The following is a 72,089-nucleotide window of genomic DNA, read 5'->3' as shown; positions in this document are numbered from 1 at the left end:
CGCAGCACAGGAAGAAGTTAAGTTTGGGAAATTGCTGATAGAATCCAACATTTTTAATTTACAGAAGGGAAATCTGAGTCCTTGAAAAAAGTAGTTTACCCAAGATTAGGATCCAGGCCTAATTAGTTTAAAAAACTTACTGATGTGCATCAGCATCATACGAGATTTTATTATAGAGAATAATGTTTCATGGATTCTCATTCTAATGCTATTAGACAATTTAGATTTTTATAGAGCAGGAGCTTTTATCATTATTTAGCACTTGTGTGTCTACCTTGCACAAAAGGACTGAATAATATTTGACTATTTGACCTTATTTCAAAAGAAAGAGCAGGAAAATGTCTACCAAAATAAAATTTTAAAAAGAGACGAATTTGGGATGCCTGGGTGGCTCAGTTGGTTGGACGACTGCCTTCGGCTCAGGTCATGATCCCGGAGTCCCGGAATCGAGTCCCACATCGGGCTCCCAGCTCCATGGGAAGTCTGCTTCTCCCTCTGACCTTCTCCTTGCTCATGTTCTCTCTCACTGTCTCTCTCTCAAATAAATAGATAAAATCTTTTTTTTTTTTTTTTTTTTTATAGATAAAATCTTAAAAAAAAAAAAAAAAAAGAGACGAATTTAAGAATTCTTAAACCGGAGTTACATTTGACCTGAGATGTGATGCAGAAATGTATGGATAAACATATTGCACTGTAAAACTGATTGTCATTGATGGAACTGTTTTTATTTGAAACTTGCTTTATAGAGCACAACAAATACACTTCAAAATATTAAAGGAAAGAGGCTTTCTCTTCATGGCAATTATTTAGAGAAATGATATGTTTCCCAAACTCCACTAGATAAATGATCGCAGATATATTATCAAAACTGCAGCCTGAAATTTTTGCTTACATTTAATAAATTCCAATTCAATATGAAATTGCCCCTAAATTATAGCCTAAAAACTGGGGGTCAATCCGATAACTGATGATTTGGTGTCATGAAAAGAAAAAAAAATTTTTTAGAAAGAAAGGAATAAATATTTTCAAACCTGGTAATTTTAAAGCACAGTTATACAATGTTTAAAATAACATTAAAGGGAAATAAGGAAGTGCTGAAAATATAATTTTTTGGCATGGTAAATAAATTTTAAAATTGTCCATAATTTAATAGTAAAATAAAGGATTAATTAATCAGCATCGACATAAGAAAGCCCACAGGTTGTGCAACTTTGAAATATGTCCATATGAGGGCATGATGCGTGAATTAATTTACAATAATATCATTATTGATTGATTGCTTACTGGGAAGTCATGGAACCTAACAGCTTGAAATAGCTCATGTAACTCTTACAGTGTTCTATAATAACCTAATAGAAGAGGTGTAGATCAGTGATAAGCAGAGTCAGAATTTAAACCCAGGTCTGATTCCAAAGCCATGAATCTCAATTCTACTCTCTCCTGATTTACATTTATATTCATGTTTCCCATATTATATTTATTCTAAAAATAAAATTTCATAAATCTTTGAGGCTCCTTGACTGTAGTCTTTGATATTTTTGGCTTGAACTCAAGGATGAAACCGCTTTGATATGTTTTAAAATAACATTTTATTCTTTGTAATTGGAAAAGTAGCTGTAAAATGCATGTCTTTTTATGATTGATTATCATAGTTTCACAGTTAGTTATTCATACTCTGTTACTTTTTTTTCTGTCCTTGAATTGTTTTAAGTTTGTATTTTAAGTGTTTTTAGGGAGGAGGCAGTCCTTTGCTCAGCATTTCAGGGGAGAAAGTTCAGGATGGTGAGAAGATACTAAAGCAGTGTTTATACTGAACAATTAGTGAAAAGGCGTCTGTCTGGAGTAAAACAAATGGGGAGAAGCTAAGAGCAAGGGAGAATGACTATGTCTTAAAAAACACCATATTTTATGCAGAAATTGTCTTCATATAATGGACTCAATCCTCAAAACAACCCCAGGAGTTACGAAGGATAGGTATTATTATCCCAGTATTATAATTGAAGCAACTAAGGGTCAAGGATTCAAGCCCTTTGGCAAAATGACACAATTAGCAAAGTGGCAAATTCTGTATTTGAACAGAGATTTTTCTGACCCTCCCCCACAAAATAAGTAAATCTTTAAAAAAATACATAGTTTTTAAGGAATCTCAAAAATTTTTGAAAAAAATTTTAATTGAAGTATAGCTGACATACAGTATTTTATGAGTATCAGGTGTACAACATAGTGATTTGATGTTAGGAAATGCTCACCACATTGTGTAGTTATCATCTGTCACCATGTGATTACTAAAATATTATTAGCTGCATTTCCTATAATGTACTTTTCATCTCCATGACTTATTTATTTTATAACTATAAGTTAGTATCTCTTAATCCCCTTCTATTTTGCCCATCCCCCACAAGTTTGTTTGTTCTCTAAATCTGTTCCTGTTTTTAGGAGTTGGTTACTTTGTTTTGTTTTGTTGTTGTTGTTTTACATTCCATCTATAAGTAAAACCATATGACACTTGTGTTTCTCTGTCTGACTTCACTTAGGGTAATACTCTCTAGGTTCACCCATGTTGACACAAGTGGCAATATTTCATTCTTTTGTATGGCTGAGTAATATTTCATTGTGTATATATACCACATCTTCTTTATCTGTTCATTTATTGATGGACACTTGGGCTGCTTTCTCATCTTGGCTTTTGTGAGTAATGCTGCAATAAAAGAAAGGTCCATAAATCTTTTTGAATCAGTGTTTTCATTTTCTTGGGTTAAATACCCAGAAGAGGAATTACTGGATTATATGGTATTACTATTTCTAATTTTTTGAGGAAACACCATACTGTTTTCCATAGTGGCTGCACCAATTTACATTTCCACCAACAGAGCATGAAGGTTCCCTTTTCTCCACATCTTCACCAATGCTTGTTATTTCTTGTCTTTTTCATACTAGCCATTCTAACTAAGGTGAGGTGATAACCTCGTTTGGGTTTTGATTTGCATTTCTCTGATGGATCAGTAAATCTGCTCATTTCATCAGTCTGTTGGCCACCTGTTTGTTCTCTTTGGGAAAATGTCTACTTAGATCCTCTGCCCATTTTAAAAATTAGATTGTTTGCTTGGTGTTGAGTTGTATAATTTCTTTATATAAAATGCCTTTGGGGATGTAGCATTCACAGATGTCTTCTCCCATTCAATAGATCACAGTTTTGTTTTCTCAATGATTTGCTTCTCTTTGAAAAAGTGTTTTAGTTTGATATAGTCTTGATTGTTTTTTTCCCTTGCCTGAGCACATAGATCTTGAAAAATATTGCTAAGACTGAAGTGCAAGTGTTTATTGCCTCCCTTTTAAGAATTTTATTTCTGGTCTTACTATAAGTCTTTAATCCATTTTGAGTTTACTATTGTATATGGTGCAAAAAAAATTCGGTTTCCTCCCTTTGCATGTAGCTGTCCACTTCACCTGGCACTATTTATTAAAGACATGGTCTTTATCCCATTGTTTATTCTTGTCTCTTTTCTTATAGATTGACCTTATAAGTGTGGGTTTATTTTGGGTTTATATTCTGTTCCAAAGAACTCTTTGTCTTTGCGCCAGGACCACACTGTTTTGATTACTATAGCTTTGTAGTATAGTTTGAAATCAGAGATTGTGATACCTCTAGCTTTGTTGTTCTTTCTCAAGATTGCTTGATTACTTAGGGCATTCTGTGAACCCATATAAATGTTAAGATTATTTGTTCTACTTCCATAAAAAACTACTGGTATTTTGGTAGGAGTTGCATTAAACTGTATATTACTTTGGGCAGTATGGATATTTGAACAATATTCTCTATAATCTATAAGCATGATATGTCCATTTATTCATGTTCAGTATCATTTACCAGTGTCTTAGAATTTTCGGAGTACAGGTTTTCATTATCTTGGTTAAGATTATTCCTAGGTATTTTATTCTTTTTGATGCAATTGGAATTGGGATGATTTCATTAATCTCTGCTAGTTTGTTACTAGTGTATAGAAATAAAACAAATTTCCGCATATTGACTTCATATCCTGCAACTTTACTGAACATATTTCTTAGGCCTAATAACTTGTTGGTGGAGTCTATAGGATTTTCTATATATATATAGTATCATGTTTTCTGCCAATAGTGACATATTTATTACTTCTTAACCAATTTGGATGCATTTCATTTTTTGTCTGAATGCTGTGACTGAGACTTCGAGTGCTATATATAAAAGTGGGGAGAATGGACACCCTCATCTTGCCCTGATCTTCGAGGAAAAGTTTTAGCTTTTCATCAAAGTACAATGTTAGTTATTAGTGGCCTTTATTACATTGAGGTATATTCCCTCTAAGTCCACTTTGTTGAGAATTTTTATCCTGTTTGGATGTTGGATTTTGTTAAATGCCTTTTTCGTATGAATTGAGATATTCATGATTTTTATCCTTCATTTTGTTAATGTATTTATCACATTGATTGATTTGCAGGTTAGTGAAACATTCTATATCCCTGGAATCAATCCCACTTAGTCATGACGAATTACCCTTTTAATATATTGTTGGATTCAGTTTGCTAATCTGTTGTTGTTTTGCACCTATGTTCATCTAGGATACTGGCTTCTAAATTTCTTCTTTTATGGTGTCTTTCCCTAGTTTTAGTATCAAGGTAATTCTGGCTGAGTAGAATTATTTGGAAAGATTCCTCTCTTGTCTATTTATTTTTTGGAGTGGTTTGAAAAGGATAGATATTTGCTCTTTAAATATTTGGTAGACTTCATCTGTGAAGCCATCTGGTCCTCTACTCTTGTTTCTTGGGATTTTATTGCTGATTCAGTTTGTTATTTTTTTTTCCAGTTTTTGGGTATTGAGTATTGGGTATTGTTTTTCTATAAATTTATCCATTTTTTTCTAGATTGTCCAGTTTATTCAAGTATAATTTTTTCAAAGAATAAGCTCTTAATTCATTAATCTTTTCTGTGTCTATTTCATTTATTTTTACTCTTTATTATTCCCTCTTTCTAGTAATTTTGGGTTTTGTTTGTTATTTTTCTACTTCCTTTAGGTGTACTATTAGATTGTTTGAGATTTACTTGTTTCTTGAAGTAGGCCTGTATTGCTATAAACTTCTCTCTTAGAAAACTAAAACTGCTTTGGCTGCATCCCAAAGAGTTGAACCATTGTGTTCCCATTTTAATTTGTCTTAAGGTATTTTTTTAAATTTCTTTGATTTCTTTGTTGATCTGTTGCTTGTTTAGTATCCTGTTGTTTAGATTCCATGGGTTTGTGGTTTTTTCCATTTTATTATAATTGATTTCTAGCTTCATACCATTTGGAGAAGATGCTTGATATGGTTTCATCCTTCTTAAATTTATTGAGACATGTTTTGTGCCATAACATAAGAATGTTCCATGTGCACTTGAGAGGATTGTGTATTCTGCTGTTTGGGAGTAGGATGATCTGTAAAATTTTCATAAGTCCAAGTGATCTAGATGTTGAACAACAACATACGTTGCTCAAAGCCATTGTTTACATATTGATTTTCTGTCTGCATGATCAGTCCCTTAATATAAAGTGTGATGTTAAAGTCCCCTCCTATCATTGTAATATTGTCAACTTCTCCCTTTATTTCTGTTAATATTTGATTTATGTACTTAGGTGCTACTATATTGGGTAAATAGGTATTTATAATTTTTAGATCCTCTTTTGGATTTATCTCTTGATTGTTATGTGATGCCCTCCCTTGCCTCTTTTTACATTCTTCGTTTTAAGTTGATTTTAAGTCTATTTTATTTGAAATAATTTTTTAAAGATTTTATTTATTTATTTATTTAAAAAAAAATTTTTTTTTAATAGATATATTTTTATCCCCAGGGGCACAGGTCTGTGAATCGCCAGATTTATACACTTCACAGCACTCACCATATGAAATAATTTTTTGAAATAATTATTTATTATGTTGAAGTATTTATTTGAAATATGTATTTGATTAATATTTATTTGAATAAATATTTGATATTTATTTGAAATATATATTTTGAAATAATTATTTGAAATAATTTTTTTACTTCCATTTGCATAGAATATTCTATGCCTTCACTTTCAGTCTGCATATGTCTTCAGGTCTGAAGTGAATCTCTTGTAGGCAGCATCTAGAGGGATCATATTTTTTTTACCCATTCAATCACCCTATGTCTTTAGATTGTAATCTTTAGTCCATCTACTTTTAATGTAATTAAAAATTTTAATGTAATTATTGATATGTGTGTACTTATGGCCATTTTGTTAATTGTTTTCTGGTTGTTTTTGCAGCTCTTTATTTCTTTTTCTTCTTACCTTGCTCTCTTCCTTTGTGATTTGATGACTTCCTTTAGTATTATACTCAGATTCCTTTCCCTGTATTATTTTTTTTCTATTATAGGTTTTGATCTTTGGATCCCTGAGGTTCACAAATAACATCCTATGTTTATAGTTGTCTATATTAAGTTAATGGTCACTTCAGTTCTAATACATTGTAAAAATACATTTTTACTCTCCTCTCTGCCTTTCATGCATATAACATCATATTTTACTTTTTTTTATTATATCTCTAGCTAATTTTTGTGGGTATAATTGACTGTACTTCTTTTGTCTTTTGACCTTCACACTACCTTTATAAGTAATTGATCTACTACCTTTACTAGTTTACTTTTTCCATGAAATGTCATTTCTTTCATAATTTTCTTACCTGTAGTTATAGCCATTCTACTTTAAAAAGTCCCTTTAACATTTCTTATAAGGATGGTTGTAGTGATGGATGAATCCTTTAACTTTTGTTTGCCAGGAAAACCCATTAAATACTCTATTGCTCCTTCAGTTTTGAATGGTAACCTTGCCAGGTAGGGTATTCTTGGTTGGAGATTGTTTTGTTTTATTTTGTTTCATTTTCTTTCATCACTTTGAATCTATCATGCCATACTGTATTATGACCTGCAAACTTTCTGCTAAATGATTCTAATAACCAACTTTATTGAGTTATCCTTGTTCTTAACTAGTTGTTTTTCTCTGTTGGTTTTAAGCTTTTCTCTTTATCTTCAGTTTTTGACATTTTTATATATTCTGTACCTTGGTGTGGACCTCTTGGTTTCATCTTGTGTGGGACTATCTATGCTTCCTGGACCTGGATATTTGCTTCCTTCTCCTGACTAGGGAAGTTTTCAGCTATTATATCTTAGAATGTATAGTATTCTGTCCCTTTCTCCATCTGTCTTCTCCTTCTATTACATATATCTCCTTCTATTATATTCATTAAAATGCAAATTTTAGTACAGATGATGTTGCCCAAGAGATCCCTTAAACTGTTCTCATTTTTAAAATTCTTTTTTTCTTTTTGCTGTTCAGCTTGGATGATTTTCCTTACCCTGTCTTCCAGATTGGTGAACATTGTTCTACATCCACTAATCTTTATTTCCTCTAGTGTATTTTTTTTTCAGTTATTATATTCTTCAACTATGATTGGTTCTTTTATGTATTTTCTCTTTATTGATGTTCTCACTGTGTTCATTCACACTTCGCTCAAGTCCATTGAGCATCTTTATGACCTTTACTTTGAATGCTCTACTCAGTATATCAATTATCTCCATTTTTTGTAGACTTCAGAAGTTGTGTCTTGTTCCTTGGTTTGGAACGTATTTGTCTGTCTCATTTTGTCTGACTCTCTGTGTTTGTTTCTCTATGTTAGGTATGTCAGTTACATCTCCTGTTCTTGAAAGTAGTGATCATATGTACAAGACATCCTATGGGGTCCTGTAATACAGTGCTCTCTGGTCACCAAAATCAGGCACTCCAGAGTGTCTGCTGTGAGGGCTGAGTACACCTTCCTGTTGTGACTGGGCTTCAACTACTGTGGGTGTGCTGGTATGCAGGGCTGACCCCCCACATGGCTGGTGACAATGACTAGCCATGACTATTAGGGATGCCCTGGTGGGCATGGCTGCCTTCCTGCATGCCTGGCTGGGACAAATTGTTGTAGCTGCTATGAGCATGCTGGTAGTCTGTCCTTCCCTCCCGTCCCACAGCATATTAGTCACTTTGGAGGGAAGCTGGTTCTCGCGGAGGCTGCCTGCTAGGTGTTCTGTGGAAGTAAACAACTCAGGAGATTCCAGTTCCACCTGATACTCTCTGCCATATGCAGTAGGTAGGGTAGCATCTGCTTGAGAGAGCACCTGCTGACCTGGGCAGTTTGGATGGGGTGGTTTTGCATGGGAATGCTAGGGTAGGGTGAATGGTGCAAGCAAGTTAGATGGAGAGTGTCATAACTGACTCCCACCAGTATCCTGCCAGTTAAGCTGAAGGAGAGTAGGAAAAATGGAACTGTCTAGCACTTCTCTTCTTGGAAAAAACCTACATGAAATTTCCTACAAATTCCTCCCTCTAGCACATACTCTAAAATTAGTCAATAAACGACCTTTACATATAACTTGGGCACTTTTCAAATGGCTGCCTCTGTTCCGGGTCTTAGAGTAAGTAATACAGTGTGTTGGCCCTTCAAGAGTGGATTCTCAGTTGCCTATAGTCCTCCAGTTCTCCAAGAGTTAATCCTCACTGATTTTCAAAGACAGATATTATTGGAGCTCATTTTCCTAGTGCAGGTCTTCAAGGTGAGGGTGCCCACTGTAAAGCTTGATTCCCTCACTCCTCTGAAAGGACCTTAGTGATCGTGATAAATCTTTCCACTTATGGGTCACTGTGTGAAGGGCTTCTCAGTTGTGTCTCTGCCCCTTCTACCTTTCTTGATGTGGCTTTTTAAAAATATCTTTAGTAGTGAAACAGCTCTTATGTTAGTCTTCAAGCCATTTTCAGAGTAAGTTGCATTATATGTACTTATAGCATCATTGGGTTTGTGGGAGAAGGTGAACCCAGGATCCTCCTATTCCCCTATCTTTCAAGCTCCATCTCTTTATTCAGATCATTTCAAAAGTGATAAATCATTATGGATAGTATTGAAGAGCTTCAGTTATAATTTCCCTTGATCCTATTTTCCTTGTCATCATCTCTCCCCAGAGTATTGGCATAACCTATGAATCTATTTCAAATGTACTTTATGTGTGTTTGTGTATAAAATTGTCAACATGGATTGCATAAACTATAAAGGGTCTGAAATATCATTCTACTTACATGCTAACCAGTTAGCCTGCCCAATTCATGAATATTAGGAAGATCCTCCTGGATCAGAGAAAAAGGACTTTCGTGTTCACTGTAGTAATAGTAGATAGAATAATAGAGTTTTCATGTAGGTTTTTCCCAAACCCCAGTTCTCAAGGGTAATGCAAAGATGACCAGAGACCCCTGCATATCCTGTAGATAACATTATAGCAGAGGAACCATGAGCTTTCAGATCCCTAAGCTTTTATAATGGACAGCAGACACATCTGCCTTTTGTTCCAGAAGGAGAATTTACCTCTGTCTTTGAAGGATATTTTCTACTAAAAAAAATCCTTGAAAATATGGTTCAGTATAGATTGGGATGATTTATATAACAGAATTGTTTTTTTGCTCTGTTTCATATCATATTGTGGCAGGGGAAGAAAATACTCTATTTTAAGATCAGGGATGTAAATTGAGGCACCACTTTTAGACCACTTTCAATTCAAATTATTATGTATACCTTAATTCCTGAATCTTGTAATTTCACACACAGACATAGAACATACATTTCTGTAAGAATTCTTTAATATTACGGCAAGAGCAGTGAATTAAATATATAGTAGGTAATCCTTTGGGATTGAATTTTGAATTTGCTAAAAACAAGATGAATTATTTCTAAAAGTACTGTAATAATTGTAATAGATTGAAATTTTATTATGCCAGTCTCCTAAGTATATTCAAATAGCTATTTAGTATGCCAAAAAGTATGACTATGATATCCACTTTTTTTCCCATAAACTGGCAGTGAACTATGCAGTATGAGCCAAAAAAGGAAAAAAGAATATTTTTAAACAATATTTAAAGTGTTACTGAAGAAATAGAATTAAATGTGATATGTATATTTTCTTACTGCCTGAGAAGTTTGTTCTCCTTAAGAGATTAATGATTTGACAAATAAGAAAACACAGTCATTTTGGGAAGTTAGCTTGATGCAATCAAAGCTGGACAAGTGTCACAGTACCTTCTGGTCTGGGAATACCCAAGATGCCAAAATTGGAAATCATGAATATAACCACCTCTGGGAGAAGCCCTGTCTGATCTTTTCATCTTATTTAGAAAAGTAAAGAAAAATATCAGCTTTCAAGAAAGGCACACTCAAGTATAACTCAAACAGCCAGAAAAGAAATAACCAGATATTTCTATATTACTAGATAATCAGAGAACATTATGAGTTAAATTCAAAACTTTATCTGATCTAAATTAAAGAAATCACTGAGTAATAATATATTCTTTTCTAATTACCCGGGGAAAGGTTGCCATTTTTTAAAGATTCTAATGCTAACAAGAACACATCACACAAATTCACGTATTTCATAATGACTTCCTGTAGATACTTAAATATTTTTGAGGTGTATTACCTACAGTTCAAGAAGGGTGTTCAGAATAAATAATTAGACAAATAATCATTAGAAAATCCTCATGTATAGAATTAGTATTTTGGTTTTGTGAATATAATAACATACAACTATATTTGTTTGATTTAAATTGTAATAATTATTTAAAATAAGTCATTAATTACCTATTAAGAGAGGCATGGTAGTAAGCACTAGTGTTGTTCCCTTGTTTTATTAACAGTCTGATAAACACGTCCACTGGTCTTTTTTACAAACAATTTCAATTAAGAACACTTGTATCCATCTTCTTTAACACTTTCATCATCTAAGACACACATGCTTTGCCTACACTAGCCTATTAAGCTATTTTATGGGAAAAATGACAGTTTTGAATGTATTTCCTCACATCAAATATACAGAAATGGACTGGATTGTTTCTAGGGTTCTTCCATTTTTTGACAGTCTGCAATGGAGAAATAAACAACTGTTGATCAAAAGAGTGGAGTGGAAAATACAGAGGTCTGGCTTTGCTATTTATCTTGGTGACCTTGATCAGATGGTCTCCTATCTCTCAGTGTCAGTACTTGCAAACATATTTGGAGGATGATAAATGTGATTACCCATATACCATATCTAGCATAGTTTCTGGAACTTCTCATAAAACCTGATAATGTGGTAACTATTTTAGTGCCATATTAGATAAATGATAATTATATATAAAATACAGATAGGCAAGGGCTAGCTTTGCTCAGATATTTGAGCATAATCCTAAGAGAAATGTGCACGTCTTGACAGGATGAAGAAAAGGAGCGGCATGTTTATACTTGTATTTTATAAATATCACTGGGATAACATTAAAGAGGCTAAATAAAATCCTGCATTGGAAATTTTCCCTCATTAACTGTTTGAAAAGCACCCTAAATCCCCATGATTTGGCTTATATTTATCCCATCCTTGATTAAGGGTTGACCAGTTTAGTTTAAACCAATCAATCACTACATCCCATCATACTTCATATTATTACTTCTTAAGTTGGCACATGACCCAATTCAAAGTGGCCAAATAAAGGAGACTGTATTCTGGGCCTTTTCCTACTTAATTAGTAGTTTTCTTCTCTTTCTTACTGGAGTTCATTGTAGAAGTTTGTAGCTTTATAAACTCCTGAGAGCAATGCTGTAGCAAACACAAAATGTCAAGAATGAAGTGAGCACCACCCAAAAATTAATGAAAATCTGGACCAACGAAGGAACAGTAGATATGGCTTAATACTTGCCAGGAAGATTCAGAAAACAGTAATATGGACTTAGTGGTATTTGGTTCATTTAGTGAACAGGATGGTGATAAAAGGGAAGAATAGATAATAGTTTCTATGTTTCTGGCTTCTGTGGCTATAGTTGGGTTGTAGTGTCATTTACAAATTGTCATCAAGTGCTGTAATACTAGTGTTCAGTGAGGGCTACGCTCACTTTTATCACACCTAGATCACCAGAAAACACAGCAGAAGGAAGGTAGCCTTCACCTCATCTGTATTCTCCAGATATCAAACCAAGACATCTCACTGGCAGAAGCAAAATTAAATCTAGAAATTTATTTGCAAGAAAACAAACAATTTCATAGTCTCTGTGATATAGGTAGAATGATTAGTAAACCCATAAATAAACAGGTTTGAAATCTGTGTATGTAAGTTTCAGAATGTATGGAATTTATAAGGAAGTGCAAAAAGAGCCACTGTCCCAAATTGTTAGAAAGCAAATTAACATCTTCAGGCAAAGGATCTTAGGGTCAATTTCAAAGAAAAGGGCATCTGCGTGGATAGAAAGCCATGAGTTTGGTTCCCACAAAGGGTCTGAGTTGTCATTATGGGAACTTGAAGCCTTAATCCAAAGTCTATGTTCTGAAGTCCCAAATGGTCTTCAAGCAATCATCAAATTGTAACAAAGCATGTATGTAAAAGTGCCTTTTCTTCTGAAGAAAGAGCTAGCTTTAATCAATTATTTAACACAGCAAAAAGTAAGAACTATTGTTTGGAATTTCTGTCAACCTAACATGAGAGATATGGCAGATAAACAAACTTTGAATTGGTTAAAGAGGAGTTTTCAAGGACTTCACTATAAATAGGTAGCTCCTCTACTCAGACCATCTCTAAAGCATACATTCATCAATGAGAAAAACAATAGTAATATCATGATTTTTGCCTCAATATAATTTCTATAAACAGGAAATTGGATCATCTTCACAAGATTGTATCTGCGAAGGAGTTCACACTAGGAGAACTTATTCCAGGAATCAAAAATGGCAAAGAGATTATTCTTTTCTCCATTGCATATTCACGCCTTCTTTGTTGAAAATCAATTAACTGTATATAAGTGAGTTTAGTTTGGAGATCTCTATTCTGTTTCATTTATCTGTGTGTCTGCTTTTGTGCCACTACAATACTTTTTTGATTACTATAGCTTTGTAGTATAGTTTGAAATCAGGAAGTGATTTTAAACTCTGGCTTTACTCTTATGATTGTTTGGCTGTTTGGGATCTTTTGTGCTCACATATAAATTTTAGAATTATCTTTTATAGTTTGTGAAAATATCATTTTGATAAGAATTTTAATATAGATTGCATTGAATCTGTAGTTTACTTTGGGCAGTATGGATATGGTAACAATATGATTTCAACCCATAAGCACCGCTATCTTTCCATTTACTTGCATCTTCTTCAGTTTCTTTCGTCAGTGTCATATAGTTTTCAGTGTACAGTTTACCTCTCAGGCAACCTGTTACTTTATTATTTATTTCTAGTTATTTTATTCTTTGTGATGTAATTAGAAATGGAGTTGTTTTCTTGATTTCTCTAATTCATTATTAGTGTATAGAAATGTAACAAGCTTATATATATTAGTTTTGTATCCTGCAACCGTTCTAGATTCAACTATTAGTCTAATAATCCTTTGGTGTACTTTTCAGGGTTTTCTGTATATAAAATGATATCATCAGTAGATAATAACAGTGTTACCTCTTCCTTTCTAATTCATATGCCTTTCTTTCTTTTTATTGCCTAAATGCTGTGGCTGGGTACTTCCAATACACAGTTGAATAATGGGGGGAAATGAGCAACCCTGTCTTGCTCCTGATCTTAGAGGAAAAGTTTGCAGCATTTTTCACTTTGAGTATAACAGTACCTGTGGGTTTGTCATATATAGCTTTTATTATGTTGAGATACATTCCCTCTATACCCACTCTCCTGAGAGTTATTATCATACATGGATGTTTTAAATAAGTGGTACTGGGAAAACTAGACAACTACATCCAAAAGAATGAACCTAACAACTTTCTTAGACCATATACAAAACTAAACTCATAATGAAGTAAGACATGAATACAATACCTGACACCATAAAACTCCTAGAAAAAAACATGGTCAGTAAGGTCCTTGACATTGGTCTCAGAAATGTTGCTTTGGATCAGGGGAGGGAAAGGGAAGACAAAGGAAACAAGAGCAAAAATAAAAAATTGAGACTACATCAAACTAAAACGTGTATGCACAGTCAAGGAAATAACTAACAAATGAAAAGGCAAAGTAACCAATGGGAGAATATATTTGCAAATCATGTATCTGACAAGGGAATGATACGAAAACATATAAAGAATCCATACAATTCAACACCAAAAATGATCCACTTAAAAAACAGGCAGAGGACCTGAACAGACATTTTTTTCTAAGGCAGAAAAACACATGGCCAACAGACACATAAAAGATACTTAGCATCACTCATCATCCGAGAACATCATTTTGAGATATCACCTTACACCTGTCAGAATGACTAGCATCTACAAGACGAGATATCAAGTGTTGGTGAAGATGTGGGAAAAAAGGATCCCTTATGCACTGTTGGTGGAAATGTAAATTTGTCCAGTCACTGTGGTAAACAGCATGAAGTTTCCTCACAAAAATTAAAAACAGAACTTTTGTTTGATTCAGATATCCTTACTACTTGTTATTTACGTGAAGAACATGAAAACACTAACTTGAAAAGATACAAGCACCCCTGTATTCTTTGCAGCATTATTACAATAGCCAAGATATGGAAAAAGTATACATTGATGGATGAGTGAATAAAAATGTGATATGTATGTATACATACACACACACAAGCATACACATAGGCACACCCACACATACACAACAATGGAATAGTAGTCGGCTATAAAAAAGAATGAGTCTTGCCATTTGCCACAACATGGATGAACCTAGGGGTAGAATACTAAAAGAAAAAATATCAGAGAAAGACAAATACCACATTAATTTTTTAATGTGTGAATTGTATGAAACAAAACACACCAAGACTTACAAAGAACAGACTGGTGTTTGCTGGAGTGGAGGCAGTTGGGGGTAGTAAAATGGGTAAAGGGGATAAAGCAGTACAAAATTCAGTTATAAAACAAATCATGGAGATCTAATGTACAGCACTGGGAATATTATCAATAATATTGTAATAACTTGGTATGGTTACAGATGGCAACTAGACTTTTTGTGGGGACCACTTCACAATGTATACATATAAACATGAATCACTATGTGCACCTGAAACTAATATAAGATTGCACTTCAATAAAAAAATAAATAAAAATCCCCTCAACAAAGTTGGGAATTTGACCAGACTTTAAAAATTTTAGGAAATTTTCTAGATAATTCCATCTATCAGGCAGTTTTCCCACGAAGAAAGAGGACTTCATGAAATCCATTAAAGATGATTCATTACTATTGGTTATAGATACATATAAAGAATGGCAAGGGGGGATATTTTGAGTCATTGAAATCTTTAGGACTTTATGCTACTTCTATAAAAGTTAATTCTGTTTGGCTGTTTTTTAATTAGCTTCCAAATGCCAACTTTGTCAGTAAGAATAGAGTCTTGGGGTGCCTGGGTGGCTCAGTGGGTTGAGGCCTCTGCCTTCAGCTCAGGTCATGATCTCAGGGTCCTGGGATCGAGCCCTGCATCGGGCTCTCTGCTCAGCAGGGAGCCTGCTTTCTCCTCTCTCTCTGCCTGCCTCTATGCCTACTTGTGATCTCTGTCTGCCAAATAAATAAATAAAATCTTCAAAAAAAAAAAAAAAAAGAATAGAGTCTTGATTACCTCATATTTCCCACCAAGCTACAGGAGTTTGATACCCTCAGAAAGGTAACCTAACACTGAGTACCTGTGTTCTCTCTGGCACAAGGTCTGGCAGTTAATGTAGCACAATTGACTTGGTAAGGCTTCTTCTATCTTTGGCATCAAAAATTGGGAATTAATTAGATTGTAGCTGTAATCAATGTGCTTCCATTAAAAAAAAAAGTGAAAGTGAATGAAGAAAATTTTAGGGTCCAAAATACTTGGTAACAAAAATGTTAGGTTCCAAACTGTGGAAATCTGTTCCCATAAGCTGTACTTTGAGTTCACTTTTTAAAAATGAGTGAATAAGAGCTAGAAGGACAGAAGTAGAATGAGCTCTAAAGCAGAGATGTGCGGAAAGAGCTGCAAAATAAGTGAAAAAGAGGCAAAGTTCAGTAAAAGCACATAGCTTACGGTTTACAGTAACAATTATGTTGTATTAGCAGGTACGCTTCCCAACAGAGAAGCGTATGAAAACACATGTGGTGTTCTTTATGAAATCGGTTGCCCTGTCTCTTCCTCAAACTGCTATTGAGAAGCAGTCATCCTGAAATGTAATCAATGTAAAACATGATATAGTCCGGGAAATTATGGCATGTTATAAAAGAATAGTGAAATTTTACAAAAGAAGGAATGTGTGCCGCTGAGAGGTCACAAAATGGAGCACTCAGTGATTCCTGTCTCCTGAATTAGAATAAATGGAAAAACACATACACTCTTAGGGCCTCTTTAACACATTCTAAAAGAGAGGATTTATCACACTGATAAACACAAATCTATTGTTCTGGTAAGCATATTTTCATGAAAGAAGGATGACTGAGGAAATGCATTGCAGATTCATTCCACTCTTGTAACACACTCACCAAGTTAAAAAACAAACAACTGCGTGTGTTCGTGTGTGTGTGTGTGTGTGTGTGTGTGTGTGTGTGTGTGTGTGTATGAAGTGATCTTTGAGTATCTTTCCCCCCCATCCCCGGTATGAAAACATGATGACTAGCTAATATATGTATGATGTATTCTGACCTGCTTGGCAACAATATTTTTGTGTAAATTCATTAGTTTTATTGTTGTAAACTAAATTGCATGTAAGTATGGGTTACAAAACTAGGTTTCCCAGAGTTTCACGAACCGAGTAGGAGCTGATTATGAAAGCTGAGGGTCTCACATAGGTGGTAAATGGACAAACGTGCAAGAACTGGTTAATTTCAGTGTATCCAAAAAGTTACTAACTTACTACAGAAATTTACTTTTCAAAAAAGTAAATCTGTCTCATTCGGACCTTATTAAAATAAATGCAATCATATCCTTTCTACTGAAAATAACTTTGATAAGACCACAATACTTAAAATTAATGAGAAAATATTATAGTGTTTTGACAGTAAAGATAAATAATTTCCAAGAACTCACTATATATTGTTTTAAATGAGTTTTTTTCTCAAACGGCGTAATTGATACATACCTCACCTAACACAAGTGCAGACCTGATGTCAATATCCACAGGTTAACTGAACTACTGTGAAGAATTCTTTCAGCTAGTTTGAATTTGACTTCATCATGTACAATGTATTATTTTTATTAGATTAGGGTAAAATGTACCCTAGGAATCTGGCAGGAATCAGAGTGACCAATGACTCATGGTATGAAGGTTTCCCTAAACAGAGCGCGGTTGGGCAAGAACACAAATGAGAGGTAAACAGTGGAGGTGCAAATGAGTAAGCCTTCAGCTGAAAATGTGCATTATACAATACCAAGTCCACCAGCTGCCTGTAAACAGGCACCGATATCAGGTTTCTAGTGCTTTCTGGCTTAGGGCTCATTTTCTGCCAAGAAATGAAATTCATTCTGAATGGTCCCCAGAAATTAATCTTCTGCTGTGTGTTAAACCATCTGTATGAACTAGGCACAAGAAGCTGATGCCATAGCTTGTACCCTGAAGTCAGAAAATTTACCAGTGTGCATGCTTTTTATAGTCAGTTCAACAGGGAGCAGGCCTTTGGCTCCGCAGAAGACGTACATTAATAGCCTCTGCTGAGCATTAGGCATTCTTTACCTCCCTTTCATCCTCTGTCCACAGTCATCATTTTCTTCATCTTACTGTTCCAGGACCCAATATCTGTGCTACAGGTTGGGTCTCCAGGCGAGCCATCTTCACAATCATTTGTGTGGTGATCTAATCCTATTGTTTAAAGGGCTCACAAAACTGGATCAATAGTCCATTTCTTTCTGACATGGGCATACAGCCCTACCGCCGCTTTGCTCTGTATCGGGGAAATGCTAGAAGTTGTTATCATTTTTCCTTCTCAAGGTAACAACTCCAAGTTTAGTAGAGATTCTTTCTATTTCTATTTTTATAGTCTTAGTTCTGGTTTTCTTTTTGGGCTCAAGAGTGTTGAGGAAAGACACACTCTAGGTGTCACCCTAGCTGCTGGCCTGAAGATTTATTTTACTTCAATTTCCACAGCATACTCCCCTCCTGTTCTGACTCCACATTCTGCACACATTTTCACTCTGTCAGTGTCTCCTCTCTCATCTTTCCATTAAATATATCTGTAACTCTTTCTACACTCCTGCACTGTGTCCCTTGTCACTGCCTATGTGCAAGGGCAGATGAAATCAGTGCTTTATCACCAGAGGAGGTGACTGGGGGTAGGGGTTTATGATCTGGAGAATGTACTAGAGAGGGATAATTTATTCTTCAAAGTTCCCTCCTTCCTATTAAGAATTTCTATTGGATAAATTCCTGATTTCACAAAGTTTTATTTCCATTTTTCATCCAATGACTGCCAAATGGAAAGAATTATAATACTCTGAGATGCAAAGAGATATTGACTTATAGATCATGTCACATTAACATTCTTGGAGAGCAGCAACTGAGTCTACTCACTATTCCTAGGCAAATATTATAAAAGATTTGTACCACTTTCTCCACATACACAGCCTAGATAGAGGTCAAATAGAAATATATCCCTTTACCTCTGGAAAGAAGGAATATAATAAAGAGAAAAGCAGTGATTTTACACTTAAAGCTGCAGTCAACAATGACATATAATTCTTAAAGTAGTTACTACCTAAAAATTACTCATTTCTTATAATTAGCATAAAATTATTATATGCCCTCAAAATTGGGTTGATTCTGAAAGTTTTACGTGGATTAATCTATTTAACTTCTTGGTAAGTATGGGACAGAATCTGGTCATTGCTCTGATTTCCTTACCTCCCAAGGTTAACAGGTTATAAATAATCTTTAAGAAAACTCAAGTCTTTAAACTTACTAAAATATGACTACCAAGCATGTGAAAGAGAACCAAAGAGAAAACTCACAAACATTGTTTTTCTTTTTAAAACTCCTACTGCTTTGGGTTCCTGTGTGGCTCAGTTACTTAAGTGTCTGTCTTTGGCTCCTGTCATGATCCCAGTGTCCTGGGATAGAGTCCGGCATCAGCCTTCCTGTTCCACAGAGACTAGACCTCTGCCTCTCTCTTTCTCTCTGTCTCTCATGGATAAATGAATAAAACCTCAAAAAAAAAAAAAAAACAACAACAAAAATCTCCTACTGCTTTAACATGTTCATATTTTTTTTCTTTAGCTTCAAATCTTAGCAAAGGCAGTGATAATGAAATATACGTATATATATAATATACACACACTATGCTTTATATAGTGTTATTTTCTATTCTATATATAATCTGGCATGGCTCTCTGTGAACAAGTAGCATAATTATTCCCTCCAAAATAAAAATGGTTTGCGATTTTTACTTATCTGGAAATGATTTTTGAGAAGCCAGAAATGAGTGCACTGATCTGAATATTCTCCCTGCTTCTCCACTACCTACCACAGAATTGACATCCAAACATTCACCATCTGTTGCCTCTATCTCAGGTCTTCTTGCCTTATGGGGAGTTAAATTCTTTCATTTGCAAGGGGTGCCTGGGTGGCTCAGATGGTTAAGCATCTGCCTTCAGCTTAGGTCAGGATCTCTGGGTCCTGGGATTGAGCCCCACCTCAGGCTCCCTGCTCAGCAAAGACTCTGCTTCTCCCTTTGCCACTCCTCCTGCTCCTGCTCTTGTTCTATTTCTCTGTCTCAAATGAATAAATAAAATATTTTAAAAATAATAAAGTCTTTCAATTGTGAAGGGTATGAAAGTGGTAAGAAGAGTGAAGGGGAAAAACCAAACAACATTGCGTAGTCGGATCAGTTTTTTCCTCTTTGTGTATTTGCATTTTGGTATGGGCAGATAGGAGGCTAGGGGAGTTTTTAATACATCGTTAGGACCCCTCCTTCCGAGAGCCTGCGCAGCATTTCTCCTAGCTTCCTGAATGGCTGTGTCGAACTCAGTAAGTGTTAACTATTACATAATGGTATTTAGTAATGTGAGATAATTTATCACACTTACTATAATGAGAAATCCCAGAAGTTGACAGAGTACTGGGTATTGTGTTTATGATGTCTATGAGCACATCTTTCCCGAAGGGAGACGAGAAAGACTTAGAAGGCATAACTAACTTCTACCATAATTAGGAGAACTTCCAAGGCATTTCTTTATTTTATAATTCCTTTCCTAATCAGTTATTACTCTTTTACCAAAAGGAAGAATCTACATATTTAGTTAAATATGTCTATATATAAAAATGCAGTATCTTCTGAGTTGCTAAATATTTAAATAAATGTATCAATTACTTGCTCCAGGGCTTTTGTAAGGAGTGTAATTTATAAATGTAATTAATAAAGAAGTTACTAAGACTCTACTGAATTTACAAGATGCACTATGGGGCATCTACTAAATCCGTTCAGAGTGGAACTATAAATAATTTAAACTGCTATACTTGTCAGAGTAAATGAGAAAAATCTATTTTGATGTAATGGTCTTGTTTACTCACTGATTTGATGGAGCTACTATTTTCTTACAGATTTTCCATCAAAAAAAATGAAGGCATATCTATATGTTTCAGTCATATGTAAAACACATATATTATAAGTCATTTTTTTTACCGCATAATGGAATGATGTCTCAGTAAACTGCATCTCTTCTGTAGATGAACCTAATTCTTGGTCAATGGCTATAGGAAGCAGGGGTTATTCCACTTTTATTTTACATATTTTTCTGAGTCTAATCTAAAGCAACATTATATTCAAATTTTTTAAATATTTAAAATTTTAACCTATTTTTATCCTTGAAATATTCATACCCCAAATTGAGTAAAAAATGCAAATGTAGCAATCATTGCTCTATACTCAATAAAATGATTTTCCCCCCCAAATTACTAAAATTACTTGATGCTTCTGGGAAACATGGTGGTAAAGCCTTCCTATGTAGATTATCTAATAATCACTATTAATATTATTAATATTTAATAATCAAATGTTTAAAATATTTAATTGCCTGTTCACCAACTTAATAGGATGAAAATGCTAAGCTACCTTCTTGACACTGTCCATTCCCCCACCCCCATGTATGGGGAAAAGCTGTCTTCAGTTGAACTAAAAAAGGTAATAAAATAGATTATGGTCTCGTCACATATGCTGGACAGCAGGGCAAACTGCATGTTCAGTTTCTTCTATTCAAGAAAAATTTTTCAAAGCTTCCTTCTCTTTCCAATCCCATTGCTAATTTTTACAACCACATGTGAATTACTTTATTTGCTAGTATCTGAGGATATAAAACACCTTGGAAATTTATCCCCAGTTTTCAAAAGGTTGTGATGCCTTTAAACATACGGACACACTAGCAAATAACAGATAAGCATAAACATGAATTTGAAATATAATCATCACTATTTAAATTATAAAATCAGTAGAAAAACTAAAAGAAAAATCAAGCACTAAGAAAAGAAGGAAGAAAGAAAGAGAATGTACTTTAAATATGTAACATTTTCAGATTCACAGAAGGGAATTCCTTTGACATGCTCTGTAAGTTTATATCTTACCACAGGGTCTGGGGTGCAGCGAGTGCGGATACCACAAGATGAAAAATATAGGGAATACAAAAGAGTTATCTTTAAGTCCTGGATCCGAGCTTCATAATGTATAGGGAGACTGTACTCGTGATTTCTGCGGTTTCTGTACACTCCATAATTTCCATTTTTGTATCATTTGCAAATACTGGATCAAAGATGACTTCATATTAAAATATAATTATTAATAAATTATGTATTAATTTGTTAAACGATTATGTCAGCCCATCCACTGAGCCTCCAAAATGAGCAATTTTTACAAATAAGAACATTTTAAATTATCATTTTAAATTTACAAACAAATACACATTGTTAGATGTAAAAGTTTGGAACAATTTAGTGGTTGTATGTATTAGTGCTTACTGACTTGAGTAAAATTTATGGTTCTCCAACTTAAAAGGTAACATCAAGTGCCATGTTCTCCTCCTTTTGATGATAATAAGCATCTGTATGTGTAGTTAATATAACAAATAAAAATATGTTGAAAAATACATAGAAAGAAGCAATATGAGGTTGAAGATTTATTTCTATCCAATACTTTATATGATCTCAAAAAATTTTAATATTTTATATAGGAGATCAATTTTGTTTCAGAGTACATTCTACAAACACTTCCCGCTAATGTTTCCATAATTAAAAAATATGTCTTTGTGTCCATAGATTAGTAAATTATCCACCAGAAATGATTTTATGATCTTAAATCATGTTCATGTTATCAAAAATTAATTGAAAATTTAGGCATTGTTTCATATTGCATAGACCAAAATTAAGTCCTAATTGTGTTATCCAGTTCAATTTTGTAATGTTAATTTCTAAAGCTTGTAAATTCTGTAAACAAATTTTTTCTCTTAAATCATTTGATAAGGGGCAATATGGCCCTGTCTTAATTTCTCCTTTTAACTGCTCCTTCTATTATTTCTTTCATCTATTCTGATTCCCTGGTTCTCAATCCTCTCTACAGATTTCTCTTTTATTTCCAAGAGTGGAAAATAAAAGATATACATATAGACAGAGTGAAGAGTGTTGCCATGCAAGCAAAAGGGCTTTGAGTGAAAACATTTGGTAACAGTGTTAACGTAAATCTGAGGAAACCTGATCTAAGACATACATGCACCAAATTACACATATAAAAGTACAATATAAATTCAGTGTGACATGGTAGAAACGGTCAGTGTATTTCCTTAGGCACGTCTTTTTTATATATAAATTAAATGGAAACTAAATTAGCCATGATGATTATTTATTGCATTTGGTAGTCACAAATGGTACTAAGTAGCAAAGCAACATCAGAATAAATATTTTTATAAACTAGGCTTTCATTAGTATATATTTATATCCATGATATAAACAGAAAATTATTATAGTTAAATTAATAATTATATATGCTTCAAATTTTAGTATACAGTAAAAATTACCTGAATGATATAAATGAGGGAAAAAAGTTACAGAAAAAAATTTTTTTATTACCATTTACCATCTATATATACATATAGATGTGTATATATATATATGCATATGTGTACAAATATTTTCAACACAAAAATTTGGTTTACATAGTCCATAGGTCGCCATCATATGGTATATGTGACATTACATGTAAAATTTAAAATAGTTATTATGAGACCAAGCCTTTTTTACATGAAAAATGGAATTATGCTTTAAATTAGAATACTTAAGTAAATTCTGAGGGATTACATGTTAAAATAATAAGTGGAGCTACTAGAAAAATTGGAGTACTTTTCCTAAAATATTGTTTGTTCCTTATATATTTACCAGTTGAGAGTACAGATATTTTTAATACTGATTTTTTAATATATAAAGTTGTTCTAGATGATAATCAAATGTATTTGCTTGTTATTTGGGAGAGACAAATAATTATGAGATATTAGAATATTTAATAAATATTTCTTAGATTCCCATTTTCAGAGATTACCTTCCTTATCTTTTTATGCTTGATTAGGGTCCTGTGACTAGTTCTTGACCAAGATTTGTGGGTAGGAGTTGGATTTGTTACTCACAGTCCTGTGGTTCAATTGCAGTGTAAGACACTGAGGAGTGCTTTCTTTTTCTCTGGCATAACTACAGATAATATTTGAAATATAAGGTGCCCCATCAGTGTGGTTTTCTGAACAAATATAATCATCAGACATTGCCAATGTCTCATCATAGGCATATAGGTTGAATAAAAAATAAAACATTATTTGTAGCATAATTCTCAGGCAATGAAATTTGGGGCTTGGTTATTGGTACAGGATAATCTAGACTATCCTGATTGAAACAATTCCTAAATCACTTCCAGTTATAGTTTCCAGTGCCATTAAGAATGGACAGGGGCGCCTGGGTGGCTCAGTGGGTTAAAGCCTCTGCCTTCGGCTCAGGTCATGATCCCAGCATCCTGGGATAGAGCCCCGCATTGGGCTCTCTGCTCTGCAGGGAGCCTGCTTCCTCCTCCCTCTCTGTCTGCTTGTGATCTCTCTCTCTGTCAAATAAATAAATAAAATCTTAAAAAAAAAAAAAAAAAAAAGAATGGACGTAATGAGGAGCACCTGGAGGTTCAGTGGATTAAGCATCCAGTTCTTGATTTCAGCTCAGGTCATGACCTTAGGGTTGTGAGGTCAAGTGCCATGTTCAGCTCCATGCTGAGTTTGGAGGCTGCTTAAGATTGTCTCTCTCCGCCCTCTCCCCTTCTCTCCCTCTCCCTGCCCAACTCCTCTCCCTTTATCTCTCTCTCAGAAAAAAGAGCATGCTGAGTCAAATGGGGCAATAAATAACATTTTACTCATGGAGGGAAGGTCAGATTTGACAAAGCTGATTAAACATAAAATTAGAAGAAAAAGTCCGATTCTTTTTCTCTTGTATTATTGCACTTACTCTGTAGGACTTCTGGGTCAATGTTGAATACAAGTGATGAGAAATAATCCTTTTTTTCATTTTTTTTAAAAGATTTTATTTATTTGACAGAGAGAGATCACAAGTAGGCAGAGAGGGGGAGAGAGAAAGAGAGAGGGAGGAGGAAGCAGGCTCCCTGCCTAGCAGAGAGCCCAATGCGGGACTTGATCCCAGGACCCTGAGATCATGACCTGAGCTGAAGGCAGAGGCTTAACCCACTGAGCCACCCAGGCAGCCCGAGAAATAATTTTTTACTTGCTCCCAATGTTAGGGGAAAACATTCATCCTTTTATAAGTAGGATATTAGTGTTAAGTTTTTCATAGCTCTCTCTAGAAGACTAAGAAAATTAGTGTCTATTCCTACTTAGTTCAGAATTTTTATCATAAAAATATGTTGAATTTTTCCATATAAATTTCTACATCTGATTTTCATTTTTTTATAATTTTCATTTTTTAATTTGTTATGGTGAATAACATTTATTCTTCAAATGTCTGAGCAAGTCTTCATTCCTGGATGAGACAAACACAATCATAAAGTCTTATCAATCTTATATATTACTGGATATCACTTGGTAAAACATTGTTAAAAACTGTTGCATGTATTTCATGAGGGAATTTGGTTCTGGTGTTTTGTTTTGTTTTCCTATGAATGTCTTTGGTTTTAGTACTGGCCTCCTCATAAAATGAGTGGGGATGTGCTTTGTCTTCTTTTGCTTTCCAGAAGAGTTTGTGTAAAAATTATTTTTTCCTTAAACATTTAGTTAATTTATTAACTAAATGACTAATAATAACTAAATAATAACTAAATAATAATAACTAAATAATAAATTAATTTATTAACTAAATTTAGTGAAGCCATTTGGTTATGAGAGTATTTTACTTCAAAATTCAGTTTCTTTTGTTAAAGACATAGGGTAATTTAGGTCTCTAGGATAATTCTGCTTTTATAGTTTTTCTTGAATGATGTTTTATAGTTTCTGGTTTTCAAAAAATGGCTACATTTGATGTTCAGTTTTTGAATCTTTGGCCTGTAGTTGATCATAATATATTTCCATAATGCTAGGATATTTATGTGTTCTATAGTCCTGCCCATGTTTTCATTCTTATTACTGGTTAGCTTGCCACACTTTTATAGACACTGGCAGAAGATGGGAAATTCCTATATCAGAAACAGAGCTCATTGTCTCATCTCTTTGCCTTATCCCCAATTTCAGTGAGGCCATGTGGAGGAGGAGCTAAAGTGGATGTTCTACCCTTAGTGAGTTTACATCACACCTGAGGAACCCAGAAACAAAAAACAAAAAAAACTTCAGAACAAAAAATCTTTTACCCCACAGGGAGATACTATCTTTATGAGCAAATCTGCCTTCTGCTCAGGAGACATCATTTCTATCTTTCAGAGCTGTTTGCTATACAAATATCTTTATAAAATAGTCCAGAACAAAACCTGTTAATGCTTTTTCTCATAAGACATAGAAATGTAAGCTACCCATGGAGAATTATTCCCCCATGGATTTCATTTTTTCTTTCCATGATTAGTCTGACTGGTGTTTATCACAATTACTAACATTTCTAAGGAACTGACATTGGTTCCATGGATTGTATTTTGGGGTTCTTTTAGTGTTTTCTTCTTTCTGCTTGCTTTCGATGGATTAAATTCATTCTTTTTCTAGTTCCTTAAAATGGAACCTTAGATCATTAATTTGAGTCCTTTTTCCTTTTGTAATATAAGCATACAGTTATATAAACATTTTTGGTAAGTACTTCCTGAGTTACATCCCACAAATATTAATATGTTATTTTAATTCTTACTCATCTAATTTTAATTCACCATTTTAATTCTTACTCATCTAAAACATTTTCTAATTTCTCTTGGATTTTTTTTCTATGACCCTTAGATTATACAGAATGGAGGTGGTGGTGTTTTCTCAGTATACCTGAATGAATTCGTATATTTTTTTATTTTGAGAGTTTTATTTTTAAATCTAAACATTTTGATCCTTTTTGGGGGGGTATCTTCTATGCCTCACCTCTTCATAATCTTGTTTTCCTCTACATTCTTAAGTATATGGTATATATTTATAATAGATGTTTAAAATATTCACTACTATTCTATTGCCTCTGTCATTTCTGGGTCTTTTTGATACTGGATTAATAAATATTCAACAGTCAAATCCAGTAGGATTCATTTGGCAGAAGATGGGAAATTCCTATGTCAGAAACAGAGCTCATTGTCTCATCTCTTTTGAGAGGATTCATTTGTGATTCTGACCTGCAAAAATGAAGGGACAGCCAATGGGGCTTGATCTATAGGAACTTTGAAGATATTTAATAAACTGTAGTATCCCTAGTGTTAAGATATACAGGCAGCCTGAAAGGGTATCTATTAACATCTATAGCCAGAAAATTATAGTAATGGAAAAAACAAACAAACAAACAAACAAACAAAACCCAGGAGTTTGAAAACAGTTACCACAAATAAAAATCCATAGTTTCTTGCTTAGTTGCCTGATACAGATATGGTCAAATCCCAAGGAGGAAGGATTCTGCAAGACTATGCCAAGAATCTATCATAATAACTCATTTTCTTCTTTAAATGAGATTATACCCATTTAGTCAAGTCCCTGACTATTAGAGAAAGAAGGGAGAGGATATTCAGACATTTTAAAAACGATTAGGGCCAGGTACCATGTAGATATTACCACCTGGAGATCCAAAGCATCATCTTCATAGCCCTGTCAGAATGACTGGCAAGGGCCAGTTGTCCAGTCAAGGCATCTTATTCTACCTAAATTCAAAAAATATACTTAGAGTGGATAATGAACAGTCAAAATAACACATATACACCCTTCCAAAACCTCCCCTGAATGTACTGTTTCTCGTATTTGATTATACATTTTCATTATCAGCACTAATATCTGTTGTCCAAATGAAGGACATGAGCGTCACCCTTAACTCTGCACTCTTTACCTCTTTTTCTCAACATTCATTCAAGTCTGTTGATTCTACTAGTTTATTGGTTTTATGTGTCTTGAACTGATCAAACCTATATCATTTCCTAATCGGCCTCTTTCCAGTCTCAAGTTTCCAAAATATATTCCAAAGACATGATGGATAGATCTATCTAAGATATACATTTAGACACTAATTTTCCTTGCCAAAAATCTTTCAGTGGCTCCAATAGCACTTAGAACAAATTCCAAACTCCTTACTTTTGCATGTATGAACATTCATAGACTGGCCCCCACTTAACTCTCAAACTTCAAATCTCAGCACCCAAACTCCCTCCTAGAATTCCAGCCCCCATCTGTAAACTTCTGTTCCTGCCATGACAGACTGTTCACAGTTACTCAACTTCCTCCTGGAAGCCTTCCATGATTCTGACAACTAGATTAAGTGCATTCATATGCACACTCATAACATTCAGGGCTTATCCTATCTGAGCAATCATTATGCTTAAATGTTAGTATATTTATTTTTCTCTTCCATTAAACTATTAATCTAGTACCTAGTATTTTCCCAGATACACATATGTTAGATATCCAGCAGATGGTTTTTAAATTAAACAGTATTTCAAAACATTCTAGAATCCCAGAAAAAAGATAAAGTTAACTTTGGGAGATTTATTACCCCACATTACCTCAAATGGAGAATGTACCACATATAAATAAATCAGGATTCATAATTTAAATTTATTTTAAAGGTAAACATGAAATTAATAGAAATAATCATTTCAATTAAACCGGTAAGAGATTTTCTTTAATTCAGACTGTGCGAATAACTATTTAAGATAAACAACATTCTGCAGTTCTTTACCAAATAGTACAGTTCTTTATAATACTACAGTTCTTTACCAAAAATATTTACAGTATTGTCTTTTTTTGGGTTATCAGACATACATTCATATTAAATTTCAACATTGTATTTATCTTCGCTAAAATCCACAAGGTTGAAGAACAAAGAGAGGCAACTCATCTCACAATATCCTCAGCTACTTAATTAACATGACAGTAGTCACTCTAGACTCAGAAATGTGGATCTGATGAACACTCCTATCTTGGATATTTAGGAAACATCTCGGTTTAGGATAATATCTTATTCTTTCTCCTATACCCTTCAGATATATATATGTATGTGTATGTGTATATATATGTATTTTTTTTTCTTGTCCTACCAAGTATATTCCCTTTTCTTCTGAGAAGGCTGAGCTGTTATCCATGCATTTCTATCCAGTTTCACAGCTGGATGGGGCTATCTGGTAAGGGTAGAGACATTTTAATTTATAGGTGTGGAAGAAGGAAAGGAGAAAGAGACCATTACCTTGGCCAGTTTTTGAGAGAAAGAATCTTTTTTTTTTTTCTTTTTTTTTTAAATGACATTTTTCAGGGGCAGCTGGCTGGTTCAGTCAATGGAGCTTACAACTCTTGATCTCAGGGTTATGAGTTTGAGCCCCATGTTGGGTATAGAGTTTACTTAAAAATGAAATCTTAAAAAAAATAATATCTTTCATTATAACATTTCTTTTAGAATATATCCTGTTATTTTAAATATTGGAATGTATGCTAGGTGGACAGAAAGCAATGTTCACCACATTTAGTAAACATAACTGGAAATTAGGGAGTCCAATTTAGTATTACTTTAACTTCTTTATTCAGTAGGTATGAGATTTCATATTAGTTACTTGGTTTTCTTATACGTTAGTTGCCTTATATGTAAAAAGAGTATAATAATACCTATTCCATCAGTTTGTTTGTTTGTCTTTTCATTAGCAAAAAATACAATGATCTAGATAATACACTTTAATGTCCGGGACACAGTATGAAGCAAAGAATGTAACATCCATTATCGTTAATGGTCTGCTAGACCCCTGAAAAATTGGGCTCTAGCCAACAATAGTTGTACTTCAGGATACTCCTCTACTAAAATACCTACTAATCCCTTTGTGAAAGATGTTGCACTGACAAAAGTCACAGTATATTCTCGAGTCTGCTGTTCTCTATTGCAATCCTAGGACAAGTTATTGGTGTTTGTGTTGCTAATGCCACTGCTGCTACCCTTAAGACTTACATATTTACGTGTATTATTTGATATTGCAGATGGAGAATGATTCCGTATTTATGTTTGTGTTAGGGGAGAGGCTGGTAATTAATTTGAGTGACACAGTGAACAAAAGGACCAAAAAGTGTTTTAGAAAAATAAAATACTTGAAGAGTCCTGGAAAAGAGACTTGGAATGAATGTCTCTTTATGTAGAAGTATGATTTAGCAAAATATAAGAGGAATTATCTTGATAATACACAATTTCACTCAGGGCCATATAAAATGTATGCTATGTCTGCACATAACAAAGTGTACTAGAAAATATTTAGTTAACTTAACCAACATATGTAATACATCATATTGACATCCCAACTTAATTCTTTTTTTTTTTTTAAGATTTTGTTTATTTATTTGATAGAGAGAGCTCACAAGGAGGCAGAGAGAGAGGGGGAAGCAGGTTCCCAGCTGAGCAGAGAGCCCAATGAGGGGCTCAATCCCAGGAACCTGAGATCATGACCTTAGCTGAAGGCAGAGGCTTAATCCATTGAGCCACCCAGGCGCCCCACCTAATTCTAACTGTTCATCCATGTAGTTATATTTAGCAGTTTCACCTGAGGTTATTTGGAAAGGTAATGGTAGAACCACTAAAATTTCACTGTTTTCTCAACAAAATAATAAATCTTTTTAAAATCTTTTTTTCTTAAATTGCTCACTCAAATTCAGTTTATGTTCATTTTGTGTACAAAATGTCTGCCCTTACCTTACAGGAGCACAGGAAGCCTGGGAAGTGTCTGGATAGATACCTGTACTGGTACTTCACTGTGTTCTTCTAACGCTAAAAAGAGAGTCAAAGTACTACTCTAAGAAGGAAGAGTGTCCATTTAGGGGTTGCTACTTGGTCACTCATTGGTCCCGCTTCATTCTGGGACTGTTCTAATTAGAAAAAAGAAGAGGACAATGCAAAACTAATACTGTTGATGCTCTGAAATCCTTCAAAGTTTAGAATGATGGCCTTCTAAAGATTAATGCTAGCTCTACTTCTCAGTGGTCAATTTGGAGAAATAGAAAATAATAGAAATATAATAATAATATATTATTATTATTATTAAAATAGAAAAAAATCTTTTTTTTTAAAGATTTTATTTGTTTATTTGACACACAGAGAGAGAGATAGTGAGAGAGCACAAACAGGAGGAATGACAGGCAGACAGAGAGGGAGAAGGAGGCTCCCATTAAGCAAGGAGTGCTCTGCAGGACGCCATCGCAGGACCCCAGGATCATAATCTGAGGCAAAGGCAGTCACCCAACTGACTGAGTCCCCCAGGTGCTCCTGGCTCCTGTTATTTTTAATACAACATAAACCTTTAATTATGCCCAGAAGGTTTGGGAAGAAGCATTAAGTACACACCAGCAACATAATTCCTATTAGCTCCTCACAGGATACCTGAAGTTTCATATGCAAAATGTTTCGTTTGCTTTTCCCGTAAAGTAGATATGGAAATTATCTTGGATTTTCATCATTAATTTTCCTATTAATCTGGTCTCTTAAACTTTTATGTTCTCTGGGAAATCCTCTTTCTTTTTCTACCCTATTGCTTCTCTTGCAGGGCCTAAAACACTGATAGCATCACATCTTTATACCTTTATGACTTGCTGGATAAACTTAAGGACTTCAGAATGGTCAGAGTAAAACACCTACAGGCAATTATTTGTATTTTACTGACTAATATCAATAAATTCTCCAAGTATAACTTTAATTCCTTTAACAAAATATCTCTAGCCATCTTACAAAAGAGACTCTCCATATATAGTAAGTGAATACAAAGAAGAAAAAAATAAAGCTTGGATGGCGGGAAAAGAAAACCTTGTATTGCCTACATCTATATTCTCTTTCTGACCCTCAAAGTTAATTATTTCTCCCTAAATGCATTTGTAAAACCAATTTATTTGAGAAACCTTGATAAAAGACCTTATAAATGATATGTTCAGGTGACTGACTCAAAACTTTCTGCCCTTATTCACAGTATTGATAATTTTGATGGATAAAAAGATGTGCTAGATAGAGGTCAAATTTAGGTGGCTTCAAGCCTATAAAAAAATAAAAAAGCCTAATTTCATTTTTGAGTAGATGGAATGGCCTCAGTGGCCTTAAAAGTCACTGCAGTTTTATATGAGGCTTGGCAAATTCCCAGTTCTCTGATAGGGACTCATGCATAGGCATAGAGTACAAAGGCCCTATGTAGGTCGAGATGATCTCAGTATTTATGTTTTGGCACCAACAGTCCATGAAAAATAAATGGCTTATCTTAGCAGGTCCTTCACGTTTTTAAGAAGTCATTTCACTTTAGGTATATTTCAGATTAAGGGCTATTAAGATCTGTAGTATACCTAAGATGCTTTCATTCAAGTTAATTTCTACATCATTAATTCATTATGTCTACCTGTTTTGTTTTAAATTACTGTGCTTGTGGAGAGAGAGGTATATTTCATTAGAAGGTTAAAAACATTTTCCCTAAAAATGCTTGTCTGAGTAAAGACACCTGGTCCTCTTTCTTGATCAGAATTGGTCACACTTGATAGACTCTAGGATCTTTGTAAAAGCTATCAGAACTCTGGAGAAACCCAACTGAAATTTTTGCCCTTGTACTTTATTTTGTTGTTGTTGTTTTGCTTGTTTATTTTGTTTTCATGTAGTCTAAGCCAAATTGTAAAGATCTGCCTCTGTACACATGCTGCCTATTCTTCTCTTCTTTTATTGTTTTTTTTCCCTTGTAGAAGCACTATACTTACTTTCAAACTAAAAAAGGTTTCATTAACTTCCATTTCCCACAAACATAAATTGCTACTCTCCCTGTCATACAAAGTCACATAAAACCTACAAATATGGGGGGCACCTGGGTGGCCCAGTCGGTTGGGCATCTGCCTTCGGCTCAGGTTGTGATCCCCAAGTCCCGGGATCGAGCCCCGCATCGGGCTCTCTGCTCAGCAGGGAGCCTGTTTCCTCCTCTCTCTCTGCCTGCCTCTCTGCCTACTTGTGAACTCTGTCTGTCCAATAAATAAATAAAATCTTAAAAAAAAAAGAATGTTATTAAAACAAAAAACAAAACCTACAAATAAGGGATAGTTGGTTGCCCATATTGAGGCTTCTTCAGTCATTCCCAGCCCTGAGGTATCCATTTAGTCTGCAATATTGTCCTTTAGTGAGGAACTATGAAACTGAGATGACTACTAAGAATTTAGAGAACAGAGAAAAAAATACACACAGACACATGCTAATATGAATGACTATTTCATTTCCTCAAGAAGCTTGCAATCAAGTAGGACCAGTAAGAAAAATTTTAAAAGAATGGTGTGAGAAAATTTTTCTTAAAGGATCTTAGAAAATCTACAAGAACCTTACTGCTCAGTGTTGTTTTCAAACCAACAGTGTTCGTATCCCTTGGTAACTTATTAGAAATGAAGAATCTTAGGACCCACCACAAGCCTAGTTAATCAAGATTTGCATTTTAATAATATCCATAGTTAATCCTATGCAGATTAAACTTTGAGAAGATTTGTGCTGGAGCTTTTGGGTTCTAAGATGAGATCAATAGTTTATGTGTGGAAATGACAGTATTGGAGCCACATCTTAAATATAGATATAAAGAGGCCAGAAACAGATTATCAAAGTCACCTTGATTCTTCAAAGAAAGGCATTGTTTTATCCGTAGCTTATTCTATTTGAATGGGTTATAAGTAGACCATATGGAGTACAACTAGTATGATCAGCTTGTCCTTAATACCTCATTGAGTCAGAAATTCTACTAATGATTTGGGATTTTTTCCGCCCCTAGAAGTTGGGAGCCAAAGAAGTGGTGACACACTATCCCCAAATTTAGTAATGAGGTAAAAATTTAATACATTTGCAAGTCTGTAGTTAGAAACAGAGACTATCTCAGTACATTCAGCTACTATCACAAAATACCACAGATTGGGTAGTTTATTCTCAGAGCTTTGGAGGCTAAGAAGTTCAAGATCAGGGCACTAACATTGCCACATTCTTTGAGAGGCCTCTTCCTCGTTCACAGCCAGTGTCTTCTTGTCTTCTATCACATAAGGCAGAGGGGGCAAGGAATCTCTGAGGGTTTTTGAAAAGAACACTAATTCCATTCCCTCTCATGACCTTGGCACTTTGCAAAACCATAATCTTAGGGGGTTATAATTGCAGTACATCATTTGGTGGGGAGGACACAAATATTTAGACTATAACAGATATATTCAGAATTATTATCCAGATCTATTCCCCACTTGCTTTAATGCTCTACTACTCTAATAGTTCTATCTCAGACTGGTCATAATAGAAATCTTACTTGAGAAAGGGTGGTCACTGGGATTCTTTTCATCTGTCTGTATTGAGATATAAGAATTTTGTTCTTATTCTGTAATAATAAATACCATGAATTTGGGCTTTTGTTAGAAGCTTTCTTTTGGCTACTGTAGCAGAGAAAATTGAGTGCTGTTGAAAATAAAAAGTCTTCAATTAATATATAAAAGGACATCATAGCTGCTAAAATTGTGTAAGTTGATAGAGGAACCTGTGAGGGTATACTCATATCATTAATTTTGTATGAAAGTTGGAATTTCTAATAAGCCACACTTATGCTTTCTATATTCATGTGTCAGTATAATACTCATATAGGGTTGTGTATGTGTAGGTATATATATAATTTAAAGCAACAGAGAAAAACTTTTATACTGAGAAGATTTTCTTTTCTAAGTTGAAAAATTTTTATGTATATTATTAACAAATAAGAATTGAGCCAAGTCCTTCCTGAAGAAAAGGTTAGGTCATTGATAGGAACTAGTTACCAAGAACATGCACATTTCCTTTTAAGTCAGTAGACTAACAATTTGAATAAATGATAATAGTTACCACACCTAGCACAATGTATTTTACTCGTCCTTTTGATCTGGGTTTTGATCAACATACATGTCTGGAAGTGAACTTAATAATCGTATTTCAGGGGTGCCTGGGTGGTTCAGTCATTAAGCAACTGAGGTCATGATCATGGGATCATGGGATCCTGGGATCAAGCCCCACATCAGGCTCCCTGCTTGTGTTCTCTCTTTCTCCCACTCCCCCTGCCTGTGTTCTCTCTCTCCCTGTGTCTCTCTCCATCAAATAAATAAGTACAATCTTAAAAAAAAAAAAAAGAATCATATTTCATAGATCTAGATCTTCCTAAGAAACTATACCAAACAAAGATACTACTAGAAAATATGTCATCTCACTCAAGTCTAAGTTCAATCCAAAATATATGTTCAGCACATAAATGATCCAAATCTTGGCCTAAGTAATTAAGATACCAAAGTAATAATACAGTGGCTCTGTCTTTAAGAAAACTATTAAAGGGAACATGTATATTCAATTAATTATTACGTAAAATAAGGCTACTGCAAATTCTTTGAGACCAAAATCAGTAATTTCCTATGAGTGGGAAATTCTTGACAGAGATGATGATAGTTAAATGAGCATCTTGAAGGTTTGCTCCCCTACTATTTGTAAGTTAGAAAAGGGAGGAAAAGACTTTTCTTTAACTTGACAAAGCCCAATCATGGCACATGTAGGACATGGCAAAATTCTGAAGTTACCAGTGGAAATAGTGTGTTAAGAGGAGTGATAGGGGAAATAAAAAGAGGAAAAGAAAAGAATGCTGAAAATGGGGAGATGAACATGATGTTATAACAAGAAATATGTGTCTGGTCTTTGTCCCTGTACCTGGCACAGAGCTTCTAAAAGCTTTGGAATTTCCTAAGTGAAAAGTGCAATAAAAGTGAAAGGGTAGTCTTTTTAAAATTCCTAATAAGCTTTCAACCACACCCGAATTTCTGTTCATGATGTGACTTTTGAAAAGCCTTGGAAATGAGGGTTTATTGCCAGGGAACTATGTGATTACAGGGTTGAACTTTCAGACCCATCCTCCAGTTCCAGGGAGGTGAGAAGGACTACAGGTTGAATAAATCATCAATTACAATGATTCAATCAATATGCCTACGTGATGAAGCCTTTCTAAGAAACTCTTACTGAAGGGGTTCAGAGAACTTCTGGGCTGCCAAAATGTATAGCAGCACTCCTGGAAAGGGTTTGGAGGTCCTCTGCACCCCTTCCCATACACCTTGCCCTGTGTATCTCTTCCATTTGGCTGTTCCTGAGTCACATAACCTTTTATAATAAACTGCTTATCCAATAAGTAAACTTTTAGGAAATTATGAAGAGGTGGTAGGAACTTATGATTTAAATAGCCATTAAACTTATGATTTAAATAGCTAGTTGGTCAGAAGTACAGGTGGCAAACCAGACTTGTTATTGTTGTCTGAAGTAAGGGGCAGTAGTAACTTGTAGGGTCTGCTCTAATTCTGGAAGTTAGTGTCCAAATTAAGTTAAATTGTGAGGCACCCAGTGGATGTCCATCAAAAATTGGAGAATTGCTTAGTATGAAAAACCTGACATATCTAGGATCACACTACTAAGTGTGGTAGTAATAGAAACTAGAATAGGAAATAGTTTTCCCTTCAGGAAAAAAAAGTCCCACAAATAAGCAACTATGTCAAAAGCTGTTGTGACAGTTGAAGCCAGATATAAGAATATTTTATTTGAAGAGATTAAATAGGAAATGGAGAGAGTATAAATTTTTTTTTCAAGGAGTTAGCTATGAAGGGAAAAACAGTGATAGCTGAAGGATCAAATGGGTTTAAAATAATTTACTGTGGTTTGATTGCTGTGAGATATAAAGATATGTTTGTTTTCTGATAGGGATGATGCAGTAAGAAGGGACATAATTATGATATCTTTGAAGGTATGATAAAGAATGAGGAGCTTGGTAGTTCATTCTCAGTAAAAGGACATAGGTTTTAGTAAATGGGCCCAGATGGGTATTGTTGGGTAAATCATAATAGGAAGAACAAGTGAAAACAGAAATTCTTTTAATTGATTCAGTTTGTGTGTGTGTGTGTGTGTGAATTAGAATAAAATTGTATCAGCCTTTAATGAGGATGAGGTGATTGTAGGAAACTATACCTTTTAGAAATGAACAAAAACCCAAGAAATCCTATTTCATATTTCACAGAAAAGACAATAGACTAAGAATCAAAATCCTCCAGGAGATTAATTATTAATGCAGCACTAGGAATATTATTGTGGATTATTTTGAGGCAAAGTGTAACTGACTAAAACAAGAATGGGTGAGCCATTGGATAGAAGTAGGTTGTGTGGCATAAAGAAATACTGCAAAAGGATCGAAAGGCTGGAGTGAAGAGTAAATAGAGTAGAATGCTCAAAATGATTGACAACAGCATAAAGTTAGCTAGAAAGGAATAAGGTTCATGGGGAGGATGATAAGAGGTGAATAAAAAATGTTTGTGTCATTGGATTTAAACTTATATTTGAATTAAACATTTGCTGTCAGTGGAGTAATAGAGTGTGATTTGGAAAAGCATTGACATGATAATGAATGGCTGAGGTGGGATGGAAGGCAAGATCATGGGAGGAAGTTTGATCATGTAACCGAAAGGCGTGCAATTTACATGGATATTGAAATTATTAAGAACAATAACTGGGGTATTATTGGAGAGAGGAACAATGACCCAGGGAATAAAATATTCAGGGAGGGAAGAAGAGAAATTGGGTGAGTTGCAGACAACTACAAGGAATAACACTAGGAGATAGAATGCATATGACATGAGAGTGAGGCTAGAGAAAGAAGTCGAAGGAAATATTTACAAGGGTTAAAGATGAAGGAGGCTTTTATTACTGACTTAGAATTTAAGGTAGCATGATGAAAAGTAAGGAAATGGAGGGATGTAGCAGATGGGAAGAGAAGAATATGTATAGGATCATGAGAATTATAGTCCAGAGTGGAAGGTATGACTTCTGATCCTGTGCTTCCTGTTGTACAAGAAAAGGAATGACAGAGTAAATCCTGTAGATGTCAAGAGAGAAGGCAAAATTGGAGAAGTCTTATCAGAACTGAGGAGGAATTCTGGAACCCCCATCTAATGTTGCTGATGAAGGTTTGGATTCGGAGGATTATTATTAGTTCTAAAATCAGTTCAAAAGGACATGGTGATCTTAACATGAAAATCACTTCTTTTAAGTTTAAGAAAACATAGGATATCTAGGACTCGATAGCAGACAAAGATGATTTAACAGGCACAAATCATAAAATGAAAAAGTAGAAACGTGCGCCTACACTAGTCTTCAAAATTCAGTACTTGAACAAGTAAAATGATAATTTACAGGCTGAGAGAAGACATTTGCAATATTTATGACCACCAAAGGTCTCACAGCTAGAATATTTAAAAAATTCTGACAAAAGTATAAGAAAATTATGGACTTTATAAAAATAGTAGAAAATATAAATAGGCAATACAATTAAGAAGGTATCCAAGGGGTGGAAGTATTCAAGTTCTTTAGAAAATAAAATTAAAGCCACAAGCAATAAGAGACTGATTTATAGCCCAAACCTTCTGTTTGATTAAATATAAAAGTTTCACAGTACTAAATGTTGTAAGGATCTGGACCAAGTGTAAACCTTTTTTATGGTGAAAATAAAATGAGTACAATCATTTTCAAAATACATCTGCAGTATCCAGTAAAGTTAAAGGTCCCAGTTCTCATGACTCTAAAATCCTCCTTTAAATATCTTTTTGAGAAACTCTGGCTCATACCCATGAAGCAGCATTTGGGGAGAGCAAGGATTTGGGGAATGTCTCCAAACTGGTTCATCTCCAGAAGGTCCTGGATACCAGTGATCCAAAATCTCCTCTAAAATATGGTTTGCTAATTGCTCCTGGTGTAAAGAAGAAAAATAACTTTCTCGGTCTAATCTTAGGTCTTCCAACAGTCTGTCTACTTTATCTGAAACTGCCCAATATATCAACATTCACCTGTCCTCAACTGTTAACTCCCACATCTATTCCCACCTCAGACACTCCCACTTCACTATGTTCCCTCTTTTTATCATTCTGCTTCTCTCAGCACGTTTCTCTCTCCCCCATCACCATGTTCTGATCCTCCTTGCTTTTACACACATTCCCTCAAGCCTGTTCTTATTTTTCCCACTCCCCAATTGCTCAAAGTTATTCAAGACCTTGGTTCGGCTTCCCTACTGTTCAGATCTGGGGAAGGAAAGTTAAATGACTTCAATGTCTTCTCCTGAACCACTTACTTTTAAGCCTTGTTCTGTATCTGATTTACATGTAACAATAAAGGATTCCCCTGAGCCACCACCAGGGAGGGATTTTCTATAAAATTGAGGGATAGGAAAACATTCCATCAAAAGCAGATATGAATTTGAAAATACAAATTCATAAGACAATTATTTCCATAAACCCTGGATAGACTTCCCTGAGACAGCTTTTATTTATTTATTTATTTTTTTAAATGACAGTTGTGCCTATTTGTATCTATAGGACTAGATCCTATTTCTAGCTAATCTTATTAGCCCTCATCAAATTTTCATTCAGACTATTTTCTTAACTATCCTGTGACCTCAGATCTTTCCAGGCAGTAGGTGATCCAAAAGTCCTATAAAAATGTGTTATACCTACAAGCTTAGGTGTGAAAATTACAACACTAAAAGCAACCTATGAACTTCTTTCTCAACATGTTCCTAGGAGAGAAGAGGCTAAGACATTGGGAGTCAACCTAAAAGACTTGGCTGCCATTGCAGATCATTTTGGACCAGGTTTTGTGCTTATAGGTGTTGCTCTGTGAGCCTCTCAGGAAGTTCACTGGAAATCCTGTAATCTCTATACTTTGCTCTGGGAAATGATCAGGATTCTGGACAGTCTTACCACAGATAATCAGCACCATTGTCAAAGTACCACAGGAACTCTAGTGAATGGTCTTCTACAATCACATAGATTAGACGTGATTCTGGCATCCTAAGGATATGCTTGTGCAGTGGTTTTGGTGACTGCTATGTATATGTTCCCTGAAAACTCTGATGTCTATGACACCATGAATATGGGGGAATTTATTCCATCACCGCTACCATCCCCACTTTATTATCTAAGAACACTTCGGCCTAAATATTCTGAATTCTCCTCACTGGCTCCCTTCAAATCTTTTTTATTCTTATTCAAATTTTAATACTCACTATTTTTATTCATTTTTTGGTGTGTATGATGTGCTTCTCCTCAGCTTTGTTGAAGTATGTATTTGACCAATAAAAATGTAAGATATTTAAAGCATACAATGTGATGGCTCAGCAACTGCTTTTCTGTTTTGCTTCTAGGAGTTGAGCTTTTTTTTTCTTTCTTTTTTTCCCCACAAATAAGTGATACCATAAAGTATTTGTCTTCCTCTTTCTGGCATATGTTACTTAGCATAGCACCCTCCAAATTTATCCTGAACCATGTTGTCCCAAATGACAGGATTTTTTTTTTTTTTAAGACTGAATAATGCTCCGTATTGTGTATACACACATGCAATACTCCTACCCATTCGTCTATTGATGGAAACCTGGTTTTATTATTTTCATATTATGGCTACTGTGAATAATGCTAGGAATATGGGAATACAGATATTTCTTTGAGTTAATGATTTTGTTTCCTTTGAAAATATATTCAGAAGCAGAATTGCTGGCTCCTATGATAGTTCCATTTTTTTAATTTAAATTTTTTTTATAAATATAAAATGTATTATTAGCCCCAGAGGTACAGGTCTGTGAATTGCCAGGTTTACACACTTCACCACACTCACCATAGCACATACCTCCGCAATGTCCATAACCCCACCACCTTCTCCCTACCCTCCTCCCCCCGGCCACCCTCTGTTTGTTTTGTGACATTAAGAGTCTCTTATGGTTTGTCTCCCTCCCAATCCAGTCTTGTTTCATTTATTCTTTTCCTACTCCCCAAATCCCCACGTTGCATCTCCGCTTCCTCATATCAGGGAGATCATATGATAGTTGTCTTTCTCCGATTGACTTATTTCACTAAGCATAATACCCTCTAGTTCCATCCACGTCATTGCAAATGGCAAGATTTAATTTCTTTTGATGGCTGCATAGTATTCCAGTGTGTGTGTGTGCATATACCACATCTTCTTTGTCCATTCATCTGTTGATGGACATCTAGGTTCTTTCCATAGTTTGGCTATTGTGGACCTTTCTGCTATAAACATTCGGGTGCACATGCCCCTTCAGATCACTACGTTTGTTGATAGCTCCATTTTTAACTTCTTGAGGAACCTCTAGTATTTTCTACAGTGGCTCAACCAGTTTACATTCCCAGCAGTATACAAGGGTTCCCTTTTCTTCTTCACATTTCTCATGAGCATTTGTTCTCTCTTATCTTTTTGGTAATAGATATCCTAACAGGTGAGGTGGTATCCCATTGTGGTTTTGACTTGGATTTCTCTGATCACAAGTGATGTTAAACACCCTTTCAAGTACCTGTTGATCATTTGTATGTTTTCATTGTGTATTTTTGCATATTATCCACTTATGTGGCTTGCAAATATTATCTCCTATTCCATAGTTTACCCTTTCATTTTCCTGATTGTCTCCTTTAGGCTCTAGAATATTTTTAGCTTGAGGTAGTTCTGCTTGTTTATTTTTGTTATTGTTGCCTTTGTTTTTGTTGTCAAATTCAAAAAATCTTCCCCAAGACTAGTGTCAAGGGAACTACCCCATATATTTTCTTCTAGGTGTTTTATGGTTCCAGATCTTACATTTAAGTCTGTAATACATTTTAACTTAATTTTTGTGGTTAGTGTAAGGTAACTTACACACTCCTTTCCAGTTTTTCTAGCACCATTTATGAAAGAAAGTACCAATTTCCTACTATTCTTTATTCCTTTATTGAAAATTAATTGACCTCATGCATAGGTTCATTTCTAGGCTCTCTATGCCATTGAACTGTTCTATGTGTCTTTTTTATGGCAATATTGTATTTCACTCACTATAATTTTGTAATAATGCTTGAAATAAGGAACTGTGATGTCTTCAGCCTCATTCTGCTTTCCTCACATGGCTTTGACTATTTGGAATGTTTTGTGATCCATACAAATTTTAGGGATATATTTTCTATTTTTCTGAAAAATGCCATGGACTTTTCATAGGGATTGGATTGAAGCTGTGGATTGCTTTGGGTAGTATGGATATTTTAACAATATTCTTCCAATCCATAAGCATGAAATACTTCCGTATTTATTTGTGAACTCTTCTATTTATTTCATCATTGACTTATAGATTTAGTGTACAGATTTTCCCCCTCCTTGGTTAAATTTATATTTATTTTATTCTTTTTGCTATTATTGCAAATGGGATTATTTTCCTAAATTCTTTTTTGAATAATTTGTTAGTATATAGAAACACAACTGATATTTTTATATTGATTTTGTATACTGTAACTACTGAAATTGTTGATTAGTTCCAACAGTTTTTAGTAGAGACCTAAGGGTTTTCTGGATGTGATTTGACTCCTATAAATATCAGTTACAATCAGGGTATTTGACACTATTGTCAGAAAACAAGAATAATTTACTTCTTTCTTTTCCATTTGAATGACTTTCCTTTTCTTGCCTAATTAATTCTTGCCTAAATCTGCCAAGGAATTTCAGTACCCTGTTTTAAAAAAGTGGTAAGTGGCATAAAATTTTTCATAGTAGTCTATTATAATCCTTTATATTTCTGTGGTATTGGCTTTTATTTCTCTTTCTTTTCCATTTTATTCATGTTCTCTCTTTTTTTTTTTGTGAGTCTGGTTAAAGGTTTATCAATTTTCTTGATCTTTTTAAAGAATCAGCTCTTGGTTCATTGATCTTTGGGGGTTTTTTAGTCTCTATTTTATTGTATCCACTCTGATGTTTATTATTTCCCTCTCTCTACCAACTTTGGGCTTTGTTCTTTTTCTGATTTCTTTAGGTAAGGTTAGATTGTTTGAGATTTCTCTTGTTTCTTGAGGTTAGCTGTATTGCTATAAATTTCTTAGAACTGCTTTCATTGAGTCCCAAAGATTTTGGACTATTATGTTTCATTTGTCTCATGTGATTTTATTTCCTCTGATTTCTTTGTTGACCTGTACGCTGTTTAGTAGTGTGTTGTTGAGCTTCCACATGTTTGTTTTTCCCAGTTTTTTTTTTTCTTGTGCCTGATTTCTAGTCTCATACTATTATAGTTGGAAAAGTGCATCATATGATTGCAATCTTCTTAAATTTATGGACATTTGTTTTTTTGGCTTAATGTGATCTATCCTGGAGAATGTTCCATATGCACTTGAAAAGAATTTCTTTTTAGATGGAATGTTCTATATTTATCTGTCAAGTCTACCTGTTCTAATGTGTCATTCAAAGATACTGTTTCCTTATTGATTTTCTGCCTGGACGAAATATCTGTTGATGTAAGTAAGATGTGAAAGTCCCCTACCTACTATTGTATACCTGTCAATTTCTTATGTCTTTTAATATTTTCTTTATGTATTTAGTTGCTCCAATATCAGGTTCATAGATGGTTATAATTGTTATATCCTCTTGTTGGACTCTTTTATCACTAGGTTACACCTTTTTTTTTGGGGGGGGGTCTCTTAATCCTGTCTTTGTTTTAAAATCTATTTTGTCTGATTCAAGCATCATTGCCTTGGCTTTTTCTTTTCTTTTCTTTTCTCTTCTTCTTTTTTTTTTTTTTTTGCTTCTATTTGAATGGCATATATTTTTCCATTCTTTTAGTATGTATATGCTTGTAGGTTTACAGTGAGTCTCTTGTAGGCTCATATAAATAGGTCTTTAAAAAAAAAAATCTATTCTCCCAACCTATGTCTTTTGATTGGAGCATTCAGAGAATTTACATTTTAATGGCATTTAGTTCATTGTTTTCTAGTTCTTTCTGTAGTTGTTATCTGTTCCTTTCTTCTCTTGCTCTCTCCCTTGGTGATTGGTGACTTTCTGTAATGTTATGCTTGGCTTTCTTTCTCTTTATTTTTTTCTGTATCAGAGGGTTTGAGTTTGTGGCACCATGAGGTTCCTATCTCAGATCCTAAGTATATAAGAGTCTATAGCAAGTTGATGCTCATTTAAGTTTGAACAGATTCTAAAACAACATTTTTACTCCCTCCTCCACATTTTATGTATATGTTTTCATATTTCATATCTTTTTATCCATCATTTTCTTCTAACTATGGCTTCTTTTAAGCAGAAAAGTCCCTATAACATTTCTTATAAGGCCATTGTAGTGGTGATGAATTCCCTTAACATATGTTTGTCTGGGAAATTCTTTGTCTTTCCTTCAATTCTGAATGACAACCTTGCCAAGTACAGTGCTTTGGGTTGAAGGTTTTTCCTTCCAGCTCTTTGAAAATAGCACACCACTCCTTCCTGACTGCAAAGTATCTGCTGAAACATCTGCTGATAGCCTTATGAGGTTTCCCTTGTACATAACACTTTGCTCTTTCATGCTGCTTTTATATTTCTCTCTGTATCTTTAAACTTTGGCATTTTAATTATTATGTGTCTTGGTATAGACCACCTTGAATTCATCTTTTTGGAACTTTCTGTGCTTCCTCAACCTGGATGTCTAGTTCCATTGCCAGGTTTGGGAAGTTTTCAGGTATTATTTCCTCAATACATTTTCTCCCTTTTCTCTTCTCCTTCTGGGACTCCTGTAATGAGAATGTGCACTTGATGTCCAAGAGATCCCTTCATCTGTCCTTATGTTTTTGATTCTTTTCCTTCTTGCTTTTCAGCTTGGGTACATTCCATTACTCTATCTTCCATATCACTGATTAGTTCTTCTGCATCTCTCAGCTATTGTTGAATCCCTCTAGTGTATTTTTCATTTCAGTAATTGCATTCTTTAACTCTGGTTCTTTTATATATTTTCTGTTTCTTTGTTGAAGTTCTCACTGAGTTCTTCCACTTTTCTCTCCAGTTGCACGAGCATCTTTATGACCATTAAAGTTTTTGTCAAGCATATTGCTTAACTATGTTTCATTTTTTGTCTTGTCCTTTTCTTTGGAGCAGAGTTTTCTGTCTCCACATTTTGCTTGACTTTCTCAATTAGTTTCTATGAATTAGGTAGAAGAGGTACATCTCCTAAACTTGAAGAAATGGTCTTATGTATGGTTATCCCCGTGTAGACTATGTGTGCCAGCTGGCTGGCTGGAGTTTTGTCTGGCAAGAGCTGAGGGTCCCTGGGCACTCCATGCTGGAGCTTCCCAGATGGGATGGCCAGAGGTGAAGTGGGTGTGGGTTGGGGTGGTCTTGGGACTCTGTGCAGAGGGTAGTACCCTGGCAGGATGGCTGAAGTTGAATGGCTACAAATGGGGGTGTCTTAGGTTACTTGGCTTGGGTTGGAATATCCTAAGGGGGCTTGCACAGACAACATGTTGCGGGGGTGGGGATTGGATCCAAGTCAGCATGTGGGTCAGAATGGTCTTTGGGCTCTTTGTGCAGAGATCACCTTGGCAAAAGTTGATGCAAGCTGGAGTGTTGGGGAGGGGGCTTTGCATGTGTCAGGCTGGGGGTTCCCAGGGCAATCCATGCAAGGGGCACCTAGTTACTGAAGTAGGCATGAACCAGGAGGTTCCAGAGTGCTCTGCGCTGGGATTGATTGCCCTAGCAAGCCATTTGGAGGTGAAGTGGGGACAGTCTGGCATGTTCTGGAGTGCTTTGTACATTTGTCACTTTGGCATGATGACTGGAGCTATACTGAGCACTAACTAGGGGATATCAGGTGTGTGCTGTTCTGTGGCTGCTTTGGTGGCATGGCAGGGGCTGTTGTGAGGTAGGGGCCCCTGAGTAACTGAGGCAGTTGGCTGGCTTTGGTGCTTGGAACCTGCCTCCATCCATGCTATTAATGTGGAGAGGGAACATAAAATGTGAGGGCCAACCCATCTGACTGGGGAGAGTTCCAGCAGCTTGACCACCATTTGGAGGAGTTCTAGGGCTGGCTCTTTTTTAATCCATTTGCTCTTTTAAGCCAGGACTTTTTTTTTTTTTTTTTTTTTTGCCCCCGCCTCAGAGAATCTGGTACTCCTTGTAGCAGCAAGCTTGTTATGGTGCCCAGATTCTGTTCCCATCTGCACTGTCAAGGTGAAGAGGGAATGTGGACCACAGCACTCACAACTCCTCCAAGCTGGAAGTTCCCCTGCCATTTGGTGCAGTTCAAAGGCCGGATCTTTTATATACTAGTTGCTTTTTTAAAATGGTGGCACCTGGGTGGCTCAGTGTTAAGCCTCTGCCTTCAGCTCAGGTCATGATCTCAGGGTCTTGGGATCGAGCCCCACATCGGGCTCTCTGCTTGGCAGGGAGTTTGCTTTCTTCTCTCTCTCTTTCTGCTGCTCTGCCTATTTGTGATTTATCTCTCTGTCAAATAAATAAATAAAATCTATTAAAAAAATGGTGGCTTTTCTTTTGGGCACAGGAATCTGCTCATGATTCCTTACTACCATCCCCCCCACCCCCCACGCTAGTTTGTAGCATTGTGCTAGCAATTCAATTTGTTACTGTGTCTACCTTTTTTGAGGGGGTTCTCTATGTGGTTTATCTTTCCTTGTGCAGAAGCTCCTCAGTCAGTTCTTCTGAAGGATTTACTCTATAAATAGGTGTAGATTCGGTGTGTCTGTGGAAGAGGTAAATTGAGGGCCTTTCTACCTTTCTACATTGCCCTCTTGGACCAGAACTCCCACAAAGCATAATCTTTAAGGGAAAGCCATCACGCTAGGTATTTTCAGAGTGCAGGGGGAACATTTATTCTTAAAGAGTTAAGATCTGGAAATTACTTAGTGTGCCTGGGGCTAGAGAGAGGGAATTTCCCTCCTTTTGGATCATCAACATAGAGTATCACATATCCTGGCCTTAGGCCCATGTGAAAACTTGTATCTTAGGTACCTACAGCTGACTTTTCTTTCTTTATGGCAAGTCAGTATTAATCAAAAAAATCAAGATCGGCTCTGGCAAAGCATTTGGTATTTGGGAATTCCTGGAGGTTGAGTAAAACAAGAATAGCAATTTAAGGGCACTCGTTTTATAGATGATACAATGTAAGCTCCTACAACAAATGAATTTATTATATTTAGTACCTTGTCTTTAGTATTTACCCCTTTACTCTGACATATTTCTGTTATGTGCTCAACAAAAATAAAAGGCCAAATTAATAAGCCTTTTTAGTGTCAGGAGTGTTACTATGATGCAAGTCTCCCCTAACTTCTAAAAAGATCTCTTAAATCTTTTTTTTTTTTTTTTTTTTTTTTTTTTTAATTTAGGTGACCGAATTTCTTTAAATCTGGAATCTCAGGCTCTGTTGTAGTCCTGACACTGGTTATAAAAATCATATGGAAGATAGATTATTATGACTTTGTTGTCATAAACTTCTTTTTAAGATTTTATTTATTTAATTGGGAGGCAGAGAGATCATGAACAGGGGGAAGGGCAGAGGGAGAAGCAGACTCCCCACTGAGCAGGGAGCCAGATGCTCAGCTTGATCCCCAGACTTCGAGATCATGACCTGAGTCAAAAGCAAATGCTTAACTAACTGAGCTACACAGGTGCCCCTTTTGTCATGATCTTTTATTTAAAGAACGACCTTCAACATTTTAAGTACTTAGTTATTTCTGTTTTACCTCTGTGAAAAAGGAAACCACAGTCCTCAAATGAAGCCACAAACATTAAGAGTCCCATGGCAGCAAACCAGAACTTAGTACCTAAACTAGCTGCAGTTTCTCTTTTTGTTTGAAGTTTTTATTTAAATCCCATTTATTGGGACACCTTGGTGGCTCAGTAGGTTAAGTCTCTGCCTTCAGCTCAGGACATAATCCCAGGGTCCTGGGATGGAGCCCCCCCATTGGGCTGTCTGCTCAGTGGGGAGCCTGCTTCCTCCTCTCTCTCTGCCTGCCTCTCTGCCTACTTGTGATCTCTCTCTCTCTCTCTGTCAAATAAATAAAAAAAACTTAAAAAAAACTCCATTTATTAACATACAGTATAATATTAGTTTCAGGGTTAGAATTCATCACTTAACTTGTAATTCCTCATGCTCATCACAAGTGCCTTCCTTAATCCCTATCACCCATTTAGCCATTCCGTGTCCACCTCTCTGTCGGTTTGTTCTCTATAGATAAGTGTTTTATAGTTTGCCTCTCTTTTTTTTCCACATACATTCATCTGTTTTTTCCCTTAAATTACAGATGAGTGAAATCATACAGTACTTGTCTTTGACGTATTTCAATTGGCATAATACACATTAGGTCCATTCATGTTATTGTAAATGCAAGATTTCATTCTTGATGATAGTTGAGTAAAATTCAATGGTATATATGTATACCACCTCTTCTTTATCCACTCATCAGTTAATGGATATTTGGGCTTTTTTCATACTTTAGCTATTGTTCCTAAGGCTGTAAGTGCTATAAACATCGGGGTACATATGTCCCTTTGAAGCAGTGTTTTTGTATCCTTTAGGTAAATATCTAGTAGCACAATTGCTGGATCATAGGGTAGTTCTTCCATACTATTTTCCAGAGTGGCTGCACCAGTTTGCATTTCCACCAGCAGTGGGAGAGGGTTCTCCTTTCTTGCTAACATCTGTTGTTTCTTGTATTAATTTTAGCCATTCTGATAGGTGTGAGGCGATATCTCATTGTGGGTTTGATTTGCAGTTCCCTGATGATGAGTGATGTTGAGAATCTTTTCCTGTGTCTGTTAGCATCTGTATATTGTCTTTGGAAAAATGTCTATTCATGTCTCCTGCCCATTTCTTAACTGGGTTATTTGTTTTGGGGGTGTTGAGTTTTAGAAGTTCTTGATAGATTTTGGATACTAACCTTTTATCAGATTGTCATTTGCAAAGGTTGCCTTTTGGTTTTGTTGATAGTTTTAGTTTCCTGCACTGTGCCGAAGTTTTTTGTTTTTTGTTTTTTATCTCGATGAAGTCCCAGTAGTTCATTTTTGCTTTTGTTTCCTTGCTGCAGGAGATGTGTCTAGTAAGGTCAAAGAGGTTTCTGCCTGTGTTTTCCTCTAGGATCTTGATGGATTCCTATCTCACATTTAGGTCTTTAATCCATTTTGAATTTATTTTTGTGTATGGTATAAGAAAGTAGTCCAGTTTCATTCTTCTGCATGTGGTATCCAGTTTTCCCAACACCATTTGTTGAAGAGACTTTTTCCCTGTGGATATTCTTTCTTGCTTTGTTCAAGATTAGTTGACCAAATAGTTGTGGGTCCATTTCTGGGTTTTCTATTCTGTTCCACTGATCTATGTGTCTGTTCTTGTGCCAGTGCAGTGCTATGCTGTCTCCATCACTATAGCTTTGTAATGTAAATTGAAGTCTGGAATGGTGATGCTTCCAGCTTTGGTTTTCTTTTTTAACATTACTTTGGCTATTTGGGGTCTTTTGTGGTTCTATACAAACTTTAGAATGTTTTTTTTTCCAATTCTGTGAAAATTGCTGCAGTTTCATTTCCCCCAGGAACATACCTTTAACCATTTAACCTGGAATTTCCTGGTCATCACTAGGAAATTTACTGATAGTCCCTTCCTATTCCCCTCAGGAGAGCAGCCTTACCTTAAACAATATATTCTTTGCTAATAATTTTAACTTCCTTTTTTTTCCACTCCCCCTCTACCTTAAAACTTTCCTTTTCTGAAGCTTGAGGAGCTCTTTTCTAAATTTGCTAGATGGGATGTTGACTAGTGAACCATTTTAATAAACTTTAAATAAATTATAATAAAACCAATAAGATCTTCACATTCATTCAGCTGGTTTTTTGGTCTTTAATGGATTTGGTGGGAGCAACAGGATTCAAAACAGACCTCTGGTGGCTTTGGGGGACAATAAGAAATATCCTATTAATGCTGAGTTCATAGTCTTGCTCATTGTTTCCAAAGGCCTTGAGTAAGTTTGCTTTCAGTTCTAAGTTCCATTCTCTTTGCTTCCAGCTCCCAGTCTAATTGGCTTTCCCTTGTAATGCAGGGCAGTTTAAACTGGCAGACACAATTCCCAGTTTTTTAGTGAAAAGCCCTAGCCCTTGCCATATTGGGAATTATTGGAGGTTACCTACCAAAGTTGGACTGGGTTTAGTTTAAGACTGGATTGGGTCTGGGATTAGACTAGGTCGGATTTGAGCTGGATTGTGTTCAATTTAGGAACTGAACTGGGCCCCATTTAGGCTGGACTGAGTCCAGTGGGAGGCCTCAGGTGAATAAAATTTGTTTTAAATGGGATCTTTAAAAATCCAAAGAGTTAAGCATGACACATTCTGGCACACCTGCTTATTTTATGTCTTAGAACTATGGTTGCAGAAGCCATAAATACTTTCAAAAATAGCAAAATCTTACGAAGCTTGTTTTTTGTTCTGAAGAATTGGCTTGGTAACTCTTACAATGGGGGCATCAAAGTAAGGCCAGACAGAAATGTGGGTTACACTCCATTTATAGCTGGGTTCCAACTAAACTGCTGCCAGCCCTCAGGGTAATTACAAACTAGAGTCCCAAAGGCCATTAAGAGGAACAACCCAATTTGATAAGATCATTTAAGAAGCACACTTAAAAGCAGACTTAAAAATTCCAAAAATAGTTTCAGTGAAAGTTTCATTGCAGAAAGCTGATAAAAAAAATTAAAGATACAAGAAGTGCCTAATGCAAGAGACTGTAAGATTGACTCTTATTATTGCTTCCCTCTCCTCTCTACTTCAGTACTTATTCTAGCACTCTGTTTGAAATGCCCTTTAAGCAAGTATACACAAAAGTCCACTAAATAAATGGCCCTAAAAACACCTCAGTATCTAACTTCAAAGAAGGGCCCCTATATGCCTCTCCCAGAGTTGACGAGACTCAGATGGGTTTTCTGATAACTTCCTGCAATAGTCTCTTAAACAGCAAAGGGAAAACTAAAATAAACAAATCTATTCCAACATAGATAGATGGTTTTGTCATTTCTTTAACATCCAGGCTACAACTCAGTTCTTTGAGGAATTAAAAGCAACTGTCTTTATGTTAATACAACTGGAGAGGCAGCTCATGAGGCAATCCAAAGTTTATCTGTTTGCTAATCCTAAAACCTCTGCTATTTATCTCAAAGGGTTTATAAATTATAGACCTCACAAACCAATATTCTTTATGAAGGAACTTGCATTCTTTCCCCGTGTCTTTGAATATTTAGGGAAGTGAGTCTTATCAGAAGTAAAATAAAACGAGGAAAGGTCCTTTGAAATTTACATGAATGAAAAATCACGTTTTCTCTAAAACAAATTAGTAGAAAAATCTTGAGCCATCTGAGCAGGTATCCTTAACTTATTACAACTGCCAGGAAAACAGTTTGGTCCAACTGTTATTATGTAAACCCATAAATTTTATATTATCATAGCTCTCTCAGGGCTAAAAAATTTAAAACAGTAACTGTAAGATCTCTGAATGTTTATGTGTGACTATTATAGATGTGTGACATTATCTACCTCTGAATTGTGTCACTAAAATTAATTATAAGCTCTATTTAATTGTTTTAAAAATGAGCATTGGTAAATCAAGCATTTATCTTAGAAATATAGTACAAACTAACCCCAAAATTTTTCAAGTTCACATGACCTAGGATAATTTTCAGGAAGTAAGAACTATTTTGGTGGTTTAATTAGAAAGACATGTCAGAGTTATCAACATTGGATATAATGCAGACATAACATTTTATTTTGAGTTTATTAGTTGAATGAGCTCATGTTATGTCTTGGAAATTTTGTCAAAAAAAAAGTGGCTTTGAATGCTAACTGATTTGGTCTAAGGCCTCATGCGGTTTCTATGGGTAATCTAATCAGTTGGGAGCAAGTGATTTGGAGAGATTAATTTTTAACAATAATTATGTTTTATGTCTACTTAAAAAATAGTTTAAAAAATCCTTTTGGTAACCTGAAACTTAAGTTAAATGATGGAAATTCCCTGAATGATAAGATAAAATAATGACACATTAATTACTGAATATAGGTTTATCTACTCTTATCACAGAAAATTTAAAGATAAATTAAAGATAAATTTGGATTAGTGAGCACTTTTTGACCTTTATTCAAAAATTGTACTATGAAGAATGTTTCTAGAAGTTATGAAATGTATTCATAAATTTGTCCACCTAAAGAATGCTACTATAATAGTTCACATTTGATTACTACTTGGTTTTCTTAATTTTACTTAGGTTAACTTAATATTAGAAATTAAAAGTTCCTCAGGGTTTAGAGTTATAATTAACATATGTAAATAAAACTATTGGCACTAATAAGAGAAACATATCTCTGAATGCAAAAAAAAATAAGGTGTATGCTTTTGATATTAGAAGATAGGGATGGGGCGCCTGGGTGGCTCCGTGGGTTAAGCCGCTGCCTTCGGCTCAGGTCATGATCTCAGGGTCTTGGGATCGAGTCCCGCATCGGGCTCTCTGCTCAGCGGAGAGCCTGCTTCCCTCTCTCTCTCTCCACCTGTCTCTCCATCTACTTGTGATTTCTCTCTGTCAAATAAATAAATAAATAAATAAATAATTTAAAAAAAAAAAAAAAAGAAGAAGATAGGGATGGAAATACATTTTCATTGAGTGCAAAGAAAATAATTTTGTCCTAAAGCAAAGCTAGTTATTTAAAGAGAGGAAAATATAGACAAAATCCAAGTGTTAAAAAAAAAAAAAGATTTGTGGAAAAGAAATGTCTATAATTTTAATTTGTAGTCAAGCTGGCTAAGATAAAAATAAATTTTAATATTTCAAGTACACTGGGATAAAATTTTAAAAAGGACCTCGTTTTCTTCGATTGTTTACTATTTCTTTTTAAAAAGCAGACCATTAAAGAGTTTTCTTTACCTTTAATATAGTCTGCTTAGAAAAACAAAGATTCTGTGTTTTGTCGTTATCGAATCTTTGACTTCTTAAGTAAACTCAGCCGTCCTGATATGAAAAGAACTCAGTTTTGCTCAGAGCTTTGTAATCTTCTGTGTTTACCTGTAAAGTCTTGGTCACTTTGGCTGCCTAGATAACAAAGTATTGTTTCACAGTGAACTAAGATCCTTTTTAGTCAACTGTCCAAAACCGACTTTTAAAGTAAAGACGTTTGACCACAAATTAACTTTGAAATATTGCAAAGAGTACCTGGAACATTTCAAAGATTTGCTTTCTCATAGAAGGGTAAATGTGAAACTAATTAAGCTTATTTGTTATGCAAATAGGTCATGCTAAACCTTAGCTTATATTGTATGGGTAAATATTATTAATATAAGTGTAGAAATTGTAAAAAATTTCTATATCTGGATATATCAGAACTGTAATGTTATCAGTCACAATTCTGATTCTGTGGCCATTTTTTGGTCAATTATGAGTTCTAATTAGACCTTTAACAGAAGACTTAAAAATGAAATGGTTATTTACAGACAGTTATTATTTTACTCAGATGTTTTTACAAAAGTTTCCTATAAATGTGTTTCATCTTCAGAGAAATTTATGGAAAAGAATCTGACAAGTACTCTAGAATTCAGGTTTTTGGTAACTTTCATATCATACAACTGAAATGGGTAGGAATTTCCAGAAAAATGATTCAAGCAGAAAAAGGATAAATAACATGGGTCAAAATGAAATGAGGAAGATGATTATAATTTTTCTGACTTTTTGCTTGATTTTTTTAGACCTTAGCTTAAGAAAGAAGAGAAAAAGCCTTCCTATCAACAATTTGATAAGATATACTTTGTGAACAAAAATGAAACATGTATTTTTTCTCTCTACCTGATCCCTCCAAAATTCAAAATCTCTTGAGAAGTCTTTATCATGACAGAATAGTTATTTACATAAGTTCTGAGAACCTGTTCTTCCCATAATTGAACACATTTGGAAATTATTATTTTGGAAATAATGACTATATTGCCAAACCTTTGACTTGAATATCCTATATGAGAGAGAGATGCAGACTCATATATGACAGTTTTTAAAAAGGTTGATTTACAGAGCCAATAAAGCCTTTGGGGGGAAAAAAATTAACCTGTTACATTGCTTACAAGGTTCCAGCAAAGTAGTCTTAAAAAGAGCTTAAGTGGTCAGTTACTATTCTTGGGACACATATATAATCAGGCAAAGTTTAATGTAAACACAGTTTTACTATGAAAAATGGAGGGTAATTATAGAGAGAAAACATGTTTTTACACCTTTGTATTAGATTCTAGTCCTGTTGAGGTTGTGGTGTACTTGTAAATTGAACTACTTCATAAATTCTTCCAGTTTCTGTAAAAATCTATAACTCCCCAAACTAAAATTTCCAAGTGTATCCAACTCTTCAGATTTGAAATTAGTAAAACAAAGACTGCCCTTGAATCTCCTTGAGGAGGACCTTACCAAATATTATTCACGAAGAGGTAGAAGCCAAAACTCAGGGACTTAATCCTTGGACATGCATGGCACAACTGAAAAAAGGCTCCACCTGAACGTCTGTGGAAACCTCTGACCAAATTGACTAGGAGGAGAAGTAGCTAACATTGAGGTAAACTCCATCTTCCAAGGCACTAGATTACAACTTCAAACTTCAAACTTGAAATCCTATCTTCTTCCCTTTCCTTCCTTTACATTGGTACTGGCCTTAATCCATTTTTCTCAGGCCATTGCTAATGGGATAACATTTGCCTTTTAAATACTGGATTTTTCATTAAAAACTGCAAGGCAATGCCACCTTGGTGAAAGTAGGTTGTGTCCCAATAAGGTTTGCCCTTGTGATGGTTGTCATTTTCCTTGGACCTATTTATGCTTAGATGACTGGCACACAGCTAGGCAATACTTCTCACAAGTGGTATAAAGACATCTTATTTGTCACCTACTCTGGATTTACATCATTGAGTTAGGGGGAACCCCCCCCCCCAAAAAAAAGAAACCTACCACGAGGCATATATGACTCAAGATTTGCTTTCATTCACCAGGCAATACTTCAGTGTTGGGGAGTAAATGAGAACATCATCAAACACTTCTCCTTAAATCCTAAAGATATTATGAAATTTATTGCTAAGACAACTGCTGCCTAACAAAGATCCTTAAACTCTGGGCCAAGGTTTTTCTTGATAATAGAGAACCCCTGATTACACTTTAGCTGAGGAAGGAGGTGTCTGTTGTGGCCAATACCCACTGTTGCCCCTGGGTTAGCACATCTAGGAAGGCTGAAACTCAAATTACATAAGGACACTGAACCAACCACTCAGCTTTAAAGAGTGACTCCTTCAGTGGGGTCTTTCTTTGATTTTACCTGATTTGACTTGTTTGGATCTTGGGACCCATAGTTCTGAAGTGAATTCCAAACATTTGGAACTCTGCTTATAGTAATCCTAATAATCCCCCTAATGTGTTGTAGTCTCTCAAAAGTTTTAAGTGTATGTTTGCAGCTGGTAACCACCAAGGAAAGGATCTACCTAACGACCAAAGAAATGGACTGACTTAAAAATTGTGAACCTGAAGTTATGACCTGTGAATCCCACATAAAAAATCAACAAAAGCTGCAAGAAGTACAGTGCCGTAGCTCAGAGTGGCACTAATGCCTTATATTTTGATCACATCTCTCACTTAAGCTGAGAACCTTATATTAAGAGCTCCATGTCAGGAAACTAAGACTTAATACCTAACCTAACTGTAGTTTCAACTCCTCCAGGAACATAACCTTTAACCTGTTAACCTGGAGTTTCCTGGTCATCAGTAGGTAATTTACTGATAGACCCCTCCTATTCCCCTTATGAGAGCAACCATGTCTTAAATAATTTTTTTTTCTAATAATTTCCTTTTTTCTACTCCCTCGTTATCTTTAAAAACCATTCCTTTTCTGCAGGTAGATGGAGTTCCTTTGGTTGCTAGGTGGGATGCTCCCTGATTCATGAATTATCTAGTAAAGCCAATTAGATCTTCAAATATACTTAGTTGGAATTTGTTGTTTAATACCTCAAAATAGCCTAAAAACTAGCACTTATACCAGATCATCTCATAGATGAGAGATCAGAGCCTCTAAGGTGACAGAAATAGAAGGTGTCAACAACAAATTTAATACTAGAGCTGTTGGACACTAAATCTTATACTTATGAATACTGTGCCAAGAGAATATAGTACCTAAGCTTATAAAGCTTATAGTACCTAAGCTTTCAATTCAGAACAGTTTGAATCTTACTTTTCAATTTATTTTTAACCCTTGCTAATGAAAGAAATATGTAAAGCTATTAAATGCCAACAACAGCCTTGCCTTATCTCCACTTCTATTGTTAATTTGTTCCATTTTTTACTATTGTTAAAAAAATCAAATGAGTAAATTTAAAGATGATATTGGCATTATTTAATAATTCATTAATCAGGCATTATTCTTTCTAACAAACAGGAGCTCCGAACTGCTACAGAAAAGAGAAGGTTTTTAAAGGCACAGAGGGCATGGAAAAAATTGATTAGCACAGGGTAAATTGTTTCAGGCTAGGTAACCTACTGATGGGGAATATCAGAGATTACTTCATGAGTGCTGACCAGGTAATTCCCAGTTGATTAGGTAAAGGTTACATTCCTGGGAAAGGCTGAAACTGCAATTATATTAGGTATTAAATCTTGGTTTGTTGATGTGGGGCTAAACACATTTTGGACCTGTTGTTTCTTTTTAACATTATCAAAGCTTTAAAAAGAAATTGAAGTACTTAGTATAAAGAATGTAAACATTTATGTACCCCAAATCCAGCTTAAAATTTGAAATGTTACCAAATTGTTGAGGCTCTTTATATAATTCATATTAATATAATCCATTAACGACCACGTCCTTCTCAATACAGCCTAATTTTTAATAAGGTGGTTATCCTAGCCAAGAAATTTTACATTAAATATTTATATATGCAGGATTTATAATCAGTGGATATAAAATAGAATAATCATAATAGATATTTGTTTTATTTTACATAATAGTCTTAAATATGTTTTTAAATAAAAACAGATCTGGACTCAACCAAGGAAACACTATCTGGAGAGACTACTGCAATAAGGTGAACACCCAGACAATGAAATCTGCAAGTATTTCAAAATCAAGTGGGAAAGACTTTAATAGAGAATAGGAAGCTGGGTCAAACAGGGTCAGCAAGATCTGAGAGGGAAATAGTTTGCCTAATCGGTAATGTTTCTTCCTGTCGCCAGCTGATCAGAATGAGCTTTAAAGGGATGATGTTCTACCCCTTTACTACTACCTTAGAATCCAGAGGACTGGATTCTTAGGACTGTGGGGAGAAGGGAAGCCTGACTAAATTTTGGCCAAGCCACATCAGTGACTAAGAAACTAGGTAGTTGCATTCATCTTGGTCATCTCTTTTCCGTCTTTAAATATTATTCAAGATGGATAAGAATTGTGAAGTTGAAATTTGTAATTTCCAGGGTTAGGTTGGCCTTAATTTTCTTTTTCGTTTGATGAATTAGTGGTATCATCTGTTGAGCATGTTGTTGGACTATGAGTCGTTAGAACATTTAAGAGATCAAGCACATGGTGACAACTATGCCTAAGAATATAGCAGAGAAGGAGTTGACCAAGATGGCAACACAAAAGAGGCTCCTAAGATTCCCCATTCCCATGGATGTGCCAAATGTACAGCTGACATGGAGCAATTGTCTCTGAAAAAGACCCAGAAAATAGCTGAGAGACTCCAACACATGAGACATGAGAAAATACATACATCAAAATTGATTCTAGGAGATAAAGTATTACTTCTCAGAGACCAGGTAAGCTGGTGGACACCACTCCTGCTGTTTTCCTGCAGCCTGCCCCCAAGTCACCAGAAAATCCCTAGAAGAAGCTTACTTACACATCTGTACCCCAGCTTTTGCAACTGCAGCCAAACGACAGGTCCTCAAATGCCTGATTCTGATAGCTGAAGGGGCTTACATTCATGAGTCCCACAGGACTACAGCCAATAAAGCAGCAGCTGTTAACCAGCTATCTCACCAGGGCTCAGCACAGAGAGAGCCACCGAAATTGCCCATTCCACAGTCTTTCATTGGAGTCTTCATAAATTTAAAAAGATTTAAATCATACCATGTATCTTTTCCAACCACAATGGTATAAATATAGGAATCAGTTAAAAGCTGGAAAGTTTACAAATATGTGAAGATAAACAACATGCCCATGAACAATAAATGGATCAAGAAAAAACCAAAGGGGAAATCAAATAATATCATGAGACAAATGGAAATGGATACACAACATACCAAAACTTATGGGATGCAAGGAAAGCAGTCCTAAGAAGGATATTTGTAGAGATAAATGCTACATTAAGAAACAGATTAATGTAGAACTAAATTTATTCCTCAAGAAAAATAAGAGCAAACTGAGATCAAGGTTAGTAGAATGATATAAATAATAAATAGAGCAAAAATAAATGAAATAGAGACAAAAAGATCAGTGAAACTAAGAGCTGTTCAATAAATAAATAAATAAATAAATAAATAAATAAAACCAACAAAACGTTAGCTAGACATACCAAAAAAAAGATTGTAACTTATATAAAATTATAAATGACAGAGGAGACATTGCAACTGATAATATACAAAGGGTCATAAGAGATATCAGAAATAATTATATGCCAGCAAAGTAGACAATATAAAATAAATGGATAAATACCCCCAAATATAATAAATCAAGATTGAATCATGAAGAAAAATACAATTTGAACAGACCAATTGCTAGTCACATATTTAATAACTTGTCAAAAGTTTCCCAAAAATGGAAAGTCCAGGACCAGGTGGCTTCACTGGTGAATTCTAAGAATTTTAAGAATTAATACCAATTCTCCCAAACTCTTCCAGAAAACAGAAAAGGAAGGAATACTTTATTATTATTACTATACTACCCCCACAAAAAATACACAAATGTTAATTTTGTTCATTGTTGCCAGTCGCTATCTCCATTACCAAATTTTTCCCTTTTAATTACATTTTATTTATTTTGAAAGTATTTAAACTCCAGTGTAATATTAGTTTCAGGCATACAATATAGTGACTCAACACTTCCATACATCACCTGATTCTCATCGCAAGAATACTCTTTCATATCCGTCATCTATTTCACTCATTCCCTTACTCAGTTCCCCTCTGGTCAATGTGTTTTTTCTCTATAGTTAAGAGTCTGTTTTTTGGTTTGCCTGTCTCTCTCTTTTTTCCCCTTTCCTCATTTTTTCTTAAATTCCACATATGAGCGAAATCATATGGTATTTATCTTTCTCTGGCTGTCTTATTTTGCTTAGCATAAAACTCTCTAGCTCCATCCATGTCACTGGAAATGGGAAGATTTCATTCTTTACTAGGGCTGGGTTATATTCCATTATACACACACACACACACACACACACACACACACACACACACACACATTTCTTCTTTACCCATTCATCAGTCAACACTTGGGCTGTTTCTGTAAAATGATGCTTCAATCATCAGGGTGCATGTATCCCCTTGAATTAGTATTTTCTTTGAGTAAATACCTTTGAGTATTTTCTTTGAGTAAATACCTTTGAATAAATACCTATTTTCTTTGAGTAAATATCTTTGAGTAAATTACTCAAAGAAAAAAAATTTCTTTGAGTAAATACCTTTGAGCATGTATTCCTTTGAATTAGTATTTTCTTTGAGTAAATACTCAAATACCTTTGAGTAAATACTTTTGAGAATTAGTATTTTCTTTGAGTAAATACCTATAGAAATGTGATTGCTTGGTCCTACGGTAGTTCTATTTTTAACATTTTGAGGAACCTCCATACTGTTTTCCACAGTGCCTGCACCAGTTTGCATTCCCACCAACAATGCAAGAGGGTTCCCCTTTCTTCACATCCTTGCCAACACCTATTGTTTCTTGTTTTGTTGATTTTAGCCATTCTGACAGGTGTGAAGTTATATCTCATTGTAGTCTTGATATGCATTCCCTTGATGATTAGTGATGTTGAACATATTTTCATGTGTCTGTCATCTAGATGTCCTCTTTGGAAAAATGTCTGTTTCTGTCTTCTGCTCTTTCTCAGCTGGATTATTCATCTTTGGGGAGTATTGAGTTATATGTTCTTTATATATTTTGCATACTAACTATCAGATATGTCATTTGCAAATATATTTTCCCATTTGCAAATATAGCCTCCCATTCCATAGGTTGCTGAAATTCCAGTAGTTTATTTTTTATTTTGTTTCCCTTGCCTCAAAAGACATATCTAGATAGAAATTGCTATGGCTGATACAAAATAAGTTACTGCCTGTGTCTGTCATCTAGATGTCCTCTTTGGAAAAATGTCTGTTTCTGTCTTCTGCTCTTTCTCAGCTGGATTATTCATCTTTGGGGAGTATTGAGTTATATAAATTCTTTATATATTTTGCATACTATCAGATATGTCATTTGCAAATATATTTTCCCATTTGCAAATATAGCCTCCCGTTCCATAGGTTGATGAAATTCCAGTAGTTTATTTTTTATTTTGTTTCCCTTGCCTCAAAAGACATATCTAGATAGAAATTGCTATGGCTGATACAAAATAAGTTACTGCCTGTGTTCACTCCTAGGACTTTTTTTGTTAGTTTCATCTCCCATATTTAGGTCTTTAATCCATTTTGAATTTATTTTTACATATGGTGTAAGTGGTCCAGTTTCTTTCTTTTCCATATTTTTTTCTTTTTCCCATTAGATATTCTTTCCTGCTTTACTGAAGATTAATTGACTAAATAATTATGAGTTCATTTCTCGGTTTTCTGTTCTTTTCCATTGATGTGTCTACTTTTATGCCAGTACCATAATGTTTTGAATACTATAGCTTTGTAATATAACTTGAAATTTGGAATTGTGATACCTTCAGCTTTTTTTTTTTATTTTTCAAGGTTGCTTTGACTTTTGGGGGTCTTTTATAGTTCCATGCAAATTTTAGGGCTGTCTGCTCTAGCTCTGTGAAAAACGCTGTTGGTATTTTGATTGGGATTACATTAAATATGTAGATTGCTTTAGGTAGTATAGACATTTTAACAATATTTGTTTTTCTAACCCATGAACATGGAATATCTTTCATTAGTGCTTTATAGTTTTCAAGCTTCTTCATAGGTATCTTTCAGAGCAACTATAAATAGTATTGGTTCCTAATTTCTTTTTCTGTTGCTTCATTATTTGTGTATAGAAATGCAACAGATCTCTGTATGTCTATTTTGTATCCTGTGACTTTACTGAAGTCATTTATCAGTTCTAGCAGTTTTTTTGGTGGAATCTTTTGGGTTTTAGTGAGAGTTTTACTTCTTCCTTACCAGTTTGGATGCCTTTTATGTCTTGTTTGTTGTCTGATTGATCTAAGTAGGACTTTTAGTACTATGTTAATAACAATGATGGAAGTGGAGTTCCCTGTCTTGTTCCTGACATAGAGGAAAAGCTCTCAGTGTTTCCCCATTGATGGGGATACTAACTGTATTTTTCCTATATCACCTTTATTATGTTGAGGTATATATGGTTCTCATCCTTCCTTTTACTAATGTGATATATTACATCGTATGATTTGTAAATCTTAAGCCACACCTAGAACCCAGAAATAAATCCCACTTGATCATGATGAATGATTATTTTAATGTATTGTTGGATTTGGTTTACTAGTATTGTATTGAAAATGTTTTCATACATAGTCCTTAGGGATCCTGGCCTATAGTTCTTTTTTAGTGGTGTCTTTATCTGGCTTTGGTATCCAGGTAGTTTCTAGAATAAATTTAGAAGTTTTTCTTCCTTTTCTTTTTTAGAATAATTTGAAAGTAGGCCTCAACTCGTCTTTATATGTTTGCTAGAATTTGCTTGTGAAGTCATCTGGCACTGGAATATTATTTGTTGGGTTTTTGTTTTGTTTTGTTTTTTTCGATTACTGACTCAATTTCTTTGCTCTTTATTAGTCTGTTCAAGTTTTCTATTGGTTCCTGTTTCAGTTTCGGTAATTCATGTTTCTAAGAATGCTTTTAAACTCGTAAGATCCACATTACCCTGACCAAAGCCAGACAAGGACACTACAGGAAAATAAATAAATAAATAAATAATGATCATTATCCCTGCTGGGCATATGTGCAAAAATCCTCAAAAAATACTAGCAGGCTGCATTCAACAGTACATTAACAGGATCATACACCTTAATCAAGTGTTATTTATTCCTGGGAATGCATTATAATTCAACATCCACAAATCAATGAATGTTACATACCACATTGAGAAAATGATAAAAATCATGTGATCACCTCAATTGATGCAGAAGAAGCATTTGACAAAATTCAACATCATTTATAAAAACTTAACAAACTGAGTATAGAGGGAATATAATTCAACATTATAAAGGCCATATATGATAAGCCCATAACTAACATCATTCTTTTTTTTTTTTTTTAAACTAACATCATTCTTATTAGTGAAAAACTAAAAGCTTTCCTTTTAAAATCAAGGTTCAAGATAAGGATTTCTATTATCACCACTTTAAATTAGTACTGGATATCCTGGACAATCAGACAAGGAAAAAAAAAGAAAAGAAGAAAAAAAGAAAAGGCATCCAAATTGGTAAGGAAGAAGTTAAACTGTCACAATTTATAGTTGACATGATACTATACATAGAAAACCCTGAAGACTCTACCAAAAAACGGTTATTACTGATCAATTTAGTAAAGGTGCGGCACAAATTGGTGGCATTTCTAGTAGCAAAAAGAGAAATTAAGTCAACAAATCCATTTACAATTGTGATTTTAAAAAGTATAAAATTGAAGATAACAGAAACAAATGCAAAGATATTCCATGTTCATGGATTGGAAACATGTTGTTAAAAAGTCCATACTACCCCAAAAAAATCTATAGATTCAGTGCAATTCCTATCAAAATGCATTTTTTACACAATTAGAACAAATAGTACTAAAATTTGTATGGAACCACCAAAGACCAAATAGTCAAAGCAATTTTGAGAAAAAAGAATAAAGCTTGGAGGAAATGCAAGATTTTAAGATATACTACAAAACTCTAGTAATCAAACAGTAGGGCACTGGCACAAAAATAAATCCACAGATAAAGGGAACAGAATATAGAGTCCAGAAATAAACCCATACTTACATGGTGAATTAATCTGTGACAGAGAAGACAAGTATATATAACAGGGGAAATCCAATCTCTTCAATAAATGATGCTGAGAGAACAGGGCCACCTTACACTGAAAACAAAAATAAGCTCAAAATGGATTAAAGTCCTAAATGAGCAATATGAAACCATAAAACCTCTAGAAGAAAACATAGCCAACAATTTATTTGATACGTAGGAGAAGTTTTCTAAGTATGTTTCCTCAGAAAAGAGAAACAGAAGCAAAAATAAACTATTAGGACTCACCAAAATAAAAAGCTTTGCCCAGTGTAAAAAACTAGCAACAGGAAGAGGCATCCTCCTGAATGGCAGAAGATATTTGCAAATGATGTATCTGATAAGGGGTTAATATCCAAAATATATACAGTTATATATATACAACTCAACACCAAAAGCCAAATAATCTAATTTAAAAATGGGCAGAGGACCTGGATAGACATTTTTCCAAAGAAGACATACAGATGGCCAGCATACATATGAAAAGATGATCAACATCACTTATCATCAGAGAAATGCAAATCAAACCACAATGAGATAATCACCTTACATGTGTCAGAATGGCTAGAATCAAAAAGACCAAAAACAAATGCTACTGAAGACATGGAGGAAAAGGAACCCTTGTGTATTGTTGGTGGAGGTGTATTGTAGCCACAGTGGAAAACAGTCTGGATGTTCCTAAAAAAAAAAAAAAAAATGGAAATACTAGTAATTCTACTATTGGGCATTTTCTCAAGGAAAACAGAAACACTAAATTTGAAAATATATATGCAGTGTTATACTCCTTGTAACATTATTTACAATAACCAAGATATGGAGGCAACCCAAGTGTCCACTGGAAGACAAAGGGATAAGGAAGAGGTACGTATATATATTATTTAGCCATAAAAAAGGATCAGATCTCACCATTTATGACAACATAAATGGACCTGAATCTAATATTAAGAATGCTGATAAAAATAATTTAAAACAGGGGGAGGAGTCAAGATGGCGGAGAAGTAGCAAGCTGAGACTGCTTCAGCTAGCCGGAGATCAGCTAGATAGCTTATCTAAAGATTGCAAACACCTGAAAATCCATCGGCAGATCGAAGAGAAGAAGAACAGCAATTCTGGAAACAGAAAAACAACCACTTTCTGAAAGGTAGGACTGGCAGAGAAGTGAATCCAAAGCCACAGGAAGATAGACCCCGGGGGGAGGGGCCGGCTCCCGGCAAGCATCGGAGCAACCGCGCACAAAATCAGGACTTTTAAAAGTCTGTGCCACTGAGGGACATCGCTCCAGAGGCTAAACCGGGGCGAAGCCCACGCGGGGTCAGCGTGGCCTCAGGTCCCGCAGGGTCACAGAAGGATTGGGGGCGTCTGAGTGTCGCAGAGCTTGCGGGAATTGGAACGGGAAAGCCGGCTACAGAGACAGAACCGACAGTAAGCTCACAGCTCCGTGTTACCTTGAACCGGTCGCAGGCTCGGTGAGCTCGGAGCGAGGCCGGAGGTCAGGCAGACGGGAGTAACTGGGCGCTGTTCTCTGAGGGCGCACTGAGGAGTGTGGCCCTGGGCTCTCGGCTCCTCCGGGCCGGAGACCAGGAGGCCGCCATTTGTATTCCCGTCCTCCAGGAACTCTACGGAAAGCGGAACAAAAGCTCCTGAAAGCAAACCCGAGCGGATTACTCACCCCGGCCCTGGGAAAGGGCCCTGTAATTCCGCCTGGAGCAAAGACACTTGAGAATCATTACAACAGGCCCCTCCCCCAGAAGATCAACAAGAAATCCAGCCAAGACCAAGTTCACCTACCAAGGAGTGCAGTTTCAATACCAAGGAGAGCAGCAGAATTCCAGAGGAGGAGAAAGCCAAGCACGGAACTCATGGCTTTTTTCTTGTGATTTTTTTTAGTCTTGCAGTTAATTTAATTTTTTCTTTTTCTTTTTTTTTTTTTCTCGCCTTCGGGTAAAATTTTTTTTTTAACTGTTACCTTTTTCTTTTTTAACGATTTTTACTAGTTTATCTAATATATATATATTTTCTTTTTTACATTTTTCTTAGGTGTTTTCTTTTTTAAAAAATTCTTTTCTTTTCTTTTCTTTTTTTTTCTTTTCTTTTTGCTTTTTTTTTCTTTCTTCCTTTTTGAACCTCTTTTTATCCCCTTTCTCCCCACTCACGATTTTGGATCTCTTCTAATTTGGTTAAAGCATATTTTCCTGGGGTTGTTGCCACCCTTTTAGTATTTTACTTGCCCCTTCATTTACTCTTATCTGGACAAAATGACAAGACGTAAAAATTCTACACAAAAAAAAGAACAAGAGGCAGTACCGAAGGCTAGGGACCTAATCAATACAGACATTGGTAATATGTCACATCTAGAGTTCAGAATGACAATTCTCAAGGTTCTAGCCGGGCTCGAAAAAGGCATGGAAGATATTAGAGAAACCCTCTCGAGAGATATAAAAGCCCTTTCTGGAGAAATAAAAGAACTAAAATCTAACCAAGTTGAAATCAAAAAAGCTATTAATGATGTGCAATCAAAAATGGAGGCTCTCACTGCTAGGATAAATGAGGCAGAAGAAAGAATTAGTGATATAGAAGACCAAATGACAGAGAATAAAGAAGCTGAGCAAAAGAGGGACAAACAGCTACTGGACCACGAGGGGAGAATTCGAGAGATAAGTGACACCATAAGACGAAACAACATTAGAATAATTGGGATTCCAGAAGAAGAAGAAAGAGAGAGGGGAGCAGAAGGTATACTGGAGAGAATTTTTGGGGAGAATTTCCCCAATATGGCAAAGGGAACGAGCAACAAAATTCAGGAGGTTCAGAGAACGCCCCTCAAAATCAATAAGAATAGGCCCACACCCCGTCACCTAATAGTAAAATTTACAAGTCTCAGTGACAAAGAGAAAATCCTGAAAGCAGCCCGGGAAAAGAAGTCTGTAACATACAATGGTAAAAATATTAGATTGGCAGCTGACTTATCCACAGAGACCTGGCAGGCCAGAAAGAGCTGGCATGATATTTTCAGAGCACTAAACGAGAAAAACATGCAGCCAAGAATACTATATCCAGCTAGGCTATCATTGAAAGTAGAAGGAGAGATTAAAAGCTTCCAGGACAAACAACAACTGGAAGAATTTGCAAATACCAAACCAGCTCTACAGGAAATATTGAAAGGGGTCCTCTAAGCAAAGAGAGAGCCTACAAGTGGTAGATCAGAAAGGAACAGAGACTATATACAGTAACAGTCACCTTACAGGCAATACAATGGCACTAAATTCATATCTCTCAATAGGTACCTGAATGTTAATGGGCTAAATGCCCCTGTCAAAAGACACAGGGTATCAGAATGGATAAAAAAACAAAACCCATCTATATGTTGCCTCCAAGAAACACATTTTAAGCCCGAAGACACCTCTAGATTTAAAGTGAGGGGGTGGAAAAGAATTTACAATGCTAATGGACATCAGAAGAAAGCAGGAGTGGCAATCTTTATATCAGATCAATTAGATTTTAAGCCAAAGACTATAATAAGAGATGAGGAAGGACACTATATCATACTCAAAGGGTCTGTCCAACAAGAAGATTTAACAATTTTAAATATCTATGCCCCCAATGTGGGAGCAGCCAACTATATAAACCAATTAATAACAAAATCAAAGAAACACATCAACAATAATACAATAATAGTAGGGGACTTTAACACTCCCCTCACTGAAATGGACAGGTCATCCAAGCAAAAGATCAGCAAGGAAATAAAGGCCTTAAACAACACACTGGACCAGATGGACATCACAGATATATTCAGAATATTTCATCCCAAAGCAACAGAATACACATTCTTCTCTAGTGCACATGCAACATTCTCCAGAATAGATCACATCCTCGGTCCTAAATCAGGACTCAACCGGTATCAAAAGATTGGGATCATTCCCTGCATATTTTCAGACCACAATGCTCTAAGCTAGAACTCAACCACAAAAGAAAGTTTGGAAAGAACACAAATACATGGAGACTAAACAGTATCCTTCTAAAGAATGAATGGGTCAACCGGGAAATTAAAGAAGAATTGAAAAAAATCATGGAAACAAATGATAATGAAAATACAACGGTTCAAAATCTGTGGGACACAACAAAGGCAGTCCTGAGAGGAAAATATATAGCGGTACAAGCCTTCCTCAAGAAACAAGAAAGGTCTCAGGTACACAACCTAACCCTACACCTAAAGGAGCTGGAGAAAGAACAAGAAAGAAACCCTAAGCCCAGCAGGAGAAGAGAAATCATAAAGATCAGAGCAGAAATCAATGAAATAGAAACCAAAAAAACAATAGAACAAATCAACGAAACTAGGAGCTGGTTCTTTGAAAGAATTAATAAAATTGATAACCCCCTGGCCAGATTTATCAAAAAGAAAAGAGAAAGGACCCAAATATATAAAATCATGAATGAAAGAGGAGAGATCACAACTAACACCAAAGAAATACAAACTATTATAAGAACATACTATGAGCAACTCTACGGCAATAAATTTGACAATCTGGAAGAAATGGATGCATTCCTAGAAACATATAAACTACCACAACTGAACCAGGAAGAAATAGAAAGCCTGAACAGACACATAACCAGTAAGGAGATTGAAACAGTCATTAAAAATCTCCAAACAAACAAAAGCCCAGGGCCAGACGGCTTCCCGGGGGAATTCTACCAAACATTTAAAGAAGAACTAATTCCTATTCTCCTGAAACTGTTCCAAAAAATAGAAATGGAAGGAAAACTTCAAAACTCTATTATGAGGCCAGCATCACCTTGATCCCAAAACCAGACAAGGATCCCACCAAAAAAGAGAGCTATAGACCGATATCCTTGATGAACACAGATGCGAAAATACTCCACAAAATACTAGCCAATAGGATTCAACAGTACATTAAAAAGATTATTCACCACGACCATGTGGGATTTATTCCAGGGCTTCAAGGTTGGTTCAACATCCGCAAATCAGTCAATGTGATACAACACATCAATAAAAGAAAGAACAAGAACCATATGATACTCTCAATAGATGCTGAAAAAGCATTTGACAAAGTACAGCATCCCTTCCTGATCAAAACTCTTCAAAGTGTAGGGATAGAGGGCACATACCTCAATATCATCAAAGCCATCTGTGAAAAACCCACCGCAAATATCATTCTCAATGGAGAAAAACTGAAAGCTTTTCCGCTAAGGTCAGGAACACGGCAGGGATGTCCATTATCACCACTGCTATTCACCATAGTACTAGAGGTCCTAGCCTCAGCAATCAGACAACAAAAGGAAATTAAAGGCACCCAAATCGGCAAAGAAGAAGTCAAATTATCACTCTTCGCAGATGATATGATACTATATGTGGAAAACCCAAAAGACTCCACTCCAAAACTGCTAGAACTTATACAGGAATTCAGTAAAGTGTCAGGATATAAAATCAATGCACAGAAATCAGTTGCATTTCTCTACACCAACAGCAAGACAGAAGAAAGAGAAATTAAGGAGTTAATCCCATTTACAATTGCATCCAAAACCATAAGATACCTAGGAATAAACCTAACCAAAGAGACACAGAATCTATACTCAGAAAGCTATAAAGTGCTCATGAAAGAAATTGAGGAAGACACAAAGAAATGGAAAAATGTTCCCTGCTCCTGGATTGGAAGAATAAATATTGTGAAAATGTCTATGCTACCTAAAGCAATCTACACATTTAATGCAATTCCTATCAAAGTACCATCCATCTTTTTCAAAGAAATGGAACAAATAATTCTAAAATTTATATGGAACCAGAAAAGACCTCGAATAGCCAAAGGGATATTGAAAAAGAAATCCAACGTTGGTGGCATCACAATCCCGGACTTCAAGCTCTATTACAAAGCTGTCATCATCAAGACAGCATGGTACTGGCACAAAAGCAGACACATAGATCAATGGAACAGAATAGAGAGCCCAGAAATAGACCCTCAATTCTATGGTCAACTCATCTTCGACAAAGCAGGAAAGAATGTCCAATGGAAAAAAGACAGCCTCTTCAATAAATGGTGCTGGGAAAATTGGACAGCCACAAGCAGAAAAATGAAATTGGACCATTTCCTTACACCACACACAAAAATAGACTCCAAATGGATGAAGGACCTCAATGTACGAAAGGAATCCATCAAAATCCTTGAGGAGAACATGGGCAGCAACCTCTTCGACCTCTGCCGCAGCAACATCTTCCTAGGAACAACGCAAAAGGCAAGGGAAGCAAGGGCAAAAATGAACTATTGGGATTTCATCAAGATCAAAAGCTTTTGCACAGCAAAGGAAACAGTTAACAAAATCAAAAGACAACTGACAGAATGGGAGAAGATATTTGCAAACAACATATCAGATAAAGGACTAGTTTCCAGAATCTATAAAGAACTTAGCAAACTCAACACCCAAAGAACAAATAATCCAATCAAGAAATGGGCAGAGGACATGAACAGACATTTCTGCAAAAAGACATCCAGATGGCCAACAGACACATGAAAAAGTGCTCCATATCACTCGGCATCAGGGAAATACAAATCAAAACCACAATGAGATATCACCTCACACCAGTCAGAATGGCTAAAATCAACAAGTCAGGAAATGACAGATGCTGGCGAGGATGCGGAGAAAGGGGAACCCTCCTACACTGTTGGTGGGAATGCAAGCTGGTGCAGCCACTCTGGAAAACAGCATGGAGGTTCCTCAAAATGTTGAAAATAGAACTGCCCTATGACCCAGCAATTGCACTATTGGGTATTTACCCTAAAGATACAAATGTAGTGATCCAAAGGGGCACATGCACCCGAATGTTTATAGCAGCAATGTCCACAATAGCCAAACTATGGAAAGAACCTAGATGTCCATCAACAGATGAATGGATCAAGAAGATGTGGTATATATACACAATGGAATACTATGCAGCCATCAAAAGAAATGAAATCTTGCCATTTGCGACAACATGGATGGAACTAGAGTGCATCATGCTTAGTGAAATAAGTCAAGCAGAGAAAGACAACTATCATATGATCTCCCTGATATGAGGAAGTGGTGATGCAACATGGGGGCTTAAGTGGGTAGGAGAAGAATCAATGAAACAAGATGGGATTGGGAGGGAGACAAACCATAAGTGACTCTTAATCTCACAAAACAAACTGAGGGTTGCTGGGGGGAGGGGGTTTGGGAGAAGGGGGTGGGATTATGGACATTGGGGAGGGTATGTGATTTGGTGAGTGCTGTGAAGTGTATAAACCTGGTGATTCACAGACCTGTACCCCTGGGGTTAAAAATATATGTTTATAAAAAATAAAAAAAATTAAAAAAAAAAAGAAAAGAAAAAAAATAATTTAAAACAGGTTGTAAAACGTGAAGATATTTTGAAAGATGATGTATGCATTGAGGGACTGGGGACAATAATATTCTTATTCTTTTTTAGAAACCTGAATGATTTCAGATCTTCAGGGCTGGCCTAACTCCATAATTCAGGCAAGTGGATTTCATTAATGCCAAGACAGTAGACAGTGTTTCCAAGAGCAATGCACTGCTTCTTATACCCAAAGGCCATAAAATATGGATTAATTTGTGTGCCACCAAATAATATCAGATAGTACTCTTGAAGAATATTGAAAACATTCTCCAAATGTACAAATTACTCTTTTAGTGAATTGTATTTCCTGAACATTTTTGTTTTTTTAATTCCTCTTGAGGTAATACCAAGGTAGCATTAAGCTCAGAAAGACTAAAATGGGTCAAAAGAGCTAAAAATAACATTTAGAAACTCCTTCCAACCATAGATATGTCAAATCAATGAACAGGATTAACTAAAATTAAGTGCTTAGAATAGACCTCAATATATGTTAATGATAATCACTTTATTAGGAAATTAGTGGGAAGTATATTGACGATTTTTATCTCATTTTTAACTCTACCAAAGCACTAAGATGTTTTGAAAGTGGTAGTCTTTAAGTGAATTAAGTAATATAAATAAAAGAGGACAAGAAAAGTTATCTAAATATACAATAAGACTGACTATAGTTTTATTCTGTTAGTGGGAAAAGACGTATATTTGGAAATTGGGGGATAATTTAGACTTATCCTCAGTTCATCCAAAGGCCTTTTGAATAAGAATAAGAAATATGGACTCTGAAAAACAATCTGAGGGTTTTGACGGGGTGAGGGCTGGGAGGTCGGGGTACCAGGTGGTGGGTATTATAGAGGGCACGGATTGTATGGAGCACTGGGTGTGGTGCAAAAATAATGAATACTGTTACGCTGAAAATAAATAAAAAATAAATTAAAAAAAAGAATAACAAATATGTATAGCAATTATGATAATAATATAACATAAATCCTTGTTCTTTCTCAATAAAATATGTTGTCTAAGATCTAATATGGTCTAATGTTTGTGGATGATGTTACATCAGTTCTTTATACTGTCTTGATTTGAGTGGGTTTTCAAAAATATTTTTAAATGATTATTAAAATACCATTTTTTATATATACATTGTCTTATCTCAGAAATAGTATAGAATACTTTTATTACTGCTCATTAATTTCACTAAGAAATAAGGCAAAAGGTAATTTTTCAGATAAATTATAGCATATGTAATGTACATTTATTTCCTTCTTTCTTTTTTTTTTTTTTTAATTTATTGATTGAGAGGAGTAGGAGAGAGAGAAAGAATCTCCATCAGGCTCCCCACTAAGCATGTAGCCTGATGCTCGCTGTATCCAACAACCCTGAGATCAGAACCTGTGCTGAAGTCAAGAGCAGAATGTTTAATGAACTGAGCCACCCAAGCACCTCACCTTCTTTTCTTTAAGACTTAGGCTCTGTGTTTTCAGATCAGCTTTGACCAACTTATTCAAGAATGGGTGGACTTAAAGGAAAAACAAAGCTGGGGGCACCACATTGCCTGATTTCAAGCTTTATTACAAAGCTGTGATCACTAAGACAACATGGTACTGGCACAATAACAGACATATAGACCAATGCAACAGGGCACCCAGATATGGACTCTCAACTCTATGGTCAAATTATCCTCAATAAAGGCAGGAAAAAAATATCTAGGGGAAAAAAACAATCTTTTCAATAAATGGTGCTGGGCAAATTGGACAGCTATGGATAGAAGAATGAAACTTGACCATTCTCTTATACCATACACAAAGATAAACTCAAAATGGATGAAAGACCTCAGTGTGAGATGGGAATCTATCAAAATCCTAGAGGTGAACATAGGCAGTAACCTCCTCAACATTGACCACAGCAACTTCTTTCAAGACACATCTCCAAAGGCAAAGGAAACAAAAGCAAAAATGAACTTTTGGGACTTCATCAAGAAAAAAGGCTTCTGCACAGCAAAGGAAATGGTCAACAAAACCAAGAGGCAACCCAATGCAATGGGAGAATATATTTGTAAGTGACACTACAGACAAAAGGCTCATATCCAATATCTATAAAG

Source organism: Mustela nivalis (assembly GCF_964662115.1).
Source record: "Mustela nivalis genome assembly, chromosome: 3".
NCBI lineage: Eukaryota > Metazoa > Chordata > Mammalia > Carnivora > Mustelidae > Mustela > Mustela nivalis.
This window is presented reverse-complemented; position numbering follows the sequence as displayed.